We start from the raw sequence: 72,089 nt of genomic DNA on the forward strand, positions 1-72,089 counted from the left end.
TCTCAACAGTGTTCACACAGGAAAATGATTTGCCAGGGGAAATGCAGAGTGATAATGTAAACTCCCCATTAAGTATTACCTGCCTAACCCAGGAAGAAGTGCAGAACCGCCTTAGTAAGATTAAAATTGACAAATCTCCAGGCCCTGATGGCATTCACCCTTGGGTATTAAGGGAGTTAAGTAATGTTATAGACAGGCCTCTATTCCTTATATTTAAAGACTCTATAGAAACAGGGTCTGTTCCTTTTGATTAGCGGCAAGCAAATGTGGTACCAATATTCAAAAAGGGGTGTAAAAGGGAACCTGGAAACTATAGGCCGTTAAGTTTAACATCTGTTGTGGGTAAAATTTTTGAAGGGTTGCTAAGGGATACCATTATAGAATATCTCAATGTTAATAAATGTTTAACTCCATATCAACATGGATTTATGAAGGATCACTCCTGTCAAACTAACCTGATCAACTCCTATGAGGATGTAAGCTCTCAAATGAACCAAGGAGAATCATTGGATGTCATTTATCTTGACTTCTCTAAAGCATTTGACACTGTCCCACATAAAAGATTGGTAAGTAAGATGAGAAAGCTTGGGCTAGGGGAAAACGTGTGTAGATGGGTAGGTAGCTGGCTTAGTGATCGAAAACAAAGAGTGGTTATTAATGGTGCATACTCAGATTGGGCCAGGGTTACTAGTGGGGTACCACAGGGTTCTGTATTGGGCCCCCTACTATTTAATATATTTATTAATGATCTAGTAGATGGCTTACACAGTAAAATATCAGTATTTGCAGATGATACAAAACTATGTAAGGTAGATAACACAAAGGAGGACAGTTTGCAACTACAGACAGATTTGAGTAAATTGGAGAATTAGGCTGAAAAATGGCAAATGAGGTTTAACACAGATAAGTGTAAGGTTATGCACATGGGAAGGAGAAACAGATGATACAATTACTTACTTAATGGGAATCTGCTGGGGAAATCAGACATGGAAAAAGACTTAGGCATCTTAGTCAATAAGAAGCTAAATTGAAGTGCCCAGTGTCAGGCAGCTGCCATCAAAGCAAATAGGGTCATGGGATGCATTAGAAGAGGTCTGGGGACACGAGATGAAAACAGAATTCTTCCTCTGTACAAATCACTCGTCAGTAGTGTTGAGCGATACCACCTGATACTGAAAAATATTGTATCGGAATGGATCGGCCCATCTAAAAAAAGTATCGGGTATCGCCGATTCCGATCCCGGAAGTCCCATTCAAGTCAATGGAACAGAAATATCGGAATTAAAAAAAACCCTTTCTTTCCCTGTTGGTTAATTCTACATGGAGAAAAACAACTAATAATAATGTAGAATGTATTGTGGGAGGTGTAGGAGACATCAAAGCCATAGAGCTTTAGCCCAATCAAATGGAATCGCAGTATTTTATTTTTTTAAAGACATTCGTAGTTACAAAGATATTGACTATGTTAAAGTCTTTAATTTTTTGTCAGATATGTATGTTTCACTACTTCCATGCTCTTCACCTTCTTTTTTACTTCTCCCACACTTTCTCCTTCATCATCTTCAGCAGCAGTATCTTCTTCTTCTTCTTCTTCTTCTTCTTCTTCTTCTTCTTCTTCTTCTTCTTCTTCTTTTATTCTTCTTCTTTTATTCTTCTTTTATTCTTCTTCTTTTATTCTTCTTCATATTCTACTTCTTCATCTTCTACTTCTTCATCTTCTTCCTATTCTTCATCATATTCTTATTTGTGTCAGGCATTCCTGTAGTTGTTATCTATAAAAGTTTGAAGATGACACCTTCCATTCAGCGTGTCACAAAAGATTTACACCAGGATTTGTCCGCGTTCAGTTGGCCTGCAGCAGCAGGCCTTTTCCAGGAGCACCACGAGGAGGAACGGACTCACCCCCATACACTGCTTAGTGTTCTTCTGCTTATAAATGAGATAATATCATTTGCTCTGATTGTTAGTCTTATGCTTCATGTTCTTCTGCTTTTGGTTTTTATGCTTCTTGGTCTTCTGTCTCTTGTTGTTCTGCTTCTTGGTGGTTGTCTTCCTGTTCTTTGTCCTCTTGGTCATCTTCTTCAGGGTTATCATTTAGGTATTCTTCTGTGTGGTCTTCAGGGTCGTCGTCTCCAGGGTCATTGTCAGAGAGATCCAGAGTGAGAATCAAAAACCATTTCCACAAGCTTGAACTTGGAAAAGTAGCAGAAGGTACAAGAAGGCTGAGGAACTGCCGAGAACCAGCTGACGGTACTGGAACCCGGAGGGGCAGCAGAAGTAACAAGAGCCAATGGCACAACCGTGGACCAGCTGACGTTGCTGGAACACGGTTAATAAGCAGGAGGTACCTGTGCTCCAAAGCACTACCAAGGACCAGCAGACGTTGCTGGAACTCGGATGCCAAGAAGGAGACACCTAGGCCAAAGACACTGCCGAGAACCAGCTGACGGTGCTGGAACCCGGATGGGTAGCAGAAGCTGCAAGAGCAAATGACACTAGTGAGGACCAGCTGACGGTGCTGGAACCCGGTGGGGCAGCAGAAGGAACAAGAGCCAATGGGAGAACCGTGGAGCAGCTGACGGTGCTGTAACACGGTTTCTAAGCAGGAGGTACCTGTGCTACAAAGCACTACCAAGGACCAGCTGACGTTGCTGGAACTCGGATACCATGAAGGAGGCACTTAGACCAAAGGCTCTGCCGAGAACCAGCTGACGGTGCTGGAACCCGGATGGGTAGCAGAAGGTACCCAGGAAAAACAAAGTTGCAAGGCCGCGGGCCGGCCGCAGTTACCGAAACCCACAGTCCTACAGGGAGTGCTTGTCCTATTGGCACTATAGAACCAGCCTTTGTTACCAGAACCCACAGCCCACATAGGAAGCACTGAAACTGCAGGCACCATAGACTCGGCTAACCCAACCGCAACACGACAGGACAACGTATCGGTGGCAAAGTGATGTTGACACTACCCGGAAACAGCAGGCGTGCTGGAACCAGGCTGAGCAGGAGGGAGTACCGGTGCCAAAGACACTGCCGAGAACCAGCTGACGGTGCTGGATCCCGGAGGGGCAGCAAAAGGAACAAGAGCCAATGGCACAACCGTGGACCAGCTGACATTGCTGGAACACGGCTACTAAGCAGGAGGTACCTGTGCTAAAAAGCACTACCAAGGATCAGCAGACGTTGCTGGAACTCGGATACCATGAAGGAGGCACCTAGGCCAAAGGCTCTGCCGAGAAACAGCTGACGTTGCTGGAACCCGGCTGGGCAGGAGGGAGTACCCGTGGCAAACACACTTCTGAGCAGCAACATGCGATGTTGAAGCCCAGGGGTCAATCAGGCAGCAGGCTGAGGCCAACTTGGAGCGAGTTTTATATTGGTAGTACACAACTACTGATTGTAACCGTGATCCACTTTGGCCTCTGGCTCTACTGTCTCTAGTATTTCCCCTGGCCTCCAACCACGGCAGTTGCTGCTCTGCAGAGTTGTCTGCACAATCCACACTTGTTCCTGAGTTACTGAGGCTCAGTCATGTCAGTTGATCCCCTGATGTGTGTCCGGCAAGGTGTCCTGCTCTGTCCACATTCCCACAACTATTAATGGGAATGGGGACAGAGCAGGAGACATTGCCGGACACACCACAGGGGATCAACTGACGTGACTGAGCCCCAGTAACACAGGAACAAGTGTGGATTGTGCAGACGGCACATCAGAGCAGCGACTGGCGGGGTTGGAGGCCAGGGGAAATACTAGAGACAGTACAGCCAGAGGCCTAAGTGGACCACGGTTAAAAGTCAGTAGTAGTGTGATGTTGGAGGCAGCAGGAGACTTTGCCATCCGCACAGCAGGGGAACAGCTGGCGTTACTGAACCCCACAGACACAGGAGCGAGTGTTTCTATCTGTGCGGATGGCACTTCCAAGCTACAACTGGCTGTGTTGAAGCCCAGGATCAATGCTCCGAGCAGGGTGAGGCCTACTTGGAGCAAGTGGAAAATAACATGTAGTGTGATGTTGGAGGCAGCAGGAGACTTTGCCATCCGCACAGCAGAGGAACAGCTGGCGTTACTGAACCCCACAGACACAGGATCGAGTGTTTCTATCTGTGCGGACGGCACTTCCAAACTACAACTGGCTGTGTTGAAGCCCAGGATCAATGCTCCGAGCAGGCTGAGGCCTACTTGGAGCAAGTGGAAAATAACATGTAGTGTGATGTAGGAGGCAGCAGGAGACTTTGCCATCCACACAGCAGGGGAACAGCTGGCGTTACTGAACCCCACAGACACAGGAGCGAGTGTTTCTATCTGTGCGGACGGCACTTCCAAGCTACAACTGGCTGTGTTGAAGCCCAGGATCAATGCTCTGAGCAGGCTGAGGCCTACTTGGAGCAAGTGAAACATAACATGTAGTGTGATGTTGGAGGCAGCAGGAGACCATCCGCACAGCAGGGGAACAGCTGGCGTTACTGAACCCCACAGACACAGGAGCGAGTGTTTCTATCTGTGCAGACGGCACTTCCAAGCTACAACTGGCTGTGTTGAAGCCCAGGATCAATGCTCCGAGCAGGCTGAGGCCTACTTGGAGCAAATGGAAAATAACATGTAGTGTGATGTTGCAGGCAGCAGGAGACTTTGCCATCCGCACAGCAGGGGAACAGCTGGCGTTACTGAACCCCACAGACACAGGAGCGAGTGTTTCTATCTGTGCGGACGGCACTTCCAGGCTACAACTGGCTGTGTTGTAGCCCAGGATGAAGCATGCAGCAGGAGGAGGACAACTTGCAGGTGGTTTTATAGAGGTTGTAGACTACTACTGATTGTCGCCGTGCTCCACTAAGGCCTCCGGCTCCACTGTCTCTAGTATTTCCCCAGGCCAACAACCCCGCCAGTTACAGCTGTGAAGTGGCGTCTGCACAATCCACACTTGTTCCTGTGTAACTGTGGCTCAGTCCCGTCTGTTGATCCCCTGATGTGTGTCTGGCAAGCTCTCCTGCTCAGTCCTCATTCACACTACTAGTAATGTGAATGTGGACAGAGCAGGAGACCTTGCTGGACACACTTCAGGGGATCAACTGACAGGACTGAGCCACAGTAACTCAGGAACAAGTGTGGATTGTGCAGACGCCACTTCACAGCTGTAACTGGCGTGGTTGTTGGCCAGGGGAAATACTAGAGACAGTGGAGCCAGAGGCCTAAGTTGACCAAAGTTACAAATCTGTAGTAGTTTGCATGTGGAGGCAGCAGGAGACTTTGCCGTCCACACAGCAGGGGAACAGCTGACGTTACTGAACCCCAATAACACAGGAGCTAGTGTATTTTTTCTACGGAGACGGCACGTTTGAACACCAACTGGCGTTGTTGGAGCCCAGGATGAGGCATGGAGCACGCTGAGGCCTGATGGTGTTGGCATGTGTATGGAGCAGGAGACATTGCCGTCCACACAGCAGGGGAACAGCTGACGTTACTGAACCCCACTAACACAGGAGCTAGTGTGTTTTTCTCTGCGGAGACGGCACTTCTGAACACCAACTGGCGTTGTTGGAGCCCAGGATGAGGCATGGAGCAGGCTGAGGCCTGATGGTGTTGGCATGTGTATGGAGCAGGAGACATTGCCGTCCACACAGCAGGGGAACAGCTGTCATTACTGAACCCCACTGACACAGGAGCTAGAGTGTTTTTCTCTGCGGAAACAGCACTTCTGAACACCAACTGGCGTTGTTGGAGCCCAGGATGAGGTATGGAGCAGGCTGAGGCCTGATGGTGTTGGCATGTGTATGGAGCAGGAGACATTGCCGTCTACACAGCAGGGGTACAGCTGGCATTACTGATCCCCACTGACACAGGAGCTAGAGTGTTTTTCTCTGCGGAGACAGCACTTCTGAACACCAACTGGCGTTGTTGGATCCCAGGATGAGGCATGGAGCAGGCTGAGGCCTGATGGTGTTGGCATGTGTATGAAGCAGGAGACATTGCCATCTACACAGCAGAGGAACAGCAGGCATTACTGAACCCCACTGACACAGGAGCTAGAGTGTTTTTCTCTGCGGAGACAGCACTTCTGAACACCAACTGGCGTTGTTGGAGCCCAGGATGAGGCATGGAGCAGGCTGAGGCCTGATGGTGTTGGCATGTGTATGGAGCAGGAGACATTGCCGTCTACACAGCAGGGGAACAGCAGGCATTACTGAACCCCACTGACACTGGAGCTAGAGTGTTTTTCTCTGCGGAGACGGCACTTCTGAACACCAACTGGCGTTGTTGGAGCCCAGGATGAGGCATGGAGCAGGCTGAAGCCTGATGGTGTTGGCATGTGTATGGAGCAGGAGACATTGCCGTCTACACAGCAGGGGAACAGCAGGCATTACTGAACCCCACTGACAGGAGCTAGAGTGTTTTTCTCTGCGGAGACGGCACTTCTGAACACCAACTGGCGTTGTTGGAGCCCAGGATGAAGCATGGAGCAGACTGAGGCCTGATGGTGTTGGCATGTGTATGGAGCAGGAGACATTGCCGTCTACACAGCAGGGGAATAGCAGGCATTACTGAACCCCACTGACACAGGAGCTAGAGTGTTTTTCTCTGCGGAGACGGCACTTCTGAATACCAACTGGTGTTGTTGGAGCCCAGGATGAGGCATGGAGCAGGCTGAGGCCTGATGGTGTTGGCATGTGTATGGAGCAGGAGACATTGCCGTCTACACAGCAGGGGAACAGCAGGCATTACTGAACCCCACTGACACAGGAGCTAGAGTGTTTTTCTCTGTGAAGACGGCACTTCTGAACACCAACTGGAGTTGTTGGAGCCCAGGATGAGGCATGGAGCAGGCTGAGGCCTGATGGTGTTGGCATGTGTATGGAGCAGGAGACATTGCCGTCTACACAGCAGGGGAACAGCTGTCATTACTGAACCCCACTGACACAGGCGCTAGAGTGTTTTTCTCTGCGGAAACAGCACTTCTGAACACCAACTGGCGTTGTTGGAGCCCAAGATGAGGCATGGAGCAGGCTGAGGCCTGTTGGTGTTGGCATGTGTATGGAGCAGGAGACATTGCCGTCTATACAGCAGGGGAACAGCAGGCATTACTGAACCCCACTGACACAGGAGCTAGAGTGTTTTTCTCTGCGGAGACGGCACTTCTGAACACCAACTGGCGTTGTTGGAGCCCAGAATGAGGCATGGAGCAGGCTGAGGCCTGATGGTGTTGGCATGTGTATGGAGCAGGAGACATTGCCGTCTACACAGCAGGGGAACAGCAGGCATTACTGAACCCCACTGACACAGGAGCTAGTGTTTTTCTCTGCGGAGACGGCACTTCTGAACACCAACTGGTGTTGTTGGAGCCCAAGATGAGGCATGGAGCAGGCTGAGGCCTGATGGTGTTGGCATGTGTATGGAGCAGGAGACATTGCCGTCTACACAGCAGGGGAACAGCAGGCATTACTGAACCCCACTGACACAGGAGCTAGTGTGTTTTTCTCTGTGAAGACGGCACTTCTGAACACCAACTGACGTTGCTGGAGCCCAGGATGAGGCATGGAGCTGGCTGAGGCCAACTTGCAGCACGTTTTATAGAAGTAGTAGACTACAACTGATTGTAACCGTGCTCCACTATGGCCTCCGGCTCCACTGTCTCTAGTATTTTCCCTGGCCTCCAACCCCGCCAGTGACAGCTCTGAAATGGCGTCAGCACAATCCACACTTGTTCCTGTGATACTTGGGCTCAGTCCCGTCAGTTGATCCTATGATGTGTGTCTGGCAAGGTCTCCTGCTTTGTCCTCATTCACACTACTAGTAATGGGAATGTGGACAGAGCAGGAGACCTTGCCGGACACACATCAGGGGATCAACTGACGTGACTGAGTCCAAGTAACACTGGAACAAGTGTGGATTATGCAGGCGCCACTTAAAAGCTGTCACTGGCGGGGTTGGAGGCCAGGGGAAATACTAGAGACAGTGGAGCCAGAGGCCTAAGTGGAGCAGGGTTAAAAATCAGTAGTAGTTTGAATGTGGATGGAGCAGGAGACTTTGCCGTCCACACAGCAGAGGAGCAGCTGGCGTTACTGATCCCCAGTAACACAGGAGCTAGTGTTTTTCTATGTGCAGACGACACATCTGAGCAACAACTGGCTGTGTTGAAGCCCAGGGATTATAGTTCAGGTGGTAGAAACATGAACACAACAGGAGACCCGGATACAGTTGCCAACCAATTATTTAGTCTGGAAGAGGACTGGTAAATTCTGGGGAGATCCAGGCCTTGTTCATTTTCAGAAAAGTAAGCCGGTCGGCGTTATCGGAAGAAAGTCGCGTGCGGCGGTCTGTTAGTGCACCACCTGCGGCACTAAAGACGCGTTCTGATAATACACTGGCAGCAGGGCAAGCCAGCACCTCCAATGCATACTGGCTAAGCTCTGGCCATGTATCCAGCTTAGAGACCCAAAACTTGAAGGGGGAAGAGCCATCTGGGATTACACTCACAGGGCAAGACATGTAGTCTGTCACCATCTGACGAAAACGTTGCCTCCTGCTGACTGGAGCCGTCAGTGATGGTGTAGACAATTGTGGTGGACACACAAAACTTTGCCACATTTGGGCCATAGTGGTCTTGCCTTGTGCTGAGGTGCTGCCTCTGCTCCCTCTTTGTGCCGAGTTTCCTCCACTGGGTCGACGCACAGAGGTGCTTTGTAAAGCAATAGCACCACTGCTGTCATGTGGAATGGAAAACATGATGGCCTGCACCAGTGTGTCTTGGTACTCCCGCAGTTTACGCTCCCGGTTCAACGTTGGTATGAGGGTTTGCAAGTTGTCCCGGTAGCGAGGATCTAGGAGCCGTATAGAGAATGTGGGCGATGCGGCGGTCGTTTCTCAGGCACTGCAGCATGAAATCAACCATGTGCTGCAGACTCCCAACTGCCAAAGAACCGCTGACCCCTGCTTGAGGCGTAATCTCTGCCTGCTCTGCATCACCCCACCCTTGCTGTACATACTGACTAGAGCTTTGTGTACCTCCCTCCTCTGGAGAGATGTCTTCCTCCTCCATCGACTCCTCCTCATCCTCCTCACAAAGTGTCCCCTGCCTAGGCCTTTGTGAGGAAGCACGTAGTGCAGACTGTCCAGAAGCAGATGGCATTTGGGACTCCTCATCCTCCACCTCTTCCAAAACCTCCTCCCTTAGTGCTTGCAATGTTATTTGAAGCATGCAGATAAGGGGGACAGTCATGCTGACTAGTGCATCATCTGCACTCGCCATCCGCGTGGAATCATCGAAGGCACGCAAAACGAAGCAGATGTCCTTCATAGAGGTCCACTCAGTGGTGCTGAAGTGTGACCGGCGCACATTGCGACTTGTTTGCGCCTGATGCAGCTGGTACTCCATGACTGCTGCCTGCTGCTCACACAACCGCTCCAACATATGTAACATTGAATTCCACCTGGTGGGTAGGTCATATATGATGCGATGTTCCGGAAGGCGTAATCGGCGCTGCAGAGCAGCAAGGCGCGATCTTGCCATGCTGGAACGCCGCAAGTGAGCGCACTCTATGCGGGCCTTGTGCAGCAGTGCATCAAGATCCGGATAGTCCCTCAGAAAGCTCTGCACGACCAAGTTGAGCACATGCACCAGACATGGGATGTGAGTGAGGTTGCCAAGGCTAAGAGCTGCCACCAGATTTCGGCCATTGTCACACACTACCAAGCCCGGCTGGAGATTCGCTGGCAGAAACCACAAGTCGCTCTCCTGCTTGATGGCATTCCAGAGCTCCTGCGCTGTGTGGCTTCGATTCCCCAATGAAATTAATTTCAGTACGGCCTGTTGACGTTTGGCCACGGCTGTGCTCATATCGGTCATAACAGGCTCCTGCTGCGCTGTTTCAGAGGAACTGGAGTAGGAGGAGGAGTCAATGTGTACAGACTGGATTCCTGCAATCCGTGGAGTTGGCAGAACACGTAGAGCGCCACTCTCCAGATCTGTACCCGGCTCCACAACATTGACCCAATGGGCAGTGAGGGAAAGGTATCGTCCCTGTCCATGGTTACTGGTCCACGCATCGGTGGCCAGGTGGACCTTGCTACTGACGGTGTTTAGCAGCGCATGTTATACGTTTGCCTCCACATGTTTCTGCAGGGCAGGGACGGCTCGCCTGCTGAAATAAAAGCGGCTGGGCACAGTGTATTTTGGAACAGCCAATGCCATGAAGTCCCGGAAGGTGTCAGTCTGCACCAGCCTGAATGACAGCATTTCAAGGGCCAGTAGTTTGGCAATGCCAGCATTCAGAGCCTGTGCTCGGGGATGTTTTGCTGAGTATGGCCGCCTTTTCTCCCATGCCGGTGCTACCGATGGCTGCCGAGTGGCCTGGGAGTGTGAGGATGACTGGGAACGTGGTGCTGTGGGTGGAATGTCACAGGGTCTCCGGACAACAATGCCAGAGGTTCTTCCTTGGTGATCCTGTGAGGAAGCCGAACTAGCTGTGTGTGAGCTGGAGGAAGAGGCCCCAACATGAGCTGAAGAGGTGGTAGTTGGTGCTGTACGTTGGCCTACGTCTTCAGTGTGTCTGTGTAACTCCAGCTCGTGCTTGGTCCGCACATGTTTCCACATATTAGTGGTATTGAGGTTGCTGACATTTTTCCCTCTTTTGACTCTCTGATGACACAGCTTGCATTTGACAAAGCAAATGTCATCTGCAACTGTGTCAAAAAAGGACCACGCACTGCAAGTCTTGGGAGCGACCTATTTGCCTTTTGAAAGTGGAATGCTCCTAACGGGTGCCGAAGTGGAGGCTACAGGCAACCAAGTCTGCCCCCTCCCTCTCACTCCGGTTTTGGCCGTTCAGAGAATCTCTTCCTCAGAGCTGCTCCCACCACCTTCCTGTTCCTCACGCCATGATGGGTCAAGGACCTCATCATCCACACTCCCCTCTTCAAACACCTGCTTCTCCTGGGTTGTCTCGCCAGCACCGTACGCAACAGAAAGTGGTAACTGAGTCTCGTCATCATCTGATGCGTACTGAGGCATGCTGACCATAGGCACTGGCCCACCCGCCTCTTCAGATTCAGAGGGACAAAGAAGTTGCGCATCACTGCATACTCCCTCTTTTTCACATTCTGGAATGCTGCTTGGCTGGCCCCCTCTTTCCAAACCAACAGATTCAGAGAACAGAAGTAGAGACTGTGATGGCTCCTGTCCAGGGGTCTCTGACTGCCTGGGCACTTTGACAGGTGGTGAAGAGACAGATGGTTGCTCTTCGGTGCTCTGGCCCTGAGAGGATGTGGAAGTAATTGAAGTCGATGCGTTAGCTGCCATCCATCCGACAACGGCTTCAATTTGTTCCCCCCGCAGCAGTGGGGTACGGTGAGGTCCTACAAAGCTGCGCATAAAGGACTGTTGCCTGCTAAAACTGGGGGATGCTGATTCACTGGTGCCAACAGCAGGCACAGAATCCCAACGTCCTCTCCCTGCAGAATCCCCACGTCCTCTTCCTGGTGAAACTCCACGCCCACGGCCATGTGCCTTACTCCCTGCTTTCTTCATCTTGCTAGGCTGAGAAAGATAGGCAGAAAAGTACAAAGGGGGGCCTTAGTGTGCTTATTCCTGAACAGCTGGTTACAGGTATAAGAAACACTAATTTTATGAAGTGTGTGTGTCGACTACACTTTAATAGGAGATAATGTGGCCTACACAACTTTCAAATGTAGTGTTTGGTGAACTTTGTTGTTTTTTTTGGGGGGGAAAAAATCAAAAAGGATGTGACCAAAGATTTGAAAGTCAGAGTATCACCAACTTTCTGGAGCTATTACAATGCAGGCAGGTAACCTACAATGCAAAAGATGAGGCTCCAAAAAAATTGGGTAATACTAATCTGGCTGCAGCTGAAGGGCACAAGCCAGAAAAAAGGCTCCTCTATCTACTCCTATATAGTGTTTGCAACCAACCAATGTAGATGGATATGGATGGATGCACACTGATAGGAGAAGAAAAAATGAGCTGCAATTAAAGAAATATATGTGTGAGGCAGTGACACACGCTGAGCAGCCTACAACCAGACGTAGCTGCAGGACACACTACTCAGCGTGAGCTGCACTCACACACAGTCAGAGACCTCTCAGACAGCCATGAACAGTGCAGCTAAGTGGGCACTAGCACTGACAGGCTGCAGAAAGGCTCCGCTGTCTACTACTAGTGTTTGCAACCACCGTATATGGATACGGATGGATGCACACTAATAGGAGAAAAAATGAGCTGCAATAAAAGAAAAATGTGTGAGGCAGTGACACGCTGAGCGGCCTACAACCAGACGTAGCTGCAGGACACGCTACTCAGCATGAGCTACACTCACACACAGTCAGAGACCTCTCAGACAGCCGTGAACAGTGCAGCTAAGTGGGCACTAGCACTGACAGGCTGCAGAAAGGCTCCGCTGTCTACTACTAGTGTTTGCAACCAACGTATATGGATACGGATGGAAGCACACTAGATAGAATTTTTTTAAAATAAGCAGCTCAAAAAGAAAAATATGTATGAGGTAGCAGTGAGGCACGCTGGGCGGCCTACAACCAGACGTGGCTGCAGGACCCACTCCACAGCGTGAGCTGCACTCACACAGCCCTTGCAGACAGCTGTGAACACTGCTGCTAGGGAAAAGAAAGCTACAGTGGTGGTTTATGTAGCCTGGGTAAAGCACAATATTGTTTTGAGAATCGCTATTTCTAACTGTCCTTCACAGTCTTCAACAGCAGCCTGTCCCTAACTGAATTCACAGCAGAATGACCAGAAATGGCGGCGGCAGTGGCTTTTATAGTGCATCATGACATCATTTCAGCAGCCAATCACAGCCATGCCAATAGTTAACATGCCTACATGCCTAACAGGATGTGCCCACACTTCTGAGGAATCCCATTGGCTGAATCAAAGCGAGCGGGCTGATAGCATTATGGGAACTTCCGATTCCGGTATCCGATACGAAAAAAGTATCGGAAGTCGGTATCGGAATTCCGATACAGCAAATATCGGCCGATACCCGATACTTGCGGTATCGGAAAGCTCAACACTACTCGTCAGACCACACTTGGAGTATTGTGTGCAATTTTGGACGTCGGTGCTCAAGAAAGACAATTCTGAACTTGAAAGGGTTCAAAGGCGGGCTACTAAAATGATAAATGGAGTTCGTTCACTACAATAGCCAGAAAGGTTATCAAAATTAGGTCTATTTACTCTAGAAAAGAGAAGACTTAGGGGAGACCTAATATATATGTACAAGTATATCAGAGGGCAATACAGAGATCTCTCCAATGAACTGTTTGTACCAAGGACTGTGACAAGAACAAGGGGGCATTCTCTTCCTTTGGAGGAAAGACAATTTCTGCATCAGCATAGAAGAGGGTTCTTCACAGTAAGAGCAGTGAGGCTCTGGAATTCTCTTCCTGAGGAAGTGGTGATGGCCAACTCACTGAATGAATTTAAGAAAGGAATGGGTGCTTTTCTTGTGAGTAACAGTATAGAAGGTTAAGAATAACAGAATATTATAGGTAGATGGTTGACCCAGTTAGGGGAAGGAATTTTTTTCCCTATGGAGAAAATTGGCTTCTTCTCTCTGGGTTTTTTGCCTTCCCCAGGATCAACAATGCAGAACAGCTGCACTAAAAATAGGCTGAACTAAATGGACATAAGGTCTTAATTCAGCCTTCAAAACTATATTACTATGTTACTATGTTACAACAACATCCAAACTTTTTTTTCCCTGTAGGAAATGTGCGCCCTGCAGGAAACTGGGCATTGAAAAACAATTTTCAATTATGAATGGATCCACAGAAATTCCAATTAAGAACTTCATAACGTGCGACACGAAGGGGGTGATATACTGCATCACATGTCCTTGTGGTAAATTATATATACTGTAGGTCGAACAATACGTCCGTTAAATGTCCGGATTGGTGAACATCTGCACAAAGTTTGTAAGAAATTCACAGGCCATCCTCTCTCCAACCACTATTTTATACATCACGGTGGCTGTATAAAGGATACTAGAGTCACTGGTATCAAAGTGGTTAATAAAAGCTGGAGCAAGGGTAACTTTATTCATCAGATGTCCAGGGAACAGAGTAAATGGATATTTGAATTAGACACTCTGATCCTAAATGTCCTGAATAGAGTTGAGCGACTTTTGGTTTTTTAGGGTCGCGTTTCGTTTCGTGAAACCCGACTTTTCCAAAAGTCGGGTCGAGCAAGATCGTCCGATTATATGGAAAAGTCGGGGTCATCCCGAAACATGAAACCCAATGTAAGTCAATGGGGAATAAAAGTCGGCAGTGAGAGGAGGACAGGAAACACACCTACAGTGCCCATTTGAATGCCAAAAGCATCAATTCTTCTTTCTTAAGCTTGTCAACCTTAATTAACTTCATAATACAAGTTACGCACTGAAAAATGGGAGTTATTTGGCTAAAGTTGTGGGGGGGGAGGGCTGGCTGCAGGTTTTCATGTGCCCTGGGCGAAAGAGCGCCCCTTTAACACATACCACAACTCATCATGCTCCGATACGGCAGAGAAATAGCGGTATAGTACAATGAAAAATACCTCACTTTTTACATCTCATGACGAGGCCCATCTATTTCTCCATACAGAATCATTGGTCCCATATAATGTTTGAAACAGTATATGATGAGCTCCACATAATGCTGCAGTATATGTTGGTCCCCATGGATGAAGCTCCACTGTCTTATGGGCCCAAATAATGCTTCAAACATAATGGGCCCCATTTATAATGCTCTAGTGTATAATGGGCCCTGTAAATGCTGCTCCAGTGTCTGATGTCCACCTTTGGAATGTTCCAGTGTATGGTGGGCCCCATCTATCATTCTCCAGAGTATAGTGCTCCCCAAAAATTGCTGTCCCAACATTGAAAACAATCAAATAAGTCTCCTCGCTAGGGAATCCCTGTACTTGTCTGGACAGGTGCTGTAGCTTGCTTAACAGCTCGCCAGCGGTTCTCACGCCCAGTATGGATTACACGTGATTGCACAAAGGTTAGAAAGGGTACCGTATCCCTGGATAACATGTATGGATAGCGTACACATTCAAAATATATGTCTATACAGCATGAGGCAGGCTCAGACGGTGTTAGGCCCAGTATGGATTGCACGTGATTGCACAAAGGTTAGAAAGGGTACCGTATCCCTGGATAACATGTATGGATAGCGTACACATTCAAAATATATGTCTATACAGCATGAGGCAGGCTCAGACGGTGTTAGGCCCAGTATGGATTGCACGTGATTGCACAAAGGTTAGAAAGGGTACCGTATCCCCGGATAACATGTATGGATAGCGTACACATTCAAAATATATGTCTCAGGAGGCAGGCTCAGACGGTGTTAGGCCCAGTATGGATTGCACGTGATTGCACAAAGGTTAGAAAGGGTACCGTATCCCTGGATAACATGTATGGATAGCGTACACATTCAAAATATATGTCTATACAGCATGAGGCAGGCTCAGACGGTGTTAGGCCCAGTATGGATTGCACCTGATTGCACAAAGGTTAGAAAGGGTACCATATCCCCGGATAACATGTATGGATAGCGTACACATTCAAAATATATGTCTCAGGAGGCAGGCTCAGACGGTGTTAGGCCCAGTATGGATTGCACGTGATTGCACAAAGGTTAGAAAGGGTACCGTATCCCTGGATAACATGTATGGATAGCGTACACATTCAAAATATATGTCTCAGGAGACAGGCTCAGACGGTGTTAGGCCCAGTATGGATTGCACGTGATTGCACAAAGGTTAGAAAGGGTACCGTATCCCCGGATAACATGTATGGATAGCGGACACATTCAAAATATATGTCTATACAGCATGAGGCAGGCTCAGACGGTGTTAGGCCCAGTATGGATAGCACGTGATTGCACAAAGGTTAGAAAGAGTACCGTATCCCTGGATAACATGTATGGATAGCGTACACATTCAAAATATATGTCTCAGGAGGCAGGCTCAGACGGTGTTAGGCCCAGTATGGATTGCACGTGATTGCACAAAGGTTAGAAAGGGTACCATATCCCTGGATAACATATATGGATAGCGTACACATTCAAAATATATGTCTATACAGCATGAGGCAGGCTCAGACGGTGTTAGGCCCAGTATGGATTGCACGTGATTGCACAAAGGTTAGAAAGGGTACCGTATCCCTGGATAACATGTATGGATAGCGTACACATTCAAAATATATGTCTATACAGCATGAGGCAGGCTCAGACGGTGTTAGGCCCAGTATGGATTGCACGTGATTGCACAAAGGTTAGAAAGGGTACCGTATCCCTGGATAACATGTATGGATAGCGTACACATTCAAAATATATGTCTATACAGCATGAGGCAGGCTCAGATGGTTTTAGGCCCAGTATGGATTGCACGTGATTGCACAAAGGTTAGAAAGGGTACCGTATCCCCGGATAACATGTATGGATAGCGTACACATTCAAAATATATGTCTATACAGCATGAGGCAGGCTCAGACGGTGTTAGGCCCAGTATGGATAGCACGTGATTGCACAAAGGTTAGAAAGGGTACCGTATCCCTGGATAACATGTATGGATAGCGTACACATTCAAAATATATGTCTCAGGAGGCAGGCTCAGACGGTGTTAGGCCCAGTATGGATTGCACGTGATTGCACAAAGGTTAGAAAGGGTACCATATCCCTGGATAACATATATGGATAGCGTACACATTCAAAATATATGTCTATACAGCATGAGGCAGGCTCAGACGGTGTTAGGCCCAGTATGGATTGCACGTGATTGCACAAAGGTTAGAAAGGGTACCGTATCCCTCGATAACATGTATGGATAGCGTACACATTCAAAATATATGTCTATACAGCATGAGGCAGGCTCAGACGGTGTTAGGCCCAGTATGGATTGCACGTGATTGCACAAAGGTTAGAAAGGGTACCGTATCCCTGGATAACATGTATGGATAGCGTACACATTCAAAATATATGTCTATACAGCATGAGGCAGGCTCAGATGGTTTTAGGCCCAGTATGGATTGCACGTGATTGCACAAAGGTTAGAAAGTGTACCGTATCCCTGGATAACATGTATGGATAGCGTACACATTCAAAATATATGTCTATACAGCATGAGGCAGGCTCAGACGGTGTTAGGCCCAGTATGGATTGCACGTGATTGCACAAAGGTTAGAAAGGTTATCGTATCCACGGATAACATGTATGGATAGCGTACACATTCAAAATATATGTCTCAGGAGGCAGGCTCAGACGGTGTTAGGCCCAGTATGGATTGCACGTGATTGCACAAAGGTTAGAAAGGGTACCATATCCCTGGATAACATATATGGATAGCGTACACATTCAAAATATATGTCTATACAGCATGAGGCAGGCTCAGACGGTGTTAGGCCCAGTATGGATTGCACGTGATTGCACAAAGGTTAGAAAGGGTACCGTATCCCTGGATAACATGTATGGATAGCGTACACATTCAAAATATATGTCTATACAGCATGAGGCAGGCTCAGACGGTGTTAGGCCCAGTATGGATTGCACGTGATTGCACAAAGGTTAGAAAGGGTACCGTATCCCTGGATAACATGTATGGATAGCGTACACATTCAAAATATATGTCTATACAGCATGAGGCAGGCTCAGATGGTTTTAGGCCCAGTATGGATTGCACGTGATTGCACAAAGGTTAGAAAGTGTACCGTATCCCTGGATAACATGTATGGATAGCGTACACATTCAAAATATATGTCTATACAGCATGAGGCAGGCTCAGACGGTGTTAGGCCCAGTATGGATTGCACGTGATTGCACAAAGGTTAGAAAGGGTATCGTATCCACGGATAACATGTATGGATAGCGTACACATTCAAAATATATGTCTCAGGAGGCAGGCTCAGACGGTGTTAGGCCCAGTATGGATTGCACGTGATTGCACAAAGGTTAGAAAGGGTACCGTATCCCTGGATAACATGTATGGATAGCATACACATTCAAAATATATGTCTATACAGCATGAGGCAGGCTCAGACAGTGTTAGGCCCAGTATGGATTGCACGTGATTGCACAAAGGTTAGAAAGGGTACCGTATCCCCGGATAACATGTATGGATAGCGTACACATTCAAAATATATGTCTCAGGAGGCAGGCTCAGACGGTGTTAGGCCCATTATGGATTGCACGTGATTGCACAAAGGTTAGAAAGGGTACCGTATCCCCGGATAACATGTATGGATAGCGTACACATTCAAAATATATGTCTCAGGAGGCAGGCTCAGACGGTGTTAGGCCCAGTATGGATTGCACGTGATTGCACAAAGGTTAGAAAGGGTACCGTATCCCTGGATAACATGTATGGATAGCGTACACATTCAAAATATATGTCTCAGGAGGCAGGCTCAGACGGTGTTAGGCCCAGTATGGATTGCACGTGATTGCACAAAGGTTAGAAAGGGTACCGTATCCCTGGATAACATGTATGGTTAGCGTACACATTCAAAATATATGTCTATACAGCATGAGGCAGGCTCAGACGGTGTTAGGCCAAGTATGGATTGCACGTGATTGCACAAAGGTTAGAAAGGGTACCCTATCCCTGGATAACATGTATGGATAGCGTACACATTCAAAATATATGTCTATACAGCATGAGGCAGGCTCAGACGGTGTTAGGCCCAGTATGGATTGCACGTGATTGCACAAAGGTTAGAAAGGGTACCGTATCCCCGGATAACATGTATGGATAGCGTACACATTCAAAATATATGTCTCAGGAGGCAGGCTCAGACGGTGTTAGGCCCAGTATGGATTGCACGTGATTGCACAAAGGTTAGAAAGGGTACCGTATCCCTGGATAACATGTATGGATAGCGTACACATTCAAAATATATGTCTATACAGCAGGAGGCAGGCTCAGACGGTGTCAGGCACAGTATGGATTTGACGGCCCAGATTACACAGCGGAGGAGCAGGGAGAGGTAAAGATTGCAAATGCTGGGGCCCTGCCCAAGCAAGGGGGGCCCACTCGTGGGCGTCGGTACTGGCACTGGGCCCCTCATAGTACAGCGGTGTGTCTGAAGGCGGGTGTGCACCACCACCGTCAGAGACACTTGATTGCACTATGAGGGACCCTGTGCCAGTGCCCGCGCCCAAGAGTCGGCCTACCCACCTGTCCAGGGCAACGGCACTCGCACGGTGTCGTGCGGTAGGTGGTGACCCCGGCCATGGGGGGGGAGGCAGCACAGTTAGGGAGTTTTAGAAAGTGGCATATGTTGATGTTGGACATTCAGCTGATGCAAAAGGCGAAATAGGTGAAGAACCAGGAAGAGGTGGACCAAAGCAAGCCATTTTTCTGTCACCCTATGTGTCATCAGGGGAAGGTGGGACAAAATCCTTGGAAACCCATGCGTGGTTCATTTTAATGAAGGTTAGATCATCCACATTTTGGGTTGACAGACGGGTCCTTTTTTCTGTCAGGATTGATCCAGCTGCACTGAAGACTCTTTCCGATAGCACACTTGCAGCTGGGCAAGCGAGCTCCTGTAAGGCATATTGGGCCAATTCAGGCCAGGTGTCCAGTTTAGCGGCCCAATAGTCAAAGGGGAATGACCTGTGTGGGAGAACATCGATATGGGAGGAAAAGTAGTTTGTAACCATAGTTGACAACTGCTGTCTCCTGTCACTTTCCATCGATGCAGTATTACCAGTTGTGTGAGCGGTATTTGAAAAATCAGTCCACAACATTGTCATGAAACCCCTGTCTCCAACGCCACTTCTGCTGTGTGCACCACGAACACCTCTGCCAAGCTGCCCCCGGCCCATACGGCTCGTGTGAGAACCATCACCGCTGCTGTGTGCTGGGAATGCCTCAAGCAACCGATTTACCAGAGTTGCTTGTTTATTAGCCAATATTAGGTCAAGGTTCTCCTGTGGCATGATGTTTTGTAATTTGCCTAGCGTGGATCCAGGATGCTGGCCAACCAGTAGTCGTCATCGTTCATCATTTTGGCAATGCGGGGGTCCCTTTTTAGGATCCGCAAGGCATAATCTGACATGTGGGCCAATGTTCCCGGTGTCAATGATGCACTGCGAGTGCTGGGTGGAGGAGCACTTTCTGGCAAATCCACATCCCTCCAGTCACGCACAAACCCTGTACCAGACCTTGCCACGCCAACATTTTCACTTGCCCCACGAGATGCATCCTCCTCCCCTAAGTAATCATCCCCATCATCATCCTCCTCCTCCTCTTCTTCCTCCACCTCGTCCAGGAGAGGTCCCTGAGCAGACAATGGCTGAATGTCATCAAGGATTCCCTCCTCCTCTTCCTCCTCATCAACATTGGCTGCAGACGCCTGCTCCTTAAGGTGCGTCAAAGTTTGCATGAGCAGACGCATAAGTGGGATGCTCATGCTTAGGATGGCGTCGTCTGCGCTTACCAGCCGTGTGCATTCCTCAAAACACTGAAGGACTTTACAAAGGTCTTTCAGCTTCGACCACTGCACGCCTGTCAACTCCATGTCTGCTCTCAAAGTGCCTGGCCGTGTATCCTCCCACAAATGCATTATGGCCTGCCTCTGCTCGCACAGCTGCTCCACCATGTGCAGGGTGGAGTTCCACCTTGTTGCAATGTCGATAATGAGGCGGTGGTTGGGAAGGTGGAGCAATCGCTGCAGCTTCTGCATACGAACGGAGTGTACAGGCGACCGGCGGATGTGCGCGCACAGTCTTCGCACCTTCTGGAGTAGGGCTGTTAACTCCGGATAATTTTTGAGGAAGCACTGCACCACCAGGTTCAAGGTGTGAGCCAAGCAAGGTATGTGGCTGAGTTTGGAAAGGGCTATGGCTGCCACAAAATTACGGCCGTTATCACTAACTACCTTGCCTGCCTCAAGATGTACACTGCCCAGCCATGACTCAGTTTGTCGCTTCAAGTACTCGGCCAGCACCTCGGCGGTGTGTCTGTCGCCCAAACACATCATCTGCAACACAGCCTGCTGATGCTTTCCACTAGCTGCTCGACAGGGGGACACATCGTGTGCAACAGTGGCAGCTGCAGATGGAGTGCTCGTACGACTGCGCTCTGTGGACGAGCTTTCGCTTCTGGAGGAGGAGGAGGAGGAGGAGGAGGGTCGAACGCCTACAGCCAACTGTTTCCTATACCGTGGGCTAGGCAGCACTGTCCCACCAACGCTGTCCCCTGTGGACCCTGCATCCACCACATTAACCCAGTGCGCAGTGATGGACACGTAACGGCCCTGGCCATGCCGACTGGACCATGCATCAGTTGTGAGGTGCACCTTTCCGCTCACTGACTGCTTGAGTGCATGGACAATGCGGTCTTTCACATGATGGTGGAGGGCTGGGATGGCTTTGCGAGAGAAGAAGTGGCGACTGGGTAGGTCATAGCGTGGTACTGCATAGGCCATGAGTTCGCGGAAAGCTGTGCTTTCCACCAACCGAAAGGGCATCATCTCAAACAAGATTAGTTTGGCAATGTGGGCGTTCAAACCCAGTGTACGCGGATGAGAGACTGAGTACTTTCTTGACCTACTCATAGTGTCTGGGAGGGGGAGCTGGACTTGAGAGCTGCATATGGTGGAAGTAGCGGTGGACAGGGCGGACTGAGAGAGGGTTGATGATGGTGATGGAGTTGGTGTTCTTTCTGATGGCCTAGAATCAGTCTTTCGTTGATATAACGGTGGGATTCCCTGACTGCTGTGGTCTTGCAATGACACCTCAACATTTGCTGCTGTGCTAACCGGTGGGCTTACAGTGGGGGAAACAATGTAGCGTTGCTGACTACCTTCGTTGTGATCAGTTGCACATGTGGCACTTGAGGTTTGGTGTTGTGTCCACGCTTGCAAGTGCTTGCTGGTTAAATGTCTAAGCATGCAACTGGTATTCAAATTTTTCAGATTTTTCCCTCGGCTAAAGGTCTTTGCGCACTTCTTACAGATAACCTTGGCCTGATCATGAGGATTTTGGTCAAAAAAGTGCCACACTGCACTCTTCCTACTTTGGCAGACATTTTGCGGCCTAGCACGCTGTGATCTTTTGACCCTCTGGACAAGCTGTCCAGCAACTCTTTTGATGTTTGGAACCTGTCTTTGGAGTGCTCCGGGCCTGCCAGATAACAGCTGTTGCGATGTCGATGTCTGCTGTGGATGCTCCTCATCTGAGCTATTGGAAGCAGCACCCTCTTGCCCCAATGGATGCCAATCTGGGTCAACAACTGGGTCATCCATCACCTCCTCTTCTATGTCATGTGCACCTTCCTCTGTGTCACCGTGTATGGTGGTATAGTGTGCGGGAAGGGGCACCTGAGTCTCATCAGGGTCAGAATCTGGCTCTGTACACTGCGAGGACAATGTAGTGCTCTGAGTGAATGTACCAGCAGAATCATCCATCAGCGGCTGTGCATCAGTGCACTCCATGTCAGATTCATCTTGGCCTGGGTAATTCACCATTTCACTTGATAATCCAGGCATGGTATGTGAAAACAGCTCCATGGAGTAATCAGTAGTATGGCCTGCGTCATCCTTCAATCTTGGTTGGGGTGAAGGACAAAAGGAAAGGTGTGGTTCGTGAACATGAGCCTCCAATGACGACTCAGTGCTTTTACTTTTTACAACTGAAGAAGAGGAGGCGATAGAGCTGGAGGCTGAGTCAGCAATGTAAGACAAAACTTTTTCCTGATGCTCTGCCTTTAAAAGCGGTTTGCCAACTCCTAGAAAACTAAGCGTTCGAGGCCTTATGTAGCCAGACGATGATGCAGGGTTAGCACCTCCTGCATTCGGTCCTATTTTGCTCTTGCCACTACCATCAGATCCACCACCAACACCATCATTACCAGCTGCCAACCCCCGCCCAATTCCACGGCCTCTTCCACCAGCCTTCCTCATTTTTGGTAGAAATGTAGACAAAATCCAACAAACTATATAGTAATGTAAAACAAGGTACAAGGTGTCTATAGGACAGGATTTTGAATCTCTGCACACACTTTTGGACACTGGACACTTTTGGATTGTGTGAGGCCCTCTGATATCTGAGCGCTATGTGACAGGCTCGATGGCACAGCTGTGACAAAAGTGACAAGAGGATAAGGGAGATTTTGAATCTCTGCACACACTTTTGGACACTGGACACTTTTGGATTGTGTGAGGCCCACTGATATCTGAGCGCTATGTGACAGGCTCGATGGCACAGCTGTGACAAAAGTGACTAGAGGATAAGGGAGATTTTGAATCTCTGCACACACTTTTGGACACTGGACACTTTTGGATTGTGTGAGGCCCACTGATATCTGAGCGCTATGTGACAGGCTCGATGGCACAGCTGTGACAAAAGTGACTAGAGGATAAGGGAGATTTTGAATCTCTGCACACACTTTTGGACACTGGACACTTTTGGATTGTGTGAGGCCCACTGATATCTGAGCGCTATGTGACAGGCTCGATGGCACAGCTGTGACAAAAGTGACTAGAGGATAAGGGAGATTTTGAATCTCTGCACACACTTTTGGACACTGGACACTTTTGGATTGTGTGAGGCCCACTGATATCTGAGCGCTATGTGACAGGCTCGATGGCACAGCTGTGACAAAAGTGACTAGAGGATAAGGGAGATTTTGAATCTCTGCACACACTTTTGGACACTGGACACTTTTGGATTGTGTGAGGCCCACTGATATCTGAGCGCTATGTGACAGGCTCGATGGCACAGCTGTGACAAAAGTGACTAGAGGATAAGGGAGATTTTGAATTTCTGCACACACTTGTGGACAGTGGACACTTTTGGATTGTGTGAGGCCCACTGATATCTGAGCGCTATGTGACAGGCTCGATGGCACAGCTGTGACAAAAGTGACTAGAGAATAAGGGAGATTTTGAATCTCTGCACACACTTTTGGACACTGGACACTTTTGGATTGTGTGAGGCCCACTGATATCTGAGCGCTATGTGACAGGCTCGATGGCACAGCTGTGACAAAAGTAACTAGAGGATAAGGGAGATTTTGAATCTCTGCACACACTTTTGGACACTGGACACTTTTGGATTGTGTGAGGCCCACTGATATCTGAGCGCTATGTGACAGGCTCGATGGCACAGCTGTGACAAAAGTGACTAGAGGATAAGGGAGATTTTGAATTTCTGCACACACTTGTGGACAGTGGACACTTTTGGATTGTGTGAGGCCCACTGATATCTGAGCGCTATGTGACAGGCTCGATGGCACAGCTGTGACAAAAGTGACTAGAGGATAAGGGAGATTTTGAATCTCTGCACACACTTTTGGACACTGGACACTTTTGGATTGTGTGAGGCCCAATGAATATCTGAGCGCTATGTGACAGGCTCGATGGCACAGCTGTGACAAAAGTGACTAGAGGATAAGGGAGATTTTGAATCTCTGCACACACTTTTGGACACTGGACACTTTTGGATTGTGTGAGGCCCACTGATATCTGAGTGCTATGTGACAGGCTCGATGGCACAGCTGTGACCAAAGTGACTAGAGGATAAGGGAGATTTTGAATCTCTGCACACACTTTTGGACACTGGACACTTTTGGATTGTGTGAGGCCCACTGATATCTGAGCGCTATGTGACAGGCTCGATGGCACAGCTGTGACAAAAGTGACTAGAGGATAAGGGAGATTTTGAATCTCTGCACACACTTTTGGACACTGGACACTTTTGGATTGTGTGAGGCCCACTGATATCTGAGCGCTATGTGACAGGCTCGATGGCACAGCTGTGACAAAAGTGACTAGAGGATAAGGGAGATTTTGAATCTCTGCACACACTTTTGGACACTGGACACTTTTGGATTGTGTGAGGCCCACTGATATCTGAGCGCTATGTGACAGGCTCGATGGCACAGCTGTGACAAAAGTGACTAGAGGATAAGGGAGATTTTGAATCTCTGCACACACTTTTGGACACTGGACACTTTTGGATTGTGTGAGGCCCACTGATATCTGAGCGCTATGTGACAGGCTCGATGGCACAGCTGTGACAAAAGTGACTAGAGGATAAGGGAGATTTTGAATTTCTGCACACACTTGTGGACAGTGGGCACTTTTGGATTGTGTGAGGCCCACTGATATCTGAGCGCTATGTGACAGGCTCGATGGCACAGCTGTGACAAAAGTGACTAGAGGATAAGGGAGATTTTGAATTTCTGCACACACTTGTGGACAGTGGACACTTTTGGATTGTGTGAGGCCCACTGATATCTGAGCGCTATGTGACAGGCTCGATGGCACAGCTGTGACAAAAGTGACTAGAGAATAAGGGAGATTTTGAATCTCTGCACACACTTTTGGACACTGGACACTTTTGGATTGTGTGAGGCCCACTGATATCTGAGCGCTATGTGACAGGCTCGATGGCACAGCTGTGACAAAAGTGACTAGAGGATAAGGGAGATTTTGAATCTCTGCACACACTTTTGGACACTGGACACTTTTGGATTGTGTGAGGCCCACTGATATCTGAGCGCTATGTGACAGGCTCGATGGCACAGCTGTGACAAAAGTGACTAGAGGATAAGGGAGATTTTGAATCTCTGCACACACTTTTGGACACTGGACACTTTTGGATTGTGTGAGGCCCACTGATATCTGAGCGCTATGTGACAGGCTCGATGGCACAGCTGTGACAAAAGTGACTAGAGGATAAGGGAGATTTTGAATCTCTGCACACACTTTTGGACGCTGGACACTTTTGGATTGTGTGAGGCCCACTGATATCTGAGCGCTATGTGACAGGCTCGATGGCACAGCTGTGACAAAAGTGACTAGAGGATAAGGGAGATTTTGAATCTCTGCACACACTTTTGGACACTGGACACTTTTGGATTGTGTGAGGCCCACTGATATCTGAGCGCTATGTGACAGGCTCGATGGCACAGCTGTGACAAAAGTGACTAGAGGATAAGGGAGATTTTGAATCTCTGCACACACTTTTGGACACTGGACACTTTTGGATTGTGTGAGGCCCACTGATATCTGAGCGCTATGTGACAGGCTCGATGGCACAGCTGTGACAAAAGTGACAAGAGGATAAGGGAGATTTTGAATCTCTGCACACACTTTTGGACACTGGACACTTTTGGATTGTGTGAGGCCCACTGATATCTGAGCGCTATGTGACAGGCTCGATGGCACAGCTGTGACAAAAGTGACTAGAGGATAAGGGAGATTTTGAATCTCTGCACACACTTTTGGACACTGGACACTTTTGGATTATGTGAGGCCAACTGATATCTGAGCGCTATGTGACAGGCTCGATGGCACAGCTGTGACAAAAGTGACTAGAGGATAAGGGAGATTTTGAATTTCTGCACACACTTGTGGACAGTGGACACTTTTGGATTGTGTGAGGCCCACTGATATCTGAGCGCTATGTGACAGGCTCGATGGCACAGCTGTGACAAAAGTGACTAGAGGATAAGGGAGATTTTGAATCTCTGCACACACTTTTGGACACTGGACACTTTTGGATTGTGTGAGGCCCAATGAATATCTGAGCGCTATGTGACAGGCTCGATGGCACAGCTGTGACAAAAGTGACTAGAGGATAAGGGAGATTTTGAATCTCTGCACACACTTTTGGACACTGGACACTTTTGGATTGTGTGAGGCCCACTGATATCTGAGTGCTATGTGACAGGCTCGATGGCACAGCTGAGACCAAAGTGACTAGAGGATAAGGGAGATTTTGAATTTCTGCACACACTTGTGGACAGTGGACACTTTTGGATTGTGTGAGGCCCACTGATATCTGAGCGCTATGTGACAGGCTCGATGGCACAGCTGTGACAAAAGTGACTAGAGGATAAGGGAGATTTTGAATCTCTGCACACACTTTTGGACACTGGACACTTTTGGATTGTGTGAGGCCCACTGATATCTGAGCGCTATGTGACAGGCTCGATGGCACAGCTGTGACAAAAGTGACTAGAGGATAAGGGAGATTTTGAATCTCTGCACACACTTTTGGACACTGGACACTTTTGGATTGTGTGAGGCCCACTGATATCTGAGCGCTATGTGACAGGCTCGATGGCACAGCTGTGACAAAAGTGACTAGAGGATAAGGGAGATTTTGAATCTCTGCACACACTTTTGGACACTGGACACTTTTGGATTGTGTGAGGCCCACTGATATCTGAGCGCTATGTGACAGGCTCGATGGCACAGCTGTGACAAAAGTGACTAGAGGATAAGGGAGATTTTGAATTTCTGCACACACTTGTGGACAGTGGGCACTTTTGGATTGTGTGAGGCCCACTGATATCTGAGCGCTATGTGACAGGCTCGATGGCACAGCTGTGACAAAAGTGACTAGAGGATAAGGGAGATTTTGAATCTCTGCACACACTTTTGGACACTGGACACTTTTGGATTGTGTGAGGCCCACTGATATCTGAGCGCTATGTGACAGGCTCGATGGCACAGTTGTGACAAAAGTGACAAGAGGATAAGGGAGATTTTGAATCTCTGTACACACTTTTGCACAATGGACACTTTTGGATTGTGTGAGGCCCACTGATATCTGAGCGCTATGTGACAGGCTCGATGGCACATCTGTGACAAAAGTGACTAGAGGATAAGGGAGATTTTGAATCTCTGCACACACTTTTGGACACTGGACACTTTTGGATTGTGTGAGGCCCACTGATATCTGAGCGCTATGTGACAGGCTCGATGGCACAGCTGTGACAAAAGTGACTAGAGGATAAGGGAGATTTTGAATCTCTGCACACACTTTTGGACACTGGACACTTTTGGATTGTGTGAGGCCCACTGATATCTGAGCGCTATGTGACAGGCTCGATGGCACAGCTGTGACAAAAGTGACTAGAGGATAAGGGAGATTTTGAATCTCTGCACACACTTTTGGACACTGGACACTTTTGGATTGTGTGAGGCCCACTGATATCTGAGCGCTATGTGACAGGCTCGATGGCACAGCTGTGACAAAAGTGACTAGAGGATAAGGGAGATTTTGAATCTCTGCACACACTTTTGGACACTGGACACTTTTGGATTGTGTGAGGCCCACTGATATCTGAGCGCTATGTGACAGGCTCGATGGCACAGCTGTGACAAAAGTGACTAGAGGATAAGGGAGATTTTGAATTTCTGCACACACTTGTGGACAGTGGACACTTTTGGATTGTGTGAGGCCCACTGATATCTGAGCGCTATGTGACAGGCTCGATGGCACAGCTGTGACAAAAGTGACTAGAGAATAAGGGAGATTTTGAATCTCTGCACACACTTTTGGACACTGGACACTTTTGGATTGTGTGAGGCCCACTGATATCTGAGCGCTATGTGACAGGCTCGATGGCACAGCTGTGACAAAAGTAACTAGAGGATAAGGGAGATTTTGAATCTCTGCACACACTTTTGGACACTGGACACTTTTGGATTGTGTGAGGCCCACTGATATCTGAGCGCTATGTGACAGGCTCGATGGCACAGCTGTGACAAAAGTGACTAGAGGATAAGGGAGATTTTGAATCTCTGCACACACTTTTGGACACTGGACACTTTTGGATTGTGTGAGGCCAACTGATATCTGAGCGCTATGTGACAGGCTCGATGGCACAGCTGTGACAAAAGTGACTAGAGGATAAGGGAAATTTTGAATCTCTGCACACACTTTTGGACACTGGACACTTTTGGATTGTGTGAGGCCCACTGATATCTGAGCGCTATGTGACAGGCTCGATGGCACAGCTGTGACAAAAGTGACTAGAGGATAAGGGAGATTTTGAATCTCTGCACACACTTTTGGACACTGGACACTTTTGGATTGTGTGAGGCCCACTGATATCTGAGCGCTATGTGACAGGCTCGATGGCACAGCTGTGACAAAAGTGACTAGAGGATAAGGGAGATTTTGAATCTCTGCACACACTTTTGGACACTGGACACTTTTGGATTGTGTGAGGCCCACTGATATCTGAGCGCTATGTGACAGGCTCGATGGCACAGCTGTGACAAAAGTGACTAGAGGATAAGGGAGATTTTGAATTTCTGCACACACTTGTGGACTGTGGACACTTTTGGATTGTGTGAGGCCCACTGATATCTGAGCGCTATGTGACAGGCTCGATGGCACAGCTGTGACAAAAGTGACTAGAGGATAAGGGAGATTTTGAATATATGCACACACTTTTGGACACTGGACACTTTTGGATTATGTGAGGCCCAATGAATATCTGAGCGCTATGTGACAGGCTCGATGGCACAGCTGTGACAAAAGTGACTAGAGGATAAGGGAGATTTTGAATCTCTGCACACACTTTTGGACACTGGACACTTTTGGATTGTGTGAGGCCCACTGATATCTGAGCGCTATGTGACAGGCTCGATGGCACAGCTGTGACCAAAGTGACTAGAGGATAAGGGAGATTTTGAATTTCTGCACACACTTGTGGACAGTGGACACTTTTGGATTGTGTGAGGCCCACTGATATCTGAGCGCTATGTGACAGGCTCGATGGCACAGCTGTGACAAAAGTGACTAGAGGATAAGGGAGATTTTGAATCTCTGCACACACTTTTGGACACTGGACACTTTTGGATTGTGTGAGGCCCACTGATATCTGAGCGCTATGTGACAGGCTCGATGGCACAGCTGTGACAAAAGTGACTAGAGGATAAGGGAGATTTTGAATCTCTGCACACACTTTTGGACACTGGACACTTTTGGATTGTGTGAGGCCCACTGATATCTGAGCGCTATGTGACAGGCTCGATGGCACAGCTGTGACAAAAGTGACTAGAGGATAAGGGAGATTTTGAATCTCTGCACACACTTTTGGACACTGGACACTTTTGGATTGTGTGAGGCCCACTGATATCTGAGCGCTATGTGACAGGCTCGATGGCACAGCTGTGACAAAAGTGACTAGAGGATAAGGGAGATTTTGCATTTCTGCACACACTTGTGGACAGTGGACACTTTTGGATTGTGTGAGGCCCACTGATATCTGAGCGCTATGTGACAGGCTCGATGGCACAGCTGTGACAAAAGTGACTAGAGGATAAGGGAGATTTTGAATCTCTGCACACACTTTTGGACACTGGACACTTTTGGATTGTGTGAGGCCCACCGATATCTGAGCGCTATGTGACAGGCTCGATGGCACAGCTGTGACCAAAGTGACTAGAGGATAAGGGAGATTTTGAATTTCTGCACACACTTGTGGACAGTGGACACTTTTGGATTGTGTGAGGCCCACTGATATCTGAGCGCTATGTGACAGGCTCGATGGCACAGCTGTGACAAAAGTGACTAGAGGATAAGGGAGATTTTGAATCTCTGCACACACTTTTGGACACTGGACACTTTTGGATTGTGTGAGGCCCACTGATATCTGAGCGCTATGTGACAGGCTCGATGGCACAGCTGTGACAAAAGTGACTAGAGGATAAGGGAGATTTTGAATTTCTGCACACACTTGTGGACTGTGGACACTTTTGGATTGTGTGAGGCCCACTGATATCTGAGCGCTATGTGACAGGCTCGATGGCACAGCTGTGACAAAAGTGACTAGAGGATAAGGGAGATTTTGAATATATGCACACACTTTTGGACACTGGACACTTTTGGATTATGTGAGGCCCAATGAATATCTGAGCGCTATGTGACAGGCTCGATGGCACAGCTGTGACAAAAGTGACTAGAGGATAAGGGAGATTTTGAATCTCTGCACACACTTTTGGACACTGGACACTTTTGGATTGTGTGAGGCCCACTGATATCTGAGCGCTATGTGACAGGCTCGATGGCACAGCTGTGACCAAAGTGACTAGAGGATAAGGGAGATTTTGAATCTCTGCACACACTTTTGGACACTGGACACTTTTGGATTGTGTGAGGCCCACTGATATCTGAGCGCTATGTGACAGGCTCGATGGCACAGCTGTGACAAAAGTGACTAGAGGATAAGGGAGATTTTGAATCTCTGCACACACTTTTGGACACTGGACACTTTTGGATTGTGTGAGGCCCACTGATATCTGAGCGCTATGTGACAGGCTCGATGGCACAGCTGTGACATAAGTGACTAGAGGATAAGGGAGATTTTGCATTTCTGCACACACTTGTGGACAGTGGACACTTTTGGATTGTGTGAGGCCCACTGATATCTGAGCACTATGTGACAGGCTCGATGGCACAGCTGTGACAAAAGTGACTAGAGGATAAGGGAGATTTTGAATCTCTGCACACACTTTTGGACACTGGACACTTTTGGATTGTGTGAGGCCCACCGATATCTGAGCGCTATGTGACAGGCTCGATGGCACAGCTGTGACCAAAGTGACTAGAGGATAAGGGAGATTTTGAATTTCTGCACACACTTGTGGACAGTGGACACTTTTGGATTGTGTGAGGCCCACTGATATCTGAGCGCTATGTGACAGGCTCGATGGCACAGCTGTGACAAAAGTGACTAGAGGATAAGGGAGATTTTGAATCTCTGCACACACTTTTGGACACTGGACACTTTTGGATTGTGTGAGGCCCACTGATATCTGAGCGCTATGTGACAGGCTCGATGGCACAGCTGTGACAAAAGTGACTAGAGGATACGGGAGATTTTGAATTTCTGCACACACTTGTGGACAGTGGACACTTTTGGATTGTGTGAGGCCCACTGATATCTGAGCGCTATGTAATAGGCTCGATGGCACAGCTGTGACAAAAGTGACTAGAGAATAAGGGGAGATTTTGAATCTCTGCACACACTTTTGGACACTGGACACTTTTGGATTGTGTGAGGCCCAATGATTATCTGAGCACTATGTGACAGGCTCGATGGCACAGCTGTGACAAAAGTGACTAGAGGATAAGGGAGATTTTGAATCTCTGCACACACTTTTGGACACTGGACACTTTTGGATTGTGTGAGGCCCACTGATATCTGAGCGCTATGTGACAGGCTCAATGGCACAGCTGTGACAAAAGTGACTAGAGGATAAGGGAGATTTTGAATCTCTGCACACACTTTTGGACACTGGACACTTTTGGATTGTGTGAGGCTCACTGATATCTGAGCGCTATGTGACAGGCTCAATGGCACAGCTGTGACAAAAGTGACTAGAGGATAAGGGAGATTGGATTGCTTTTAAAAAAGCAGTTTGCGGAGCAGTGGGTAAACAGCAATGCAGGAATGTCAGGAAGCCTTAGAAGGCAGCCCAACAACCAACACCACTGATACACCACTATATAGCCTCCCCTTGCACTGCACACACAGTGACTGGTGTGTTGTGCAGGCCAAATTGCTAGCAGCAGAAGCAGTTTTTTTTTCTTCTCAGCAGGACAAAAAAAAAAATTGGGATTGATTTTAAAAAAGCAGTTTGCGGAGCAGTGGGTAAACAGCAATGCAGGAATGTCAGGAAGCCTTAGAAGGCAGCCCAACAACCAACACCACTGATACACCACTATATAGCCTCCCCTTGCACTGCACACACAGTGACTGGTGTGTTGTGCAGGCCAAATTGCTAGCAGCAGAAGCAGTTTTTTTGTCTTCTTCCCTGCCTAACGCTCTCCCTACAGAATCAGCAGCAACCTCTCCCTATACTAAGATCGGCAGAAGTAAGATGTCGGTCGGCGTGCACGCCCTTTTATACCCCCAGTGACGCCCACCAAAGCAAGCCAATCACTTGCATGCCCTTCTGAAAGATGGTGGTGACCCGTGCCTATGTTATCACGTTGCCCACAGTGTCCGTGGATCCTGATTGGCTGAAAAAGAGCGCAAAACAAACTTTTGAAACGCGACTTTGGCGCGTAAGTCGCCGACCTCGTGGCCGACCTCATCCTAGGGTCGGGTTTCGTTTCATGAAACCCGACTTTGCCAAAAGTCGGCGACTTTTGAATTTTTTCGACCCGTTTCGCTCAACTCTAATCCTGAATAGTGAGATCGAACTGTTTGCTTTTAATGTGTAATATAGCCACATGGTTTTGCAGGATATATAAGGGCCATTCTTGCTTGCTGGGGCCTTCCCTGAGGAAGGAATCTGAGAATTCCGAAATGTGTAGAAAAGCAAGTTTTTTCTGGCCCCTGAGTGCTCCGTAGCACTCCACTGCCTGGCACGTGATCTATCACGTGTCTGTGATGTCACGCAAGGTCCTGCAGCTTCTCTGAACCTTGCAGGCTTGCCTCCTGATGCGGCGTCTGTAACAGACACAGACTGCCACTGAAAATTTTTAAGTAGACGCTAGTCACCGGCCGGGACAGCATCCTTTATGGAGATCCTACTCTTATCTATCTGGGACACCAGTGATTACTGACTGCAAATAGAAAGGACCTTTCATTCATCTCGCTCACAAGGAACTCTCTCCAGGATTACTGATTTTATGCCACCCGAGAACTTCTAAAGGTAATTCACCCCTTGCTTGGTTTTGGCACTATCTATGTCTGTTGGATTACAGATTTTATTCACTGAATCTGGGTACATTTTTTAGCACAAGTTTTTATATATTTTTATGCAGGCAGGAAAATAGACTGAGCAAATGATGGGGCCCACACTGACTAGACAGGACAGGAAAGGAAAGACGCTGTTTGTAATCACACAAAAAACCCTGCAAAAAGTCGAACACGTCTGATGCAAAAAACACTGAAGTTGCATGACTTCGCCCACTATATCAGCACTCTGGTATATTCTGAAAGCAGAGCAAAAAGAGACCAATCTAATAAGGGAAAAAAACATACTGGCACAAGCAGTAACATATGGACAGTGATTCAGCACAGGCCCAGCCGGAGCTGGCTGACCCACACAAAACTGAGATAGACAAAACCAGATCAAATGCAAACAGAATAGCAAATGAATACTTAGCTGAACATGCAGGGACTGAGCTGGAAACATCAGACTTCAGGAGGCAAGAGGAAAATCACCAGCAGGGAAAGAGGGAGTCAGCTATCTTAAATTCAAATCTGAAACCCCAGATCTCCAATTGTCATCCTCATCATCAGGTGGCTAGCCTCTGTTAATCAGATCAGCTCCATTACCTCCAGTAACCACCAGAGAGAGCGCAGAAAGAGAACTCGCAACCCCTCTGTCAATCTGACCAGCTCCACTACCTTCAGTAATAACCAGAGGTAGGCCAGCAAGCGAATTCACATCACTCTGCCATGTGCCGAAACAGTGGTTCCCCCCATATCTGGGGTATCAGCGTACTCAGGAAAAATTGCACAATAACTTTTGGGGTCAAATTTCTCCTGTTACCCTTGGGAAAATAAAAAAAATGGACCTGAAGTAATTTTTTTGTGAAAATATGTTAAATGTTCATTTTTTAAACATTCAAAAAATTCCTGTGAGGCACCTGAAGGGTTAACAAACTTCTTGCATGTGGTTCTGAGCACCTTGAGGGGTGCAGATTTTAGAATGGTGTCACTTTTGGGTATTTTCTATCGTATAGACCCCTTAAAGTAACTTCAAATGTGATGTGGTCCCCCAAAAAAATGGTGTTGTGAAAACTAGAAATCGTTGGTTAACTTTTAACTCTTATAACTTCCTAACAAAAAAAATTTGCTCCGAAATTTTTGCTGATGTAAAATAAACATGTGGGAAATGTTACTTATTAAGTATTTTGTGTGCCATATCTCTGTAATTTAAGGGCATGAACATTCAAAGTTGAAAAAGTACAAAATTTTCAAAATTTTCGCCAAATTTCTGTTTTTTTCACAAATAAATGCAAGTTATATCTGTTATGACTTTAATGTCAGGACCCTGTCAGCGTCGGTAAACTGACACGCAGGGCAAGGTGACTTACCCACACTATGGGAGAGCACGGGGTCCAACACTGTAGTGATGGTTCAAGCAGACAGGACCTGCGGCACTGAAAATAGTAAGGAGTCCCAGGACCTACGATCATGCGACTGCAGGGGGTGGGGCTTAGCATCCTACTGCCGCAGATGATGTAATGTGCCTACTGCAGGGCAACTGTTGTAGAGGAGCGGAAAACGCAGGTCAGACAAGCGAGGGTCGTACACGGAGAGGGCTGTCCGGTACCAGAGGGATGAGCAGAGAATAGTCAGGTCACAGGCAGAGGGTCATACACAGAGAGATAGCGCAGTGCAAGAGGGACAGGCAGAACTCGTAACAGGGACAGAACCGGATCAAAACCAAACAAGCAACAAGTTATCAGGCACAAGGCACATGTACGCAAGAGGTCAACTAACTCAGCCGAGGGCAGGAGTATAACTGACACCGGACCTAGGTCGAGTGAGCATTAAATAGCCGCCCTCTGCCAGAGAGAGGCAGAAACAATTAACCCCTGTCTGACCAGGATGGGCCAAAGACAAACCCCATCCTGGATCATGACAGTACCCTCCTCTCAATGGGGGGCCACTGGACCCCCGGGTCTCTCAGGATACTTGGCGTGAAAGGCCCGGACCAATCGATCCGCATGAACTGATCGAGCAGGAACCCATGACCGGTCTTCAGGACCACAGTCTTTCCAATGTACAAGATATTGAAGGGCACGACGTACCAACCTAGAGTCAACAATTCATTCCACCTCGTACTCAGACTGCCCGTCTACCAAAACCGGTGGCGGGGAAGACACTGATCCCTCCCCACAGGACCCCACAGGTTTCAAAAGGGCCCTATGGAAAACATTGGGTTCGTAGAGATGGCGGGAGACGCAACCGAAAAGCCACCGGGTTCACTGCTTCGGTAATTTCATAGGGACCAATAAATTTAGGTCCAAGCTTCGCAGAGGGGACCTTGAGCCTTATATTCTTGGTCGATAACCATACCTTATCCCCAACCTGGAACACCGGCCCCAAGGACCATTTTTTGTCTGCAAAAAAATTATATTTATCCTGGGCCTTCGTAATGTTACTCTTGACCTCCCGCCATACCTCCCTCAACCGCTGATTAGTCTCATCCGCCCCAGGACACCCAGAGTCCAAACGGGAAAACTCTCCAAAATGTGGATGAAACCCATAGTTGCAGAAAAAGGGAGATGTACCCATAGACTGGTTAATGCGGTTGTTAAACGCAAACTCGGCCAAAGGTAACGCAGTACACCAATCATCCTGTCGGGCTGAGGTCAAGCAACGCAGAATTTGCCCTAGAGACTGATTGGTCCGCTCAGTCTGCCCATTAGTCTCTGGATGGTAAGCGGATGAAAAGAACAGGCCAATACCCAACCTCTTACATAATGCCCTCTAAAATCTGGAAACAAACTGTACTCCCCTATCAGACACCACATTCAAGGGTACCCCATGCAACCACACCACATGCTCAACAAACAATCTGGATAACGTTTCAGCATTAGGTAGAGCCACCAAGGGTACAAAATGTGCCTGCTTACTAAACCTGTCCACCACAACCCAAACGACGGTGTTACCCTTGGAGGGGGGAAGGTTGGTGATGAAATCCATGGACAAATGAGTCCATGGTCTCTCAGGAATTGGCCGTGGTACCAATTCCCCGGCCGGCCAGTTATGGGTGGTTTTCGCACCGGCACAAACATCACAAGCAGACACATATTCCCCAGCATCAGAGGCTAAAGAAGACCACCAGAAAATTCTAGTGATGGCCTTCCGGGTAGCCGAGATCCCTGGATGTCCACCCAGAACTGAGTCGTGGAACTCCCGGAGGACCTTGAGACGAAATTGAGCTGGTACTAAAAGTTTACCCACCGGCTTAGCCGGAGGTGCAAGAGACTGGGCTTCCCGAATCTCCCATTCCAACACATTAGAATTACCTGCCACCACCACCCCGGGCTGAAGAATGGAGGATGGAGGTTCGGGGGGGGGACACCGGATCTAGACTGCATGACAAGGCATCAGCTCTGACATTTTTCTATCCTTGCCGAAGGGTGATAGAGAATTGGAATCGGGAAAAAAAAGTGACCATCTAGCCTGTCTAGGAGTCAACCTTTTAGCTGACTCAATGTAAACTAGGTTCTTGTTGTCCGTAAGTACGGTTGTAGGATGGACAGCCCCCTCCAAAAAGTGCCTCCATTCTTCAAAGGCCAACTTCATGGCCAGAAGTTCTCGATTCCCAACATCATAGTTTCTCCCCGCAGGGGAGAATTTCTTCGAGAAAAAGGCACAGGGTCTCAAATTAGTCAAAGTGGCGGGTCAATGGGACAATTCCGCACCCACCTCTGAGGCGTCCACCTCATCAATAAATGGTTCAGACGGGTCCGGTTGAATAAGAACCGGAGCAGACATGAAACATTTTTTTAAAAACTGAAACGCCGCTATCGCTGTGGCTGACCAATTCTTGATATCGGACCCTTTTTGAGTCATGTCTGTGAAGGGTTTAACCACCTGTGAGAACAGCCTTATAAATTTGCGATAATAATTGGCGAATCCTAGGAAACGCTGCAGAGCCTTCAAATCACAAGGTTGAACCCAATCGAAAATGGCCTGCACCTTTTAGGATCCATGCGATACCCCTCAGCAGACACAATGAATCCCAGAAAAGACAGTTCCTGAACAAAAAATAAACATTTCTCTAGTTTAGCAAAGAGACAGTTCTCCCGAAGCCTTTGGAGAACTGCCCAAACATGACCAATGTGAGTCTGTTTATCAGGTGAGTAGATCAGTATGTCAATCAAATACACAACCATAAAACGTCCAATAAAATCAGAGAACACGTGATTGATGAAATTTTGGAAGACCGCTGGAGCATTGGTCAGACCGAAAGGCATGACCAAATTCTCAAACAACCCTTCAGTAGTGAAAAAAGCAGTTTTCCACTCATCTCCTTCCCGGACTCAGATAAAGTTATACGCTCCCCATAGATCTAATTTTGAAAACCACTTGGCTCTGGCAACTGGTTGTACAAATCAGGAATAAGTGGGAGGGGATACGTATTTCTCACAGTTATCTTATTTAACTCTTGAAAATCGAGGCATGGTTGCAAACCACCGTCTTTTTTCTTTAAGACAAAAAACCCTGCCACCACGGGAGAGACAAAAGGACGAATGTGTCCCTTTCGGAGACTCTCAGAAATGTATTCCTTCATAGCAGCCCGCTCGGGACCTAAAAGGTTATACAAGCGGGCCTTGGGCAATTTAGCACCTGGAACCAGGTCAATGGCACAATCAAATGGGCGGTGTGGTGGTAAAACTTCAGCCTCTTTTTCGGAGAAAACGTCCATATAGTCCTTTAGGTACTCCGGAATACCTTCCAGACCAACGGACGACACAGACACAGTAGCAAGACATCTTTCAGAACAATAGGGACCCCATTTAACAATGTCCTGATATTCCCAATTAATCACAGGATTATGTAATTGTAACCAGGGGTACCCCAACACCAGTCCCACAGGCAGGTTGTCCATAACAAAGCATGAAATATGTTCCTGGTGCAAGGAACGAACTCACTTTAAGGAGAAACTCCTCTGTAAGAAATATGATGTCATTCTTAGCCAGTGGTGTTTTGTCAATGGCAACAACATGGAAAGGAGTCTCCAGCCTAACTGTCCATAACTTACACCTGGACACCAAGTCAGAGTCAATAAAGTTCAACGACGATCCACAATCCACGAAGGCTGAAGTGGATGTGAAGACACTCGCACAACAAAGTTCCACTTGCAACAACATTTTTGAAAATGGAGAAAAAGGTACCTGAGAGCTTGGGTGACCTCCACGACAATCACCTGGGCTCAACTGCTTGTTGGTCAGTGGACAGGAGGGGCAGTCCTTTTTCCAATGTCCAGAATCGCCACAGTGAAAACAGCATTTTCCCAAGCGCCGTTGTCTCCTTTCTTTCTCCTTGAGGTCGATGGTTCCCATCTCCATGGTTTCCAATGTAGGACTGGCTCCCCTTCCTTGGGAGAATAACGGGTGGTCAATCTGCATCACTCCCCTCGCCCGCAGCCTGTGATCCATTCAGACGGCCTGTGTCATAGCCTCCTCCAGAGAATCAGGCAGAGGGTGGAGAGCCAAGGCATCTTTCAGATGTTCAGACAGGCCTCTACGGAACATACCCCGGAGGGCGGCATCATCCCAGCAGACCTCAGCAGCCCAGCGTCTGAACTCTGAGCAAAACCACTCGGCTGAGTACTTCCCCTGGCACACACTCATCAACATGTCCTCAGCCATACGCATCCGATCAGGCTCATCATAAATATGCCCCAGGGCCTCAAAAAATGCTTCCACAGTCATACGCTCAGGGGCAGTAGTTGGAAGGGAGAAAGCCCAAGCCTGGGGGGCTCCCCTTAACAGAGACATAATGACCCCCACGCTCTGACTTTCATCCCCTGAAGAGTGCGGTCTCAATGAAAAAAAAAGCTTACAGCCCTCCTTGAAAACTTTGAATTCCTTTTTATCTCCAGAAAAGGTATCCGGTAACTTAACCGGAGACTCAGGGGAAACTAATGTAACATCCCGAGCCCCCGATGATAAAACCCCCTGCACAGTGTCAGCGATCAGCTGCTGAGACTGAGCCAGGGCTAGTTGTTCTCTCAGGAGTTTCTGAGACATCTGAGTCAGGTGCTTTACCTGCTCAGAAAAAGCATGCATAGAATCCATCACACACACAGGAGAAGGGGAGCAGAGAATAAAATGGTAACGGTCAGTTATAATGTCAGGACTCTAATGTCAGGACCCTGTCAGCGTCGGCAAACTTACCCACACTATGGGAGAGCACGGGGTCCAACACTGTAGTGATGGTTCAAGCTGACAGGACCTGCGGCACTGAAAATAGTAAGGAGTCTCAGGACCTACGATCATGTGACTGCAGGGGGCGGGGCTTAGCATCCTACTGCTGCAGATGATGTAATGTGCCTACTGCAGGGCAACTGTTGTAGAGGAGAGGAAAACGCAGGTCAGACAAGCGAGGGTCGTACACGGAGAGGGCTGTGCGGTACCAGAGGGACGAGCAGAGAATAGTCAGGTCACAGGCAGATGGTCATACACAGAGAGATAGCGCAGTACAAGATGGACAGGCAGAACTCGTAACAGGGACAGAACCGGATCAAAACCAAACAAGCAACAAGTTATCAGGCACAAAGCACACGTGCGCACGAGGTCAACTAACTCAGCCGAGGGCAGGAGTATAACTGACACCGGACCTAGGTCGAGTGAGCATTAAATAGCTGCCCTCTGCAGAGAGAGGCAGAAACAATTAACCCCTGTCTGACCAGGACGGGCCAAAGACAAACCCCATCCTGGATCATGACAATATCAAAGAAATGTTACCTCTAACATGAAGAACAATATGTCATGAGAAAACGATGTCAGAATCACCAGGACCCATGGAAGCGTTACAGAGTTATTACCTCATAAAAGAACAGCGGTCATTAACGTGCAAACCAGCCTTGGGGTAAAGGGTTTAAAAATATATATTTATACAGGACACTTTCTTTATCAGACAACCTTTTTAGGAAAAATAGTTTCTTAAACTCTATCTATTATGTGTTGCCTATAGAATGGTCATATTATATTCCCACAGCGTGCAGTCATGGTCCATTGTAAAGCTTCTTTCATAGTGACTTGGGTACGAAAAAAGCTTTTCCAATATTGCTATTTCATATGAGTATTTTCTAAAACAAGATTGGTGACAGGTCCTCTATAAAAAAACAGAACCATCATTTATGGAGAGAATTAATCTGAATAGAGGAGCTTGCAGATAAAAGCATCTCTGCTGTGAAAAATATAAAAGTATCTGGGACATTTCGGTAGCTAAAGATTGCAGGAATTAAGAATCGCTATTGGTAGAGATGTGCGGCTCATCTAAAATTTCAATTCTTTGACTTCGCCAAATTTTTTCAAAATATTTCATTGAATGAATCTCAATATAGGGTGAAGGTGGAAAAAAGAAAAAGAAAGAGTAGTAAGAAACAGATAATGCAAGAAGGAGAGAATGAGAGACTTCTGATGACATTTAATATGACATGTATATCGTACTCATCTAGTGTAATCTGGAGATGGTAACCTACTTTGCCATTCGAAAACTGACAGACTGGCGGCCGACCTTGCTCCAATGGGAACGCTGATCTCTGACTAAGCACCAATGTACAAATATGATAATTTGATAGATATCATAGCTGAAGGTAGTTATGGGGAAGCGAGTACAACCACACAAGATGGCATTAGCCTGTTAGGGGTTTTTTTTTGTGAAATAATTCTAAAAATTTTCTAATTTGCGTAGAATCATAAATTTCAGGAAATTCATCTCCATGGATCAATCTGCTCATGTTCATTTAATGACCTTTCATTATGTCTTATTTTGTACTTTTCACAAGTGAAAAACCCCTTTTTATGAAATTCAGAAGAACAGCAATTTATGTGATTTAAGTGCAGTATAACTCCCCCATCTTTACTAGACCTATATACTAGGATCAAAGACTTCGGACATCATGAATATTGAACCGATATGAATGAAAATAGGGTTGAGAAATGTAATCTCATTTGTTCCCCTTGGGACACATTTTGTATTCCCATGAATAATTGAGTACAGACACACTTATTCCTCTCCTCATCTTTACTCCTTAATGCCTGTATTTATCCTTTCCCCCTTCTGACTATTGTACGTCCTGTATATCTTCTCCCTTTTTCAGACGGTTAGAAAATCGAATATTTGATTACTACCATAATCCACTGCATATCTATCCTGCATCTGTCTTAATCTGCTTTCATTGAAATCTTGTTATACTTTCTTAAATTTGCCTTTTTATTTTTATTTTTTAAAATTTGCATTTTGTGAAACATGAAAATTCTTCAATAAAAATTCCAATGATAAAAAAGTGCAAAATAAGGGCAGCAATTTACTGATACAGATCTTTACTCTATATTATATTTGACAAAACTTCACAAATCTTTAGTAAAGGTACTGTCACACTTAGCGATGCACCAGCGATCCCGACCAGCGATATGACGTGGTCAGGATCGCTGGTGCATCGCTAAGTGGTCGCAAGTGAGCTGCCACACAGGCAGATCTCACCAGCGACATCGCTGGGGACGGGGGTCGCTACTTACCTGTCACACCAGGCGATCCCGCATCCTCCTGCCCGGCTCCACGCGTCACTTGTCTCTCCACAGGAAGCCCAGCAGGAAGCTGACAACGAGAAACGGCCCAGGACGTTCTCGCGCGATCAGCGATAACCAGCGGGGGAGCGGTCGGAGGTAAGTATCAGACATAGCGATATCGCTAGCAATATCGCTATAACGTCACAAAAAACAGTGACGTTATAGCGATATTGCTAGCGATATCGCTTAGTGTGACAGGCCCTTTACTATTAAGATGGTAATTTTCATAACAGTATATACTTGTGAAACTGTATGGAAAATGCTGTACTGGAATAATATCATAAATTCTCTCTATTATAACAATTCATCACTCATGACTCTTTTGTATACAGTATTAAAGGTATAATTGCATGCTGTGAAAGTAAAATTCTTGTGCATATAAAAAGGTAAAATAATAAAAATAACATTTAATGTTTAATCATAGTTTTGTGATTTAAATGGAATCTCTCAGCTGTTTTTTCTTATTTAAATTGAGAGCAGCATAGGTTAGGGACAGAGTATAATTCTCAGGATGTGTCACTTGCTCATTTTACTATGGTTTCCGTACACTCAGTGTTTCATCAGCAACAGATTATCATTGCCGGACCAGGTGTCATTTGGCTTTTGCTTCTTTGACATAGAAGAACATTCTTTCTACTACTACTGGATACATAAGGATGCACACAGAATATACTTATCCATAATTATATTTACTAGAAAAAAATTGTCACTATTGAGTATTAATATTTGAATGAACCATGCAGAAATAGCAATTGGTAGTCTAATCGTTGGGTTCGAGTAAAGTTCATCCAAGAAAAACTGTGAAAAAGAAAGAAAATGTCTATAATCAATAATTACTCAAAGCGCTTGAAAAGGTCTAAATTAAACAGCTATGAATGCTACTTGTTTATCTGGTGTAAAAAAGAAAAAAATGAATAAAATATAAAATGATAATAAAAATAGAAGAAAATTGAACTTATCTCTGTGTGTTAATTAATGGGTTGTGGTGTGGCATGATAGGATGGTGACCTACCAAAGATGAGTATTGTGTATAGAGTATATACACGTGTTTGTTAAGGAAAAAATCGTAGTGATCCAAATAGGAGCAAAACGTAAACCATGTGTTATAGTATCGAGTGACATATGGAATGATACATGAAAGAGAATGTGCTATTTAAATTAAATTTGCTGGGTGCTGCGTTGAAATGGGAAATATTGTTATGTTTTATATGTGATGTAGGAAGTCAAAAGTGTAATAGAAATTCTGAAATAAAAATGAGAAATAAAAAATAAAAGATGAAAAAATAGAAATTGGAAAGATATATACAGGAAACAAAAAAAGGACAAACCAAAACACAGGGTTTTAAAGTATCCACTGCATGAGGAAAGAGAGAAAGAGAATTGTCCTTGCAGCAAAAGCGTGGGAACCAGATTAGCATAAAATTTACGTGAAGTTTGAAAATTGGGTTTTGTCCTCACCGCTATGAGGTTATGTGCCCACGTTGCAGAAATGCTGCGGAATTGTCTGCAGCATTTCTGCAACTCCCCGCCATGGGTAAAATGCATGTGGAATTCACATGCATTTTCCCGCAAAGTACAAGCATTTTGCAAGCATTTTTAGCTTGCAGAATGCTAACGCTTTTCCAAGCGATTTGAAGTATTGCTTGGAAAAGTGATTGACAGGTTGGCCACACTTGTGAAGCATAGTGCTTGACAAGTGTGACCAACTTTTTACTATTGATGTTGCCTATGCAGCATCAATAGTAAAAAGTAGAATGTTAAAAATAATAATAAAAAATGTGGATATACTCACCTCCTGGCGGTCCCAGATCTCCTCAGCGGTGATCCCATTCCTCAACGGCGCTGCCGGCAAGTTCCGTTCCAAGGTGTGCTTTGCAAGAATGACCTTTGTGACGGTTGTGTGACTGCTACGTCATCAGAGGTCATTCTCACAAAGCACGCCTGGGAACGGAACTTGCCAGCAGCACCGCTGAGGACTCCGGGGGCCTACAGAGGGTAAGTATATCCCCATTTTTTATTTTAATTCTTTTTTTTACAGGAATATGGTACCCAGGGCATGGAGGAAAGTCTCCTCTCCTCCAGACCCTGGGTACTACCCGCACATAAAGCACTCACTTTACGCATGGTGGGCATAGCCACATGCATAAAGTGAGCGATTCAATGCAATCCTATGGCGGCGGAATCGCCGAGATTCTGCAAAATTAATGGACATGCTGTGGATTTTTCCGTTATGTGATTCCGCAGCGGAAAAATCCACAGCATTGGCACAGCAACTGCAGAATCCCATAGGATAGCATGGGTTGCGTTTTGTTAGCATTTTTAAACATTTACACAGGGGCAAAAAAGCGGAAGGAAGCGATAAAAAATGCAACGTGGGCACACAGACTGAGAGAGATGAGTCATGCTACTGTTAGAGCCTGCTGGGGTTATTCAAGTGTGTGGAAGTCAATATTTTCTCTGGAATTCAAAAGGTTTTATGTGCTAAAAAAGGTAAAAAATGAACATTATTTCTAAAAAAATATGCGTCTATGGTGGGGAGGAAGGAGGTTCATATTAAGAACTATAAGAATATCATCAGATGGAAGCATTTGATATAGTGATAAGCCAGGGGGATTACTACAATCCCTGGAAGGGAATACTTGCCGTAAATATAACATTAGTTTAAACCATTGGACAAATTTAATTCATAAGCATCAAATGACATATACATAAGACAATACACAGGAAAAAATAAACCATTAGTAAAACAAATATAAAAGGATGCTAAGGCTATGTGCACACGGTGCATTTTCGTGGCATTTTTTCAGTGTGGAAATGGCCCCAAAACGCTATGGAATCCTTATGCAAGCTAATTCAATGACAATCTTGAAATGTTGTGCACATGATAAGTAAATTTCCTTTGCATATTTGCAGTGCCTTTTTTCTGCAGCCTGTCAATTCTTTATGTGGATTTTTAGCATTTTCTACACATTGACTTCAATTGAGTAAGTAAAATCCGCAGCAAAAACGCAGGCATAAAAATGTTAGTGGGTTTGCTGAGATTTTACTAGCATTTTTACCTGCTTCCTAAGGGGTTTTCCACGCTGTTAACTGTGTGACAGCATGGAAAACACTGATGCAGTGGTTCTTATTGGCAGTAACTCTACTGCCAGTAAGACCATAGGTCAGAGTGCTGCAGGGTCATGATGTCAGAAGTCAGCGTGACCCCGCAGCTGTGACTGTGACCCACAGCTGTGACCTGCAATAAAAAGCTTACCTCAGGTCACCAGGGGTGGGTGGATGAGACTACTCCTGCCATCAGGCTATGTATGGTGTCACTGAAAGCAGTGATAGCAGGAGCCGCTGATAGGAGAAGTAGTCTCTCATCAGCTGGCGCCTGTGCTCACACTTTAAAAAACATGTAAAATAATTACATACATATTCAAATAAAAATAAAAAAACACATTATGCTTACCTAACACCAAATGCCCAATGCCTTCGTCTCCTAGAAAAAATGTAAAATAAAAAACAACATATACTCACCTTAACGCCCAATCCCAGATGCCCATGTCTCCTAGAAAAAAGAAAAAATAATATACCACCATATATTCACCTGTCCACCGTTGTCCACGTAATCCACAGTGTCCCATGGTGATCTTACTTGTAGAACAGTCACATCAGGAAATGTGACTGCTCTCAAAGATAGCTGGAGGTAATCACTCCTGCTGTGTATCACTTAGCTGCTGTGAGAGAGTTCACCAGAGTTAATCAGCTGATCAGCTCTGGTGCTTTCACTTACAGCACCCTTGCAGCGTGAGAATTTTCTCACTCAGCAGTGGTGCCAAAAGGGAGATTATGTAGGTTCATTCTGTTAACCCTCCTACATAGGCTGGTTACAGTGTTTGTGTTTATATTTTCTTACCAGCTTAGTTATGAAGGTGTCTGGCTGACACCTTTTCATTACTAAGCCTATGGCTTCCTGTCAATGACAGCTGCTGATATCAAGCCCAATCCCATTACACTGATACTACTGCATCAGAATGAAAAAGGGTATGTTGAACCAAGAAATTACATCACAAAACTTTTTTTTTTAATATCTTAATTTAGCTCAAAAAAGCCTTCATTGCTGTACAAAATTACATACCAAAAATGTGTACAAAACCGAGGCAAAAATGCACCAAAAATGGCTTCAAAATGCACGTTTTCGCCACAGCTTTTTTCTGCCAAGAAATGCAGGAATATTGCAGAAATTTCTGTAAGCAAATTCTTAACGTGCGCACATATCATAATATTGAGGGTATTCATAAAATAAAACCATGTAAGGCTAGTTTCACACTAGCGTTTTCTCCACGCAGCACACGGCGCCGCTAAGCCCCGCCCCCTGCCGTCTCCCTGGCCGGCCCATCCGGTCATCGCCGCCTACTATCGCACATGGACGCTTGCGATCTGCGCACCCTATTTTTAGGATAGGGTGCGCAGATCGTGCGCTGGTCATGCGCTAGTAGGATTTTGACATGCGCTGTGCATTTTTTAAGGTGCGCCGATAGCGCCGAAATGCAACATGCTGCGTTCGGCGCACATGGCGCACGCCAAAATTCTACTAGCGCACGGCCAGCGCACGATCTGCGCACCCTATGCTAAAGATAGGGTGCACAGATCGCAAGCGTCCATGTGCGATAGTAGGCGGCGATGACCGGATGGGGCGGGCAGGGAGCCGGCAGGGGGCGGGGCTTAGCGGCGCCGTGCGCTGCGTGGAATAAATGCTAGTGTGAAACTAGCCTTAGTAAGTAAAAAATATATTATGTATTGTTTGTTAAAAATAGGATAGTTGGATGCAAAATAATAAAATATAGACAGAAAATGAGTTTTTATTTTTTTTAGAATTATTATATGTGATAAAAAAACACTACTACTACCACCACTACTGCTGGAGTGCACATTGCGCTGTTACACCTTTCTCCCATGACGACTCCATATGTCCTTTTTGCTCCCTGGACCACATATCTTTCCTACAGATCATACCAGACAAATACAATCTTTCCCTCTACAACTGGGTCTAGTGTTGTATGAGAAAGACCCAGGTCAGTTTGAAACGTAACCTTATCGCTCTACCAATTGTCTACATTCTACAAGCACTGTGGTGTACAACTATACTTTCTGTATAATAAAAGAATTCGTTTGCACAATCTCTGAACGTGCAGCTGACTGTCTCTATTCCCTGATGAAAACTAATCTAGGTAGGTTAGGTTTAATTATGGAATAGAGTAGTGATATTGATGGGTAACCACTGGATAAAGAAGAATGTAATTTTGTTTAGGGCCTGTTGGAATGTCTTTCCTTGGTTTCACTGACTTAGAGCAGCAAGATAAGACATTGCCTACAGTCCTGCACCAGAGTACGACCATCTCAAAAACTGAAAACTTCTAACACTAATTAATTACACAAGAACTACAAGATGGATTTATTCACCCCAGGTATCATTTTAATAAGTTTAGCACTGCCAACTTGACAGTGTCTGTAGTTTACTTAGAAAAATCCTGCTGACAGGTTCACTTAAATTTACCTGTAAGGCTATGTGCACACGTTGCGGAACTCCTGCAGAAGTCACCACGAGAATTCTGGAATTCCATTCCTCGGGAAAATCGCATTTTAAATTCCCGCCTATTTCCCGTGGAAAAACTAGCGATTTGCAAGCATAATTAGCTTGCAGAATGCTAGCGTTTTCTAAGCGATCTGTAGCATCGCTTGGAGAACTGATTGACAGGTTGGTCACACTCGTCAAACATAGTGTTTGACGAGTGTCACCAACTTTTTACTATTGAGGCTGCCTATGCGGCATCAATAGTAAAAGATCTAATGTTGAAAATAATATATATAATAAAAAATCAGCTTATATTCACCTTCTGGCGTCCCGCGCAGCGTCCCCAGGCCTCTGCGATGCTCCGACAGGTCCCTTTTCCAGTGATGCATTGTGGCATTGACCTTTGACGTCGCAATCTCATGAGATCGCTACATTATCAAGAGACGTGACGTCAGCAAAGGTCATCGCAATGCATTACTGGGAACGGGAGCTGCCGCGTGTATCTCTGAATCCTGGGGACGCTGCTCGGGACGCCGGAAGGTGAATATAACCCGATTTTTTATTTTAATTCTATTTTTTACAAGGATATAGCACCCAGAGCCCGGAGGACAGTCTCCTCTCCTCCGGACCGTGGGTACCATCCGCAAATGTTGTTTACTTTCCGTGTGTGTGTCTCAATGACATGTGTGTATGTGTATATATATATATATATATATATATATATATATATATATATATATATATATATATACATATATATATACAGTGGGGCAAAAAAGTATTTAGTCAGTCAGCAATAGTGCAAGTTCCACCACTTAAAAAGATGAGAGGCATCTGTAATTTACATCATAGGTAGACCTCAACTATGGGAGACAAACTGAGAAAAAAAAATCCAGAAAATCACATTGTCTGTTTTTTTTTCATTTTATTTGCATATTATGGTGGAAAATAAGTATTTGGTCAGAAACAAGCAATCAAGATTTCTGTCTCTCACAGACCTGTAACTTCTTCTTTAAGAGTCTCCTCTTTCCTCCACTCATTACCTGTAGTAATGGCACCTGTTTAAACTTGTTATCAGTATAAAAAGACACCTGTGCACACCCTCAAACAGTCTGACTCCAAACTCCACTATGGTGAAGACCAAAGAGCTGTCAAAGGACACCAGAAACAAAATTGTAGCCCTGCACCAGGCTGGGAAGACTGAATCTGCAATAGCCAACCAGCTTGGAGTGAAGAAATCAACTGTGGGAGCAATAATTAGAAAATGGAAGACATACAAGACCACTGATAATCTCCCTCGATCTGGTGCTCCACGCAAAATCCCACCCCGTGGGGGTCAGAATGATCACAAGAACGGTGAGCAAAAATCCCAGAACCACACGGGGGGGGACCTAGTGAATGAACTGCAGAGAGCTGGGACCAATGTAACAAGGCCTACCATAAGTAGCACATACGCCACCATGGACTCAGATCCTGCAGTGCCAGACGTGTCCCACTGCTTAAGCCTGTACATGTCCGGGCCCGTCTGAAGTTTGCTAGAGAGCATTTGGATGATCCAGAGGAGTTTTGGGAGAATGTCCTATGGTCTGATGAAACCAAACTGGAACTGTTTGGTAGAAACACAACTTGTCGTGTTTGGAGGAAAAAGAATACTGAGTTGCATCCATCAAACACCATACCTACTGTAAAGCATGGTGGTGGAAACATCATGCTTTGGGGCTGTTTCTCTGCAAAGGGGCCAGGATGACTGATCCGGGTACATGAAAGAATGAATGGGGCCATGTATCGTGAGATTTTGAGTGCAAACCTCCTTCCATCAGCAAGGGCATTGAAGATGAAACGTGGCTGGGTCTTTCAACATGACAATGATCCAAAGCACACCGCCAGGGCAACGAAGGAGTGGCTTCGTAAGAAGCATTTCAAGGTCCTGGAGTGGCCTAGCCAGTCTCCAGATCTCAACCCTATAGAAAACCTTTGGAGGGAGTTGAAAGTCCATGTTGCCAAGCGAAAAGCCAAAAACATCACTGCTCTAGAGGAGATCTGCATGGAGGAATGGGCCAACATACCAACAACAGTGTGTGGCAACCTTGTGAAGACTTACAGAAAACGTTTGACCTCTGTCATTGCCAACAAAGGATATATCACAAAGTATTGAGATGAAATTTTGTTTCTGACCAAATACTTATTTTCCACCATAATATGCAAATAAAATGAAAAAAAAACAGACAATGTGATTTTCTGGATTTTTTTTTCTCAGTTTGTCTCCCATAGTTGAGGTCTACCTATGATGTAAATTACAGACGCCTCTCATCTTTTTAAGTGGTGGAACTTGCACTATTGCTGACTGACTAAATACTTTTTTGCCCCACTGTATATGTATTCTATGTGTATATATCTATTCTTTCGTTTCTTTATTAAACCTGTCATTTACTGTATCTCGCACTGAATAGTGTTGTGAGTTCATTTTCCCCTTCACCATTGAGGTCTGATGAACTCCCTCATCTGGTGAAGGAAGGTAGTGAGGCTGATTACAAAGCACCTGAGCAGAATAATGATGACTGGGTGACTGGAGTTTCTGACTGGATATAAGGCAGCCGATGCCCTTCTGCCTTGCGGGTGATTTCTCTGGAAAATTCTTGGAGACCAGTCTGATTCCTGCTCCTCAAAAGCTAAGTTTTTCTGCTCTGCTTTTTGCACTTGTATTTTGGTTTTGTTTTGCCTTGTTTTTCTGATTTCTGCATTTCCCTGCTGGGTGTGCTGAATTCCTTTTTGCTATGTCTTCAGAAAATACCTGAGTACTGATATAGTCTTTTTGAAGCCTAGCGTCTTCAGGGCTTTTTTCCCTATCAGTCTGTTGGCTCTTGTCTTTGAGAGGGTTTTGGCGGATTGCAGACAGCAGCTTTTATATCCTGTCCTATATAGTTAGCTTGGGCCCCATCATTTGCTCAGCCTATCTTTCTATCTGTGTGAGTGTTTTTTCATCTTACTTCACCGTCATTATATGTTGGGGGCTGCCTATTGCTTTGGGGTCTGCTCTGGGGCAGTTTAGATTTCCCTTTCTGTCTTTAGGCTATGTAGTTCTCCGGCTGTGATCGAGGGGTCTAGAGCACCGTAGGAACCCCCCACAGGTACTGCTAGTTGTTGTTGTTAGGTTCAGGGGTCTGCAATCCGATAGCTGCCAACTTCTCTGGTTTTCTGGACTTAGCTAGTATTTCTGTTTTTGCCTCCTACGGTGACTCATTCATAACAGAATCACTCGCCATACCGCAGATCCTAGGGTACTCAATAGCAGGAAAGAATTATAAAAAAAAGTGTGTATATTTTTTCCTCTATATCTCTGAGGCCGTAGGGGGAATTTTTTTTTCTCTCAATGGAGATAAAGCAATTGTCTAATCGTGTGGAACAGCTCGCTGCGGAAGTGCGGGGAATTTCCGCCTACCTTGCTCATTCACATGCTGCTGAACCAAAGATCCCTAATCCTGATGTGTTTTTTGGGGATCGGTCTAAATTTTTGAATTTCAAAAATAATTGTAAATTATTTTTTGCCTTGCAGCCTAACTCGTCAGGGAGCTTCGCGCTGCAGGTTAAAATTGTCATCTCTTTGCTGCGTGGCGATCCCCAGGATTGGGTGTTTTCTTTGAAACCAGATGATCCTGTTCTGACTAATGTGAATGCATTTTTTCAAGCCTTGGGGTTGTTGTATGACGAACCTAATGCTATTGATCAGGCTGAAAAGACCCTGTTGGCATTGAGCCAGGGTCGAGATTCTGCAGAATTGTACTGTCAAAAATTCCAAAAGTGGGCGGTCCTTACTACCTGGAATGATAATGCCTTGGCAGCTATCTTTTGGAAGGGTTTGTCAGAAGCCGTAAAAGATACTATGGTGGGATTTTCTGTTCCCTCTGGTCTTGACGATTCTATGTCATTAGCCATTCAGGTTGATCGGCGTTTACGTGAACGCAGGACTGCATGAGAGGTGTTGCCACCTGTTGAACAAGTGTCTGAACCTATGCAATGTCATAGAGATTTGTCCAGGGAGCAACATCAGGAGTTCAGAAGGCGTAATAAGCTGTGTTTTTTTTGTGGAGATGCCTCGCATATTATTTCTGTCTGTCCTAAACGAGAGAAACGTTTTGCACACACTTTTCTGTGGGTGGTGTTCAACCTAAGTTTCTTCTGGCAATTACTCTGATCTGCTCCCTGTCCACATTTTCCGCCAAGGCTTTTGTGGATTCGGGAGCAGCCCTGAACCTAATGGACTTGGATTTTGCTAAACGTTGTGGATTTCCGATGACACCTCTGCGGACGCCTATCCCTTTGAGGGGGATTGATGCTACTCCTTTGGCGAAAAATAAACCTCAGTTTTGGACCCAGGTGGTAATGCGGGTCGCCCCAGACCATCAAGAAAATTGCAGATTTTTGGTGTTGCATAATTTGCATGATACCATTGTTCTGGGGTTTCCCTGGTTGCAAATTCATAATCCAGTTTTGGATTGGAAATCTGTGTCTGTGGTGAGTTGGGGTTGTCGGTGTGCCCTTAGTGAGGCTCCGGTTTTTTCCACCTCTCCTCAGTCGCATGATGTTCCTGACTATTTGGCAGACTTTTATGATGTATTTAGTGAGAATGAGTCTGCGTCTTTGCCTCCTCATAGGAGTTATGACTGTGCAATTGAACTCAGCCCGGGGTGTAAATTTCCCAAAGGTCGGCTCTTCAATTTATCTGTACCCGAGCATGAGGCTATACGATCCTATATTAAGGAGGCGTTGGAGAAGGGTCATATTAGACCATCATCTTCACCCTTAGGTGCCAGTTTTTTTTTCGTGGCCAAAAAGGATGGTTCATTAAGGCCTTGTATTGATTATCGTGCCCTCAACAAAATTACTATTAAATATCAGTATCCGTTACCCCTGATTTTGGATCTATTCTCCAGAGTTAAAGGTGCTTGCTGATTTACCAAGCTTGACCTCAGGGGGGTGTATAATCTTATCCGCATTAAGCATGGGGATGAATGGAAGACGGCGTTTAATACTCCGGAGGGACATTTTGAGTACCTGGTGATGCCTTTTGGGCCCACTAATGCCCCTTCTGTCTTCCAGTGCTTCATGAACGACATTTTCCGAGACTTTGTGGATAAATTTTTGATTATCTATCTGGATGATATTTTGATCTTCTCCAAGGATTGGGATTCTCATGTGGAACATGTTCGGACTGTGTTCCGTATCTTGAGGGAGAATTCCCTGTATGTCAAAGGATCGAAATGCCTTTTTTGGGTACAGAGGATTTAATTTTTGGGATTTATTTTGTCTCCATCAACTATTGAAATGGACCCGGCCAAGGTACAGGCCTTTTACGATAGGGTTCAGCCCACTTCTTTGAAGGCCCTCCAGAAGTTTTTGGGTTTTGCTAATTTTTATCGGAAATTTATAGCAAAATTTTCTAGTATTGCCAAGCCATTGACTGATCTGACTAGGAAGGGTGCTGATGTGTTGAATTGGTCTCCGGAGGCTATTTCTTCCTTTCAGGAGCTGAAGCGAAGATTCACTTCTGCCCCGGTTTTGCAGCAACCTGATGTCTCACTCCCGTTCCAGGTAGAGGTGGACGCTTCTGAGAGTGATGCAGGAGCTGTTTTTTCCCAAAAGGATCCTGTAACATCTAAAATGAATCCCTGTGCTTTCTTTTCCCAAAAATTCTCTCCATCTGAACGTAACTATGATGTGGGGAATCGGGAACTGTTAGCCATGAAATGGGCATTTGAGGAGTGGAGACATTGGTTGGAGGGAGCTAAACACCAAGTCGTGGTCCTCACTGACCACAAGAATTTTATTTACGTAGAGTCGGCCAAACGCTTGAACCCTAGACAGGTTAGGTGGGCCTTGTTTTTTACACATTTTGATTTTGTGGTCTCTTTTCTTCCTGGCACTAAGAATGTCAAGGCAGACGCCCTCTCTAGGAGCTTCTTTGCTGATTCTCCTGTGGTGACCAAGCCTGCTACCATCTTAGGCGAAGGGGTAGTTCTTTCTGCCATCTCGCCTGATTTGAGACGTGCTCTGCAAGAGTTCCAGGAGGACAAACCTGAGCGTTGTCCCAGTGGAAAGTTGTATGTTCCTGACCAGTGGAAGAAGAAAGTGATGTCTGAAGTTCATTGCTCTGCATTGGCTGGTTATCCAGGTATTTTTGGTACTAGAGATCTGGTGAGTCGGTCTTTTTGGTGGCCCGCCTTGTCTCGTGATGTCAGGAATTTTGTGCAGTCCTGTGGGACTTGCTCCCGGTCTAAACCTTGTTCTCGCTCTAGTGGGTTGTTGATGCCTTTGCCGGTACCCAGGAGGCCATGGACCCATATTTCAATGGATTTCATCTCTGATATGCCTGTCTCTCAGAGAATGACTGTTATTTGGGTGATTTGTGATAGGTTCTCTAAGATGGTTCATTTTGTACCACTCCCTAAGTTGCCATCTTCCTCTGAGTTGGTGCCCCTATTTTTGCAACAGGTGGTTCGCTTGCATGGGATTCCTGAGAACATTGTATCTGACAGAGGAGTTCAGTTTGTGTCTAGATTTTGGAGGACTTTCTGTTCCAAGCTGGGAATTCAGTTGTCCTTCTCCTCTGCTTTTCACCCTCAGACCAATGGGCAGACGGAGAGAACAAACCAGACCTTTGAGTTGTATTTGAGATGTTTTATTTCCGCTGATCAGGATGATTGGGTTTCATTATTGCCCTTGGCCGAAATTGCTTTAAATAATAGAGCTAGTTCAGCCACTTTGATGTCACCTTTTTTTGTAACTTTGGGTTTCATCCTCGATTTTCTTCAGGGCAGGTGGAGCCTTCTGCCTGCCCAGGTGTTGACACTGTGGTGGAGAGAATGCACCAGATCTGGGACCAAGTGGTGGATAAGTTATCTCTCTCCCAGGAAAAGGCCCAGAGGTTTTCCAACCGACATAGGACCATTGGTTCCCAGTTTAAGGTTGGTGATATGGTTTGGTTATCATCAAAAAATATCACTATGAAGGTGGCTTCTCCTAAGTTTAAGCCTAGATTTATTGGACCTTACAAGATTTTTAAGATTATCAATCCGGTCTCTTTTCGTTTGGTTCTTCCTGTCACATTTAAAATTCATAATGTGTTTCATAAGTCCTTGTTGAAGAGGTTTGTTGAACCAGTTGTTCCTGGGGTGGCACCTCCGGACCTTGTATTAGTTGAAGGTAACATGGAATATGAGGTAGAGAAGGTACTGGATTCCCATCTGGCTAGACGGAGACTCCAGTTTTTGGTTAAGTGGAAGGGTTATGGTCAGGAGGATAATTCCTGGGTCTCTGCCTTTGATATTCATGCCAAAAGATTGGTGCGTGCCTTTCATCGGGCTCACCCTGATCGCCCTGGTGGCGTGGATGAGGGTTCGGTGACGCCTCCTCAAGGGGGAGGTACTGTTGTGAGTTCATTTTCCCCTTCACCATTGAGGTCTGATGAACTCCCTCTTCTGGTGAAGGAAGGTAGTGAGGCTGATTACAAAGCACCTGAGCAGAATGATGATGACTGGGTGACTGGAGTTACTGACTGGATATAAGGCAGCCGACGCCCTTCTGCCTTGTGGGTGATTTCTCTGGGGAATTCTTGGAGACCAGTCTGATTCCTGCTCCTCAAAAGCCAAGTTTTTCTGCTCTGCTTTTTGCATTTGTATTTTGGTTTTGTTTTGCCTTGTTTTTCTGATTTCTGCATTTCCCTGCTGGGTGTGCTGAATTCCTTTTTGCTATGTCTTCAGAAAATACCTGAGTACTGATATAGTCTTTTTGAAGCCTAGCGTCTTCAGGGCTTTTTTCCCTATCAGTCTGTTGGCTCTTGTTTTTGAGAGGGTTTTGGCGGATTGCAGACAGCAGCTTTTCTATCCTGTCCTATATAGTTAGCTTGGGCCCCATCATTTGCTCAGCCTATCTTTCTATCTGTGTGAGTGTTTTTTCATCTTACTTCACCGCCATTATATGTTGGGGGCTGCCTATTGCTTTGGGGTCTGCTCTGGGGCAGTTTAGATTTCCCTTTCTGTCTTTAGGCTATGTAGTTCTCCGGCTGTGATCGAGGGGTCTAGAGCACCGTAGGAACCCCCCACGGCTACTGCTAGTTGTTGTTGTTAGGTTCAGGGGTCTGCAATCCGATAGCTGCCAACTTCTCTGGTTTTCTGGACTTAGCTAGTATTTCTGTTTTTGCCTCCTACGGTGACTCATTCATAACAGAATTGCTGGCTTTTCTAAAGGACACCAGGTGCGTATTTCTTGCAAGTCACACATCTGGTCCGTGTGTAATGCGTTTTTTTTGCGCACCCATAGACTTGCATTGGCGTACTATGGTCGTAGTACGCTGACAATCGCAGCATGCTGCGATTGTCTTGGGCCGTAAAAAACACGCGAGAAATATACGGTTGATGGGAGCTACCCCATACAGAATCATTGATCCGTGTGTAATGCGTTTTTTTAACGCCTCTCACTCGTTCGTATTTCACTTTAGTGTGACTTCAGCCTAACAATCTGTCAGTGGCTCACTGACAACTCTCATGCATTGAAGTACGTGATTACGTCAGTGTAGGAAACCAGAGATTCTATACTACTATCATCAGCGCTATATTCTGGCCTGGTTGTCAGTGCATTCTTGTATGTGTGACTCTCACCTTGATGTTTGTTATTATTTGTAAAAGTCCACATACAATCTCCATATATTGCATTTGTATGCACATTACAATATCTGTGGCTTATTTACTTTGCACTTCAGTGCACATCACATTTTTTATGGTTTATTTTGCACCTTTTTGCACATTTTGCATCTTTTGCAGCAATAAATATCCATACACACATTTTTTGCACCTGTTTGCAGTTTTTGCATTCTATTGCTATTAAACCTTTGGCCCTCTATTTTTTCCTGCATCAGGCTCGTGAGGTAAAGGTATTACCTTGTCATATTTGTGGATCTATTATTTGCATTTGCAAGATCCTATATCTCTTTTTTATTTAAAGCGGTTTACTTGCCTTATGCACTAATATTGCATTATTAATATATGTATATATATTTTATGTTGTTGTGCCAATTTGTACAATAAAGGCTATTTTAACACAGTAATTTTATTTTCACTTTTATTTTATTGCACACATTATCCCTACCAGTTTTATCACTCACCATCCTCAGCTGGTTTTTCATCTATTACCGGATGGTCTGCCATCCATTTACTTGGAAAAAGGGCACATTTATCACATTATTATTCATCACTCTTATTTGAGATTAGTATTATTGTGCTCCCCTTCCTAATTCAATAAAATGATATACCTATTCATGTATTAGGTGTGCACATCCTTATTATTGCATTGATGAATCTTCCGTCTCCTATTAATGAAATGAAAATACTAATCTGTCCTGCAAAAAACAAGCTCTAATATGGCTCATTTGTCAAAAAAAGTTACAGCTCTCAGAATATAATGATGCAGAAGCAAAATCAATGTTGTAAAATATGGTTTTTAGTGTGTAATAGCAAACATTTGACATCCGTCCCGGTGATATCCATTTTTTTTAGATGTGCCATGCACAGAACTGTGGTCGTCCACACTTGTGCACTAAAAACAGGGGCGGACACAGACTGTAGTGGGCCCCTGTGCAAGAAATTTTTCAGGGCCCCCCCATCCTTCATAGGGCAACAAAGTTATGTAAACATATTGATAGGTAATATATATAGGCACCCCCGTTTCCCTTTGTTTCATAATGCTCTCCCCCATATGCGGTCTACTTTTGGCATAGTGCTTCTCACCCTATGTGGCCCCCAAGTTTATGCTGCTTCTCCCCCTATGTGGGCCGCCTGATTCATGTTTCTTCTCCCCCCATGAGCCGTCCCATTCATGAGCAGCCAAGCATCTCCCCCAGAGCCCCCCCATTCATGAGCAGTCATGCTTCTCCCCAGGGGCCCCCCATTCATGAGCAGCCATGCTTCTCCCCAGGGGTCCCCCATTCATGAGCAGCCAAGGCCATGCTTCCCTTCTCCCCAGGCCAGGGGCCCCCCATTCATGAGCAGCCAGGCCATCATGCTTCAGTTCTCCCCCAGGACAGAGCCCCCCAAAATCATGCCTGCCATGTTCAGTTCTCCCCCGCCCCAGGAGCCCCCCAAACTCATGCCTGCGCATCGGTCCCAGTCCCTCAGTCCTGCTTAGCTCTGGTAGTACTCTTACCTGGAGCAGGCAGGGCAGGCCAGACCAAGAGGATCCATCCTTTCCACAGTGTCCAGTGTCCATACTCCCCACATTCCTGAACTGCTGCACCATATGGGCAGGGGCAGGGCTGCCACTAGGAATTTTGGGGCCCCATACTGGGAAAATTTTCAGAGTCCCCGTAAGACTCCACCCAGGCTCCACCCCAGCCCGCCTCCACCCTTCAAACTGTCCACAGTCCCACCGCCCTCTCTTGGAAAACTCCACTTCTCACCAATCACACATTAACAGTTCCCATCACCAGATCACACATATAGCCAGCAGATTTTTTTTTTGCCAAAATATTTTTTAAGCCGTCATCACAACACTGTAGATACTTTTGGCCGAGCTCTACTCTACTGTAACCTATTAAATATTTGTTAAAATATGCAATTCAATTTAGGTATATTTGTATTAATTTTTCAATTTTTAAAATGACCATTAATATCACATACAATGGGCAAATACCACCGCACCATGACCAGACACAATAATACCACCACATAGTGACCTATAATTAATACCACATGCAAGGAACAAATACCACCACACCAGGACCAGACTATATATTACTACCACAGTGACAGAATAATATCACATACAAGGAACAAATACCACCGCACCATGACCAGACCACATATTACCACCACAAAGTGACCAAATAATAGCCCATACAAGGGACAAATACCGCAACACCATGTCCAGATCACATATTACACAACATAGTGACTGAATACTACAATACTGATCAGTAATAAAAAATAACAATACTATCGCCATAAGTGCCATTATACACAGGGGATCTGTACTTAGTATCCAGTGTCTGTGTATTGGTAATACAGTGATCAATGACTTTATACGCAGGAGCTCTGTATATAACGTACAGGTAATACAGTGATCACTGGTGACATTATACACAGGACCTCTGCATATAGTATACAGTGTATAGTGTCAGTGTACAGGTAACACACTAACTCTCCAGTGATGTCTCTAGGTAAAGTCCTTTGTTATGATGAGTCACCGAAGGAGGAAAAAACAAAATACCAGCTAAGTCCAGAAAAGCCAGAGAGGTTGGCAGCTATCGGATTGCAGACCCCTGAACCTATCCACAACAACTAGCAGTAGCCATGGGGGGTTCCTACGGTGCCCTAGACCCCTCGATCACAGCCGGAGAACTATATAGCCTAAAGACAGAAAGGGGAAAACTAAACTGCCCAGAGCAGACCTCAAAGCAATAGGCAGCCCCCAACATATAATGACGGTGAAGCAAGATGAAAACACTAACACAGATAGAAAGATAGGTTGAGCAAATGATGGGGCCCAAGCTAACTACATAGGACAGGATAGGAAAGCTGCTGTCTGCCATCCGCAAAAACCCTATCAAAATGATACACTACAACTTCTACACTACACCACATGAAGAAAAAAAGGCAACATAGTATCACTCTACACAGTTACAGGACTGCCCCCCATTTAAAATAGTATACTCAAAAAATAAAATAAATACATCACTGCAGTAATAATATCCTTTAATTAGCCCCTATGGTAATAATATCCCCATCCTGACCCTCGTGTGTCTTATTCCTGGCTTCAGCCATATGTTCTCCCATCCCACCCTCATGAGTATCCATTGTGTCCCATATGATCTCCCCATCTGTCTCCATTGTATCCATCCTGCCCCATGATCCTGCCCCATCTGTCTACAATCCAGCCCCATCTGTCTTCAATCCTGCCCCCTGTGTCTCCAATCCTGCCCCATGTCTTCATTTTGCCCTGTTTCCAATCATGCCCTTTGTGTCTTTCATCCTGCCCCCTTTGTCTCCAATCATGCCCCCTGTGTCTGCAATCATGCCCCCTGTACCTGCAATCCTGCCCCCATGTCTTTCATCCTGCCCCCTTTGTCTCCAATCATGCCCCTTGTACCTGCAATCCTGCCCCCCGTGTCTCCAGTCCTGCCCCCATGTCTCCAGTCCTGCCTCATGTCTCCAATCATGCCCCTTGTGTCTGCCATCCTGCCCCCAGTGTCTGCCATCCTGCCCCCTGTATCTCCAATCCTGCGCCCTGTATCTCTAATCCTGTCCCCTGTATCCAATCCTGCCCTGTCTCCACCCTGCCCCCAATCCTGCCCCCAATCCTGCCCCCAATGTCTCCATCCTGCCCCTATGTCTCCATCCTGCCCCCAATGTCTCCAATCCTGCCCTGTCTCCATCTTTCCCCCAATGTCTCCAATCTTGCCCCCGTCTCCATCCTGCCCCCAATATCTCCAATCCTGCCCTGTCTCAATCCTGCCCCCAATGTCTCCAATCCTGCCCCGTCTCAATCCTGCCCCCAATGTCTCCAATCCTGCCCCCAATGTCTCCATCCTGCCCCCATCTCCATCCTGCCCTCAATGTCTCCAATCATGCCCCATCTCCAATCCTGCCCCGTCTCCATCCAGCCCCTGCCTCCAATCTTGCCCCATCTCCATCCTGCCCCGTATCCATCCTGCCCTCAATGTCTCCAATCATGCCCCATCTCCAATCCTGCCTCCAATCCTGCCCCATCTCCAATCCTGCCCCATCTCCATCCTGACCCCAATGTCTCCATTCCTGCCCCAGTCTCCAATCCTGCCCATCTCCATCTTGCCTCCCCCCTGTCTCCAATCTGCCCTGGCAGGATGAAGACACATGGTCCATGTGTCTCCATTCTGCAGGGAAACATAATAATTAAATTAAAAAAAAATTCTTACCTGGCCAAGCTCCTGCTGGAAGATGCAGCTCCTGTGTGAGGTGAGCTCAGCTAAAGGACCTGTGGTGATGTCATCGTCATGTGATCAGGAGGCGGAGCTGATCAATGGTAAAGGCCTGTGATCAGCTCCGCACTCTGATCACATGAAGATGACATCACCACAGGTCCTCCAAAGCTTCGGCGCTGCTCTCCATTCCTCGCCTAAATTGAAAACTGAATAATTAGCCATGTGGCGCAGGAGGCTGGAGGGGGCCCCCTCTCCCTCAGGGCCCCCTTTCAATGAACAGTCTGCATGGGCAGTAGGTCCGCCCCTGCTAAAAAGACGCCTAAAATAACGAAACACCACCGGAATCAGAATTACTGGGATATGCTGAAGCAATTCTGAGTTGGTACCATATGATGTCGCACTGACAAAATATTGCTGGAGAGATCCGTGCTATCTTTGGTCTTATCCGGTGCAGATAAAATTAATAAAGTCAGATTCTATTCACCAGATGAAGCAAAAGACAAAGCGTGTAAAAGTATCTGCTGCAGCAGATCCATGGGTCAAGAAGTGACCATGCTGTAGATAGATGAAAGGGATGATGTGGATATGGTCCACGCTGCCGAATAATTGAACGTCCAAAGTGTTTCACATAAAGAAAGGTGGTTTATTCATCGCATTTTAAAGTCTGAACCATGTGATGTGGCACTGGTCAGATTTTAAAAAATTGTCCTTGTTATTGAGGTCAAAACTGACTCTGTCACTGAGGGGTTAAAAAAATCATTTGACATTATGAATGACTATGGTATTTTGCTAATTTGCTAGGTACTTGCCTGTTTTGTCAAGTTGATAGTTCAGAACTAATTTTCCTATTAACACTTGAATTGTTACATATATATTAATAGTGAGTCATGAGCCATTATGCATACAAATCATGAACAGTGGACCTCCTTTATCAACTGTAAACTGAACAACCCCTAAAAAATATCTCAGCAATTAAAGGAGTGTACAGTATATACGGTAATATACGTCCATAATACAGGGCTGTGTATAATGAGGGGTGCAATATAGGAGTCTATACAGTATATACGGTATTATACGTCTATAATACAGGGTTGTATATAATGAGGGGTGCAATGTAGGAGTGGAGGAGAAGGCAATGATGGGGTGATGGGGAGAAGGCCATGATGGAGTGATGGGGAGAAGGCAGTGATGGGGTGATGGAGAAGGCAATGATGGGAGTGATGGGGAGAAAGCAGTGATGGGGAGAAGGCAGAGATGGGGTGATGGAGAAGGCAATAAAGGGAGTGATGGGGAGGAGGCAATGATGGGAGTGATGGGGAGAAGGCAGTGATGGGGTGATAGAGAAGGCAATGATGGGAGTGATGGGGAGAAGGCAATGATGGGAGTGATGGGGAAAAGGCAGTGATGGGGAGAAGGCAATGATGGGGGTGATGGAGAAGGCAATGATGGGAGTGAAGGGGAGAATGTAATGAGGGGGGTGATGGGGAGAAGGCAATGATGGGGTGATGGAGAAGGCAATGATGGGGTGATGGAGAAGGCAATGATGGGAGTGATCGGGAGAAGGCAATGATGGGGTGATGGAGAAGGCAATAATGGGGTGATGGGGAGAGCAATGATGGGATGGTAGGGGAAAATAAATGATGATGGGGTGGTGGAGGAGGAAATAATGGAGGTGGGGGAATGGGCAATGATGGGAGTGGTGGGGGAGAAAGCAAAGATAGTAGTGGGGGAGGAGAAAATGTTGGAGGTAGTGAAGAGGGCAATGATGGGGTTGGGGAGAGGACAATAATGGGATGTGGGGGGATTGGGATGGAAGGAAGAGGGACTTATAATGGCCTTTGGAACAGGGGGTGGTGGAGGAAGATATTATCGCTTGTTAAGTCTAACACAGTCACTTAGTATATAGTGTACTCACTATGTCTAATACAGTCCCTTAGTATATGGTGTACTCACTTACTATGTCTAACACAGTCCCTTAGTATATAGTGTACATACTTATTATGTATAACACAGTCACTTAGCATACAGTGCATGTACTTATTATGTATAACACAGTCCCTTAGCATATAGTGCACATACTTATTATGTATAACACAGTCCATTACATATAGTTTACTCACTAATTCTGTATAACACCATCCTTAGTTACATAGTTTCCTCTTTTATTATGTATTTATTACATACCATCCTCTCTAGTTATATATGGTGCCGTCCCTTATTATATAGCTTCCTCTGCTGTTATGTACAGTGCTGTCTCTTACATAGTGTATTCTTGTTAATTTTGTTATTCACAGCGCTCTCTTTTATTACATAGACCCCTCTCTTTTTAGATATAAAAGACTGCTGATCGAGGAGCCAGTGACCAGACCATTAGAAAGGAAGCTTTCCCATGCTCCATCAGCCATCATTGCATTATACAGCTAACAAGATAGGATGGTATGTAATACAAAACAGGACTCTATACAATCCAATATGTAAGGGACGGTACTCTACATAACAAGATAGGGTACTGTGTAAGGGACAGCAATATACATAATAAAGGAGACTATGTAATATATATACCTGTATGTGTGGCTATATATATATATAAATAAATGCCCTAAGCAGCTTCCGGTTGTAACAACTTCCGTCCAGTTGTAACCGGTGACATCACCGCACACCTCTTTCCATGTTAACCCTCAACACACCACTGCTCCTCAACACACACACTCCTCTCACCTTTCACCATCTCCACTCACGTCCACTCACTCTTTCACTCCACATACGACCCTTTCTCTCACTCCATCTCTCATACACACGCCGTCATCGCCGCTGATCCACGATCCCCGACATCTTCTTCCGCCGGCGCCATCCTGGATCCAGACGTCCTCCATGCCGGCGACATGTTCCTGCGGCGACGCTATTTTGGATCGGCGAAATCCCGCGATACTCAAGATGGCGTCGCCGCAAGAACATGTCGCCGGCGAGGACGACGTCGGGATCCAAAATTGCGTCGGCGAAAACTCGCGAGATTTCGCCGACGCCATTTTGGATCCCGATGTCGTCCACGCCGGCGACATGCTCTTCCGGCGACGCCATCTTGATTATCGCGGGATTTCACGATACTCAAGATGGCATCGCCGCAAGAACATGTCGCCGGCGTGGACAACGTCTGGATCCAGGATGGCGCCGGCGGAAGAAGATGTTGGGGATCGTGGAGCAGCGGCGATGACGGCGTGAGTATGAGAGACGGAGTGAGAGAAGGGGTCGTATGTGGAGTGAAAGAGTGAGTGGAGATGGTGAAAGGTGAGAGGAGTGTGTGTGTGTTGAGGGTTAACATGGCAAGAGGTGTGATGCTATCACATCCTCCCGATGCGATAGCATCGGGCCATAATCTAGTATATATATACAGTGGGGCAAAAAAGTATCTAGTCAGTCAGCAATAGTGCAAGTTCCACCACTTAAAAAGATGAGAGGCGTCTGTAATTTACATCATAGGTAGACCTCAACTATGGGAGACAAACTGAGAAAAAAAAATCCAGAAAATCACATTGTCTGTTTTTTTTTTCATTTTATTTGCATATTATGGTGGAAAATAAGTATTTGGTCAGAAACAAAATTTCATCTCAATACTTTGTGATATATCCTTTGTTGGCAATGACAGAGGTCAAACGTTTTCTGTAAGTCTTCACAAGGTTGCCACACACTGTTGTTGGTATGTTGGCCCATTCCTCCATGCAGATCTCCTCTAAGAGCAGTGATGTTTTTGGCTTTTCGCTTGGCAACACGGACTTTCAACTCCCTCCAAAGGTTTTCTATAGGGTTGAGATCTGGAGACTGGCTAGGCCACTCCAGGACCTTGAAATGCTTCTTACGAAGCCACTTCTTCGTTGTCCTGGCGGTGTGCTTTGGATCATTGTCATGTTGAAAGACCCAGCCACGTTTCATATTCAATGCCCTTGCTGATGGAAGGAGGTTTGCACTCAAAATCTCACGATACATGGCCCCATTCATTCTTTCATGTACCCGGATCAGTCGTCCTGGCCCCTTTGCAAAGAAACAGCCCCAAAGCATGATGTTTCCACCACCATGCTTTACAGTAGGTATGGTGTTTGATGGATGCAACTCAGTATTCTTTTTCCTCCAAACACGACAAGTTGTGTTTCTACCAAACAGTTCCTGGCACTGCAGGATCTGAGTCCATGGTGGCGTAGTGTGTTACTTATGGTAGGCCTTGTTACATTGGTCCCAGCTCTCTGCAGTTCATTCACTAGGTCCCCCCGCGTGGTTCTGGGATTTTTGCTCACCGTTCTTGTGATCATTCTGACCCCACGGGGTGGGATTTTGCGTGGAGCACCAGATCGAGGGAGATTATCAGTGGTCTTGTATGTCTTCCATTTTCTAATTATTGCTCCCACAGTTGATTTCTTCACTCCAAGCTGGTTGGCTATTGCAGATTCAGTCTTCCCAGCCTGGTGCAGGGCTACAATTTTGTTTCTGGTGTCCTTTGACAGCTCTTTGGTCTTCACCATAGTGGAGTTTGGAGTCAGACTGTTTGAGGGTGTGCACAGGTGTCTTTTTATACTGATAACAAGTTTAAACAGGTGCCATTACTACAGGTAATGAGTGGAGGAAAGAGGAGACTCTTAAAGAAGAAGTTACAGGTCTGTGAGAGCCAGAAATCTTGATTGCTTGTTTCTGACCAAATACTTGTTTTCCACCATAATATGCAAATAAAATGAAAAAAAAACAGACAATGTGATTTTCTGGATTTTTTTTTCTCAGTTTGTCTCCCATAGTTGAGGTCTACCTATGATGTAAATTACAGACGCCTCTCATCTTTTTAAGTGGTGGAACTTGCACTATTGCTGACTGACTAAATACTTTTTTGCCCCACTGTATATATATATATATATATATATATATATATATGTAGCTTTGATGCCATAAAAGGAAGGGGGCTCAGACACATTTCTTGCACAGGGGCCTCAAGCTGTCAGTGTCAGCCCCTGATGCATACCTTCCATTTCTGGGCCTGAAATTGTTACATCCCCACCGTGCACAGTGCGTGTGCTGGCGGGATTCATAAGTCTTCAGTCACAGACTGTAGACTTATCTGTTTTGACCGGAAAATGCCCTTCAGAAGAGCAATGTAATTGTACATCATAGCAGGTGCAGTTACAGTATATGGTAGGATGAGAATGATGGCGATAATTCAAATGTATCTTTGTTGTAATCTCTGCAGATGAATTTTGGCTGTAGAAGTTGTCATGTCAGTCTGGTCCAGATGGAAAAGATGGAAAAAGTGAATTACTCTATCAGAAAGACTGTCAGCTGTAATTCATCTACTATATAACTCACTGTAATAACTTGTTTAGTCAGCAGAACTGGTATCTACCACTAACGTCATGGGCGAAAGTGTCGACACTCTTGCAAATGTTCCAGAAAATTAAGTATTTATCCTGGAAAATTATTGCAGTTACACATGTCTTGCAATACACAGGTTTATTTAATTTGTGTGTATTGCAATAACACAAAAAACAGAGGAAAAAAGTAAGTTTAACATAATTCATCATAAAATCTCAAAAATGAGCAGGACAAAATTGTTGACACCTTTTCAAAATTGTGGGTAAAGAACTGTCTTTCAATTTAATCCTCTACTTGAAGCAATCTAATGGGGTTGCAGATCCTTATTGTTCTATATGCCATGTGGATTTGGGCTTATGAATGCACTGTCACTTTTCAGCACATATACTTAATCTTGATGTGACACATACTTTTGCAGTGATTTATTTATTATCCTTATGCCATATGCACTTTATAGGGAGTATGTAATGCACTGTCACTTTATAGAATACTATTTGAAGAGCCTGGCGTTGCCTTAGCATAGTAGCTAACTATGGTTAGTTATAACAAATTATAATAATTTTATATATACAGTGTATATATATATATATACTCTGTATATGTGTGTATATATATATATATATATATATATATATATGTGAAGCTGAGTGTAGAGCCCCGCCCACTCCACATAGCCACATTCACTATAATATCCCACATCATCCCATCAGCCAGAGCCACTGGACTGCTACCCCTAATATCCCTAATATCCCACGTCATCCCGTCAGAGCCACCGGACAACTACCCCTAATATCCCACAGCATCCCATCAGCCAGAGCAACCGGACAACTACCACTAATATCCCACATCATCACATCAGAGCCACCGCACTACTACCACTAATATCCCACATCATGCCGTCAGCCAGAGCTACTTGAATATTTTATATGCATGTAAATAAATCTAAGTTTTGTCTTATATATAAGAGTGTGTGCACTGCACACGCTGTGGATTGTGCTGCGGATCCGCAGCGTTTCTGGCCCTGCAGGTCCGCAGCAGAATCTGCTGCGGTGTACAGTACCATTTTACTCTATGTAAAATGGAAACCGCTGTGCACATGCTGCGGAATTTTCCGCGCGGTTTTGCTGCGGTTTCAAATCCGCAGAAAGAAATGACATGTCACTTCTTTTCTGCGGATTCCGCTGCGGTTTACCATCTCCTCCATTGTAGAGGTGATAAACCGCAGGGCAAAACCGCAGCCTAATCCGCAGGTAAACCGCAGGTCTTTTGAACTGAAATTTACCTGCAGATTTTACAAAATCCACGGGAAGAAATCTGCAGCACCTAAAAACTACGTGTGCACATACCTAACATGGGAACCTATACAAGGTCATCTATGTGAAATAGGAGTATAGACAGACAATATAACCTACAAAAACTACTCCCACAAGCAAAAGTTCATTACAAAACCAAATATTTTATTGAAACTATAACAAAACATGAAAACAAGTAAAAAAAAGGAGAGGACATGCAGGAATAAGATCAAATTATAAATAATGCATATTAGTAATTAGTCCCAAAATAATCAAATGATCAAATCTCAAAATTTGACAAATAGCTGAATACATCTCATATGCCCATGTGGAAAAGAGAAAGAAACAGCACAATCAATTGAATACCAAAAAGATAGAAGCAGATTTCCACAAATTAATGTGTCACAGCGTAAAAAAACTGGATATAAATAAAGAATTAAAAAATATATAATAATGCAAATGACTATATATATATATAAAAATGAATGTATATGGGTGTGTATCAGCCACTCCCACTCCACATAGCCCCACTCAATCACTAAGCTTCTTTCATTTCACCAGAGCTGTTTAAAAGAAGCTTAGCTGTGATTGGTTGCTATGAGCAACAGTTTTCCCACTCCACAACACCTCAGCAGACACTGACCGGGTGGGAGAAATCTAGCATCCCTGGGAACATAAGCTCCCAGCCATTGTCTGCCCCACAGAAAGGAGCAGAGAACACATGACAGAAATTAATCACCCCCTCCCTGCCCATATACCCATCACACATCCTCTATCCCATAGGCACATCTTCCCTCTTAAAGGGATCTCTGGTATGGAAGTTAGGGCAAATCCCTCAGCGCTCTGATACTGACCCCAGGCTTCTATTAAAGGGATCATTGATATGGAAGTCAGGGCACATCCATTCAGGGCTCTGATTCTGAAACCAGGCCTCCCTTAACAGGATCCCCGGTATGGAAGTTAGGACCGTTCCCCTCAGCGCTCTAGTTCTTCCCCAGACCTCTGTTAAAGGTGATCCCCGGTATGGAAGTGGGGGCAAATCCACTCTGCACTTTGGTACTGACCCCAGGCCTCTGTTAAAGGGATCTCCAGTATGGAATTTAGGGCAAATCCCTCAGCGCTCTGATTCTGACCCCAGACTTCTATTAAAGGGATCCCTGTTATGGAAGTCAGGGAAAATCCACTCAGAGCTCTGGTTCTGAACCCAGGCCTCTCTTAAAGGGATCCCCGGTATGGAAGTGAGGGCAAATCCACTTCACGCACTGGTTCTGACCCCAGATCTCACTTAAAGGGATCATTGGTATGGAAGTTAGGGCAATTCCAGTCAGTGCTCTGGTTCTGACCCCAGGTCCCTCTTAAAGGGATCCCTGTTATGGAAGTTAGGACAAATCCATTCTGCACTTTGGTACTGACCCCAGGCCTCTCTTAAAGGGATCTCCAGTATAGAAGTCAGGGCAAATCCCTCAGCACTCTGATTCTGACCCCAGACCTCTCTTAAAGGGATCCCCAGTAAGGAAGTTAGGACCATTCCACTCAGTGTTCTGGTTCTGAACCCAGGCCTCTCTTAAAGGGATCCTCAGTATGGAAGTAAGCACCGTTCCACTCAACGCTCTGATTCTGACCCCAAACTGATGGGATGATGTGGCATATTACGGATAGTAGTGCAGTGGCTCTGATGCGATGATGTGGGATATTAGGGGTAGTAGTCCGGTGGCTCTGGCTAATGGTATGATGTGGGACCTTAGTGGTAGAGGTCCGGTGGCTCTGATGGGATGATGTTGGATATTAGTGGTAGTAGTCTGGTGGCTCTGATGGGATGATGTGGGATATTAAGGGTAGTAGTCCGGTGGCTCTGGCTGACGGGATGATGTGGGATATAAGGGCTAGTAGTCCGGTGACTCTGACTGACGGGATGATGTGGGATATTATAGTGAATGCGGCTATGCGGAGTGGGCGGGGCTCTACACTCAGCTTTAATGTATATATATATAGAGATATAATCATTATAATTTGTAACCGTAGTTAGTTACTATGCCCGGGCAACTAGTTAACTAGTTAAGTGATAAAGGAAGCGCTTGAGAGGTGGATTGTTAATGTACAGTATAGAAGACTAGCCTTGTAGGTGTCTAAGTCTGAATTATATAATTCTAATGAGCTCTACGTCCTTGTACGATAGACTACTGACTCAATAAATACCATATTGATGGTGACATCATAAATGAAGTAATGAAGTAAAAGCAAACTGAACTCTGACATTAGACTTCAGAATGATCAAATAATCCAATAATCTATCCATCCTGCATAAACTGCTTTCTTTTTTTTTTCATTTGTAAAATAAAACAAAAAATATGCACCGTATATAACATTAATAAATCATATAGTGATCTATACTCTACAGAGGATTTCATATGTTTTACCAAACACACTCGTATTGCTCATGTCCCATACCTGTCTGATGTGCCTTAGAAGAGAGCAGTAAGGATGTGGCCAGCTTCCCTCAAAGCTTGCAGGTGAATAAGATTAAAATACAGTTGTCTGTTAATACAATACGTGTTCACCACACCTTTCCTGGTCATCAGTCTAAAGTAGAACATTGCAAAACGTGTAAAGTTACTTTCTGGTATCTCGGGATTCTCTGTCAAGGAACCACAGTAAGAACTGTACCTTTTAGGTTTCTTGCTATTGTACAGTACTATTGTTTTGATACTGAATTTGTTTTCACCCATGATTTTAAAGCTTTTTCTTTGTTTGATAGAATTATGTTCTTTAACCTCTTCCTGACATTGTCAATATCTATATTTGTTTTCGTTTTTTCCTCTCCTTTCTTCCAAGATCCATAACTTATTTTTACTTTTCTGTCCACATAGACATATGAGGGCTTCTGTTTTTGCGAGATGACTTGTTCCTTTGAATGACACCATTCACTTTACCTTACCACATGTTGTACTGTAAAAAAGCCAAGTGTGATGAACTTGTGAAAAAAACGTAATTCTGACTTTTTTTTAATTCTTTTTACGCAATACATTTTGTGAGAAAAATTACCTGATATTATGATTATCCTCATTAATACAAACACAGCAATACCAAACAGTTTTTTATATTACTTTAGTAATATAAAAAAAATCAGACATTTGTTAAAAAAAAAGTTTTTATTATACCACTAATTTTTGAGACTTGCAACGTTTTTTGAATTTTCACTCAGAAGAGCTGTAGGAGGGCTTATTATATTTATATAGTTTTTAATTATACCATTTTCGAATAGATTTTGATTGCTTGTTAAAAAAAATTTTGGCAGTATTGCAGCGCTTACATTTATTTCCTGCTTTTTTTTCTGTTTACAATTTTTACCGATCAGGTCAATTAATTTTATATTTTGATAGATCGAAATTTCTTTAGATTTTTTTTATTATCTTTACTTTGCAGGGGAAGGGAAAAGGATAATATTCAAACTTATGCTTTTTTGTTTATTATTTTGGAGTTAATGAGACACTAGCGCTAGACACGATGAAAATCTTCCCATTGCCTGGTTTAATAAAACCTACCGCCCGTTGCTTGAAAAGTGTCTAAAAAGTTAAAGAAGTTTAAGGTGTGCATATGTAGTATAAAGTGAGACCGGTGTTCAGATGAGGTCCCTTTTAGATAGTCACTGGCCGGCTGGTGACACATCATCAGGACTAGTGCATCATGACACTTTCTCTCACCCCTCCCAAGGACCAAAGACAGAAAACCTTCACGCAACTTCTGTGCAGTCACTTAACAGCAGATAAAATAACTTTCCTTTCCCAAGATTATCTTGTCACACATATTTACATTTGTTATGTGTGAATGACACCTGTTATACCACTCTACTGAGCTATTTCTTACCCGGCTATCTACTAGGGAGTCGGGACCTCATCTGAAAACTGGTTCAACCTTATACTATATGTGCACACCTTAATCTGCCAAATGCACCATTTGAACTTCTTTAAATTGTTTGCTTTTTCATAACTTTTAAAACTTTTTACTATAATTGTTAGTCTCCTTAGAGGACTTGAACTTGTGATCACACTATTGCTGCATATAGTAAAAATCACGGACTCCTCTAAAGCCCAGCCACAAGCTGGATTATGAAGGAACTCCATAATGGCAGGCACGGAGGTCTCCAACAGACCACCAGCTGTCATAGCAACCCATGATAGAATGATGTGCCCCCTTGCCAGTGCACTGATAAAGATGCTAACAGAGTTTGATAGCATCATTTAACAGGTTACCTATTGTAAGTAGAGTTTTGGTCCACCCCTTGATCTTAGTACTGTAGCAGGTTCTGGCTTTGTGTCGGACTAATCCTATGAGCCTGCTCCTTATACTTGCTACCAATGTGGGCAATACATGTACCATGAATGTCGGTAAGGGGTAATATTATTATTATTTTTATTATTATTATTATTTATTGTTATAGCGCCATTTATTCCATGGCGCTTTACATGTGAGGGGGGTATACATAAAAACAAGTACAATAATCTTAAACAATACAAGTCATAACTGGTACAGGAGGAGAGAGGACCCTGCCCGCGAGGGCTCACAATCTTCAAGGGATGGGTGATAATACAGTAGGCGAGGGTAGAGCTGGTCGTGCAGCGGTTTGGTCGATCGGTGGTTACTGCAGGTTATAGGCTTGTCGGAAGAGGTGGGTCTTCAGGCTCTTTTTGAAGGTTTCGATGGTAGGTGAGAGTCTGATATGTTGTGGTAGAGAGTTCCAGAGTAGGGGTGATGCGCGAGAGAAATCTTGTATGCGATTGTGGGAAGAGGAGATAAGAGGGGAGTAGAGAAGGAGATCTTGTGAGGATCGGAGGTTGCGTGCAGGAAAGTACCGGGAGACGAGGTCACAGATGTATGGAGGAGACAAGTTGTGGATGGCTTTGTA

Source organism: Dendrobates tinctorius, unplaced genomic scaffold (assembly GCF_039654945.1).
Source record: "Dendrobates tinctorius isolate UK_male_01 unplaced genomic scaffold, ASM3965494v1 ptg000074l, whole genome shotgun sequence".
NCBI lineage: Eukaryota > Metazoa > Chordata > Amphibia > Anura > Dendrobatidae > Dendrobates > Dendrobates tinctorius.